This window comes from Ranitomeya variabilis, chromosome 4, assembly GCF_051348905.1.
Source record: "Ranitomeya variabilis isolate aRanVar5 chromosome 4, aRanVar5.hap1, whole genome shotgun sequence".
Classification (NCBI taxonomy): Eukaryota; Metazoa; Chordata; class Amphibia; order Anura; family Dendrobatidae; genus Ranitomeya; species Ranitomeya variabilis.
The window spans coordinates 27,330,831-27,402,919 of record NC_135235.1 but is presented as its reverse complement, the minus strand read 5'-3'; the positions used below and the strand labels follow the sequence as shown (position 1 = coordinate 27,402,919).

At 42.7% G+C, this 72,089-nt stretch overlaps 1 protein-coding gene across 1 annotated transcript; it reads left to right on the top strand.

The window, feature by feature from the left end:
* The first annotated feature begins 19,511 nt into the window (after nt 1–19,511).
* Nucleotides 19,512–69,668, top strand: LOC143769571 (killer cell lectin-like receptor subfamily B member 1). The gene is made up of 8 exons (XM_077258252.1): nt 19,512–20,151; nt 21,329–21,406; nt 33,105–33,182; nt 40,110–40,202; nt 48,652–48,735; nt 67,067–67,215; nt 68,845–68,957; nt 69,089–69,668. The coding sequence occupies exons 1-8, from the start codon at nt 20,073–20,075 to the stop codon at nt 69,207–69,209; spliced, it is 795 nt and encodes a 264-aa protein (XP_077114367.1). The 5' UTR covers nt 19,512–20,072; the 3' UTR covers nt 69,210–69,668.
* Nucleotides 69,669–72,089: the final 2,421 nt, after the last annotated feature.

The following is a 72,089-nucleotide window of genomic DNA, read 5'->3' as shown; positions in this document are numbered from 1 at the left end:
TGATTGTGCTATTGACTTGATTCCAGGGTGTAAGTTCCCTAAGGGCCGACTTTTCAACCTGTCTGTGCCAGAACATACCGCCATGCGGAGCTATGTTAAGGAGTCCTTGGAGAAGGGGCATATTCGGCCATCTTCTTCACCATTGGGAGCAGGTTTTTTTTTGTTGCCAAAAAAGATGGCTCCTTGAGACCCTGTATTGATTATCGCCCCTTGAATAAAATCACGGTCAAATTCCAATACCCTTTGCCTTTGCTTTCTGATCTGTTTGCTAGGATTAAGGGGGCTAGTTGGTTTACTAAGATTGACCTTCGAGGGGCATATAATCTTGTTCGTATTAAGCAGGGTGACGAATGGAAAACTGCGTTTAATACGCCCGAAGGCCATTTTGAATACCTTGTGATGCCATTCGGACTCTCTAATGCTCCATCTGTGTTTCAGTCCTTCATGCATGATATATTTCGGAATTATCTTGATAAATTCATGATTGTATATTTGGATGATATTTTGATTTTTTCGGATGATTGGGAGTCTCATGTGAAACAAGTCAGGATGGTATTTCAGATACTTCGTGATAATGCCTTGTTTGTGAAGGGGTCTAAGTGCCTCTTTGGAGTACAGGAGATTTCTTTTTTGGGCTTCATTTTTTCTCCCTCATCTATAGAAATGGATCCGGTTAAGGTTCAGGCCATTCATGATTGGATCCAGCCCACATCCGTGAAGAGCCTTCAGAAATTTTTGGGCTTTGCTAATTTTTATCGCCGTTTCATTGCCAACTTCTCCAGTGTGGTTAAACCCCTGACCGATTTGACGAAGAAAGGCGCTGATGTGACGAATTGGTCCTCTGTGGCTGTTTCTGCCTTTCAGGAGCTTAAACGCCGATTTACTTCTGCCCCTGTGTTGCGTCAGCCGGATGTTTCTCTTCCTTTTCAGGTTGAGGTTGACGCTTCTGACATGGGGGCAGGGGCCGTTTTGTCTCAGAGGAATTCTGATGGTTCCTTGATGAAACCGTGTGCCTTCTTTTCTCGAATGTTTTCGCCTGCGGAACGCAATTATGATGTCGGCAATCGTGAGTTGTTGGCTATGAAGTGGGCATTTGAGGAGTGGCGACATTGGCTTGAGGGGGCCAAGCACCGTATTGTGGTCTTGACCGATCATAAGAATCTGATTTATCTCGAGTCTGCCAAACAGCTGAATCCTAGACAGGCCCGATGGTCCCTGTTTTTCTCCCGTTTTGATTTTGTGGTCTCGTATCTACCGGGTTCTAAGAATGTTAAGGCTGATGCCCTCTCTAGGAGCTTTTTGCCTGATTCTCCTGGGGTCCGTGAGCCGGTCGGTATTCTGAAGGAAGGGGTGATTTTTTCTGCCATCTCCCCTGATTTACGACGGGTTCTTCAGGAATTTCAGGCTGATAAACCTGACCGCTGTCCAGTGGGGAAATGGTTTGTTCCTGACAGATGGACTAGTAAAGTGATTTCGGAGGTTCATTGTTCTGTGTTAGCTGGTCATCCGGGGATTTTTGGTACCAGAGATTTGGTTGGTAGGTCCTTTTGGTGGCCTTCTTTGTCACGGGATGTGCATTCTTTTGTGCAGTCCTGTGGGACTTGTGCGCGGGCCAAGCCTTGCTGTTCCCGCGCTAGTGGGTTGCTTTTGGCTTTGCAGGTCCCTGAGAGGCCTTGGACGCATATTTCTATGGATTTTATTTCGGATCTTCCGGTTTCCCAGAGGATGTCAGTTATCTGGGTGGTTTGTGACCGGTTTTCTAAGATGGTTCATTTGGTACCTTTGCCTAAGTTGCCTTCCTCTTCTGATTTGGTTCCGTTGTTTTTTCAGCATGTGGTTCGTTTGCATGGCATTCCGGAGAGTATTGTGTCCGATAGAGGTTCCCAGTTTGTTTCTAGGTTTTGGCGGGCCTTTTGTGCTAGGCTGGGCATTGATTTGTCTTTTTCTTCCGCATTTCATCCTCAGACAAATGGCCAAACCGAGCGAACTAATCAGACTTTGGAAACTTATTTGAGATGCTTTGTGTCTGCTGATCAGGATGATTGGGTGGTTTTCTTGCCATTGGCCGAGTTTGCCCTTAATAATCGGGCTAGTTCTGCTACCTTGGTTTCACCCTTCTTTTGTAACTCTGATTTTCATCCTCGTTTTTCTTCGGGGCAGGTTGAGCCTTCTGATTGTCCTGGGGTGGACTCTGTGGTTGACAGGTTGCACAAATTTGGGCTCATGTTGTTGACAATTTGGTGTTGTCTCAGGAGGGGGCTCAGCGTTTTGCTAACCGTCGTCGGTGTGTTGGTTCCCGGCTTCGGGTTGGGGATTTGGTCTGGTTGTCTTCCCGTCATGTCCCTATGAAGGTTTCTTCCCCTAAGTTTAAGCCTCGGTTTTTTGGCCCTTATAGGATTTCTGAGATTATCAATCCAGTGTCTTTTCGTTTGGCCCTTCCAGCCTCTTTTTCCATCCATAATGTTTTTCATAGATCTTTGTTGCGGAAATATGTGGTGCCCGTTGTTCCCTCTGTTGATCCTCCTGCCCCGGTGTTGATTGATGGGGAGTTGGAGTATGTGGTTGAGAAGATTTTGGATTCTCATTTTTCGAGGCGGAAGCTTCAGTATCTTGTCAAATGGAAGGGTTATGGCCAGGAGGATAATTCTTGGGTTGTTGCCTCCGATGTTCATGCTGATGATTTGGTTCGTGCCTTTCATTTGGCTTGTCCGGATCGGCCTGGGGGCTCCGGTGAGGGTTCGGTGACCCCTCCTCAAGGGGGGGGTACTGTTGTGAATTCTGCTCTTGGGCTCCCTCCGGTGGTTGTAAGTGGTAGCGCTGCTGTCTCTGAATCGCAGCATTTATCAGGTGTGTTCACTTTTTGCAAATCTGACTGGGCTATTTAGTCTTGCTTCACCCTTTGGTCAGTGCCAGTTGTCCATTGTTCCTGGAGGATTCACATCTCTGCCTGGTCTCTCCTGCTTTGCAGTTCTTTTCAACAAAGATAAGTTCTGGCCTTGATTTTTTGCTGTCCACATGCTGTGGCCTTATTGTTTAGTTCTTTTCCATGTTTTTGTCTTGTCCAGCTTGGTCTGTATAAGGATTTGTTTAGCCAAGCTGGTATCTCTGGAGATGCAGATATACTCTCCATATCTTTAGTTACCTGTGGAGTTTTTGTATTTTCTGTGGTGGATATTTTCTAGTGTTTTAATACTGACCGCATAGTACTCTGTCCTATCCTTTCTATTTAGCTAGATGTGGCCTCCTTTGCTAAATTCTGATTTCAGTCTGTGTATGTTCACAGTCAATATTTGTGGGGGGCTGCCTATCCTTTGGGAATTTTCTCTGAGGCAAGATAGTTTTCCCTTTTCTATTTCTAGGGGTAATTAGTCCTCCGGCTGTGTCGAGATGTCCACGGAGTGCTAGGTACATTCCACGGCTACTTCTAGTTGCGGTGTTAAGTTCAGGGTCTGCGGTCAGTACAGGTACCACCTTCTCCAGAGTACATCTCATGCTGCTCTTAGGCCACCAGATCATAACACTAACCCTAAACCTAGCCCTTACCCTAATGGGAAAATGGAAATAAATACATTTTTAACATTTTTTAATTTTTCCCTAGCTAAGGGGGTGATGAAGGGGGGTTTGATTTTCTTTTATTGCGGGTTTTTTAGCGGAGTTTTATGATTGGCAGCCGTCACACACTAAAAGACGCTTTTTATGGCAAAAAATATTTTTTGCGTTACCACATTTTGAGAGCTATAATTTTTCCATATTTTGGTCCACAGAGTCATGTGAGGTCTTGTTTTTTGCGGGACGAGTTGTCGTTTTTATTGGTAACATTTTCGGGCACTTGACATTTTTTGATCACTTTTTATTCAGATTTTTGTGAGGCAGAATGACCAAAAAACAGCTATTTATGAATTTCTTTTTTTGGGGGGGGGGCGTTTATACCGTTCCGCGTTTGGTAAAATGGATAAAGCAGTTTTATTCTTCGGGTCAGTACGATTACAGCGATACCTCATTTATATTTTTTTTATGTTTTGGCGCTTTTATACGATAAAAACTTTTTAATAGAAAAAATAATTATTTTTGCATTGCTTTATTCTGAGGACTATAACTTTTTTATTTTTTCACTAATGACGCTGTATGGCAGCTTACTTTTTGCGGGACAAGATCACGTTTTCAGCGGTACCATGGTTATTTATATCCGTCTTTTTGATCGCATGTTATTCCACTTTTTGTTCGGCGGTATGATAAAGCGCTGTTTTTTGCCTTGTTTTTTTTTTTACGGTGTTCACTGAAGGGGTTAACTAGTGGGACAGTTTTATAAGTCGAATCGTTACGGACGAGCGGCGATACTAAATATGTGTACTTTTATTGTTTTGGTTTTTTATTTAGATAAAGGAATGTATTTATTGGAACAATATTTTTTATTATTATTATTTATTTAGGTTTTTTTTTTTACACACATGTAATTTTTTTTTTTTACTTATTTACATTGCCCCAGAGGGGGACATCACAGTAAAGTGACAGATCGCTGATCTGACACTTTACTGTGCACTGTGTCAGATCAGCGATCTGACATGCACAGCAGGGAGGCTTCACGGCACCTGCTCTGAGCAGGCGCTGGTAAGCCACCTCCCTGCAGGACCCGGATGCAGCCCCGTGGCCATTTTGGATCTGAGGCCTGCAGGGAGGAGAAGCTCGGTACAAGGTGAGCACATCGCCTTGTACCGATCGTCTCAGGAAAGCCCGCAGGGAGCCCCCTCCCTGTGCGATGCTTCCCTGTACTGCCGAAACACTGCGATCATGTTTGATTGCAGTGTGCCGGGGGTTAATGTGCCGGGGGTGGTCCGTGACCGCTCCTGGCACATAGTGCCGTATGTCAGCTGCAATAATCAGCTGACACCCAGCTGCGGTCTGCTGCTCTCCCCCCGTGAGCGCAGCCAATCGCTCTGGACGTACTATTCCGTCCTTGGGAAGTGGGACCCACCCCACATGGACGGAATAGTACGTCCAATGGCAGAAAGGGGTTAAAGTGCCGGGAGTGGTGCGTAACCACTCCTGGCTCTTAGTGCTGGGTGTCAGCTGTCAGAATCAACTGACACCCTCGGTGGAGATTGCCCGAGCCCAGCCTCTGTGCGCGAGTGATCACGATGATGTAATAATCCGTTCCTCGTCAAATAAGCCCAGGGCACATGGACGAATTACTACGTCAGATGTCAGAAAGGGGTTAATGTTCTAATATATTTACATTTTTTGATACAGGGATCAACAAGTCTGCATAGCCATAGAATTGAAGGCTATGGACACTTTTGACATGGAAGACAATAACTTTTACATATGTTAGTCGTTACATTTAATTCTGTAAAATATTGCACAAGTTTCAGTCTGCTATCTTCATTCCTTAATTGATTTTCAGACACCTTCATATTCAGTTTTCAGCTTCATCAAAGTTTAAGACCTTTCTTTTTCCTATCTAATGCACAAGATTTGGAGATTTGTATAAATTTACAGTAAGAAATATAATCAGAACAGAATTTTGGACTTGTATGTTCATTCATTCATTGCATTCACGTTAATCTTATTTTTCCTGGGACAAAAAAATGCACTTTAAATAATCCTTCTACTATTATTTTTGACTCTTTGTCTGTTCTTAGAATTCGTGAATGAGGAACAAGACGTCCGACCCCTTTTCTAAATCGTAAAACCACGGAGGAAGTAGTGTTACAAAACAATTTGCGCACATGTATACATTAGCCAGTTTCTTAGCTATTTAGGATCTCCACAATCTTGATCTAGTTGAGCCCATCAATATCATTGTATCTTTAATTAATTTTGAAGGCTCACTTGGGCAGCCAATACAGAAGTTTTCTTGTAATCGGTGGCATGGATACTCTGCCTTAAGAAGAACTTCATCAGCCAAGATCACATGAAGGTAATTTGTGTATTTGTATTTGTTGAGAATTGTACATTTTGGGGGCATAAATATATAGTAAGTGCTGCAGAGAAAATGTTCAATACTCAGAGTGGTGCTGGACATAAATGTTGGTATATTAGTTATTCACCCAATCCTTTTATGAATGTTTCATGATTCTGATTTGATTGGTTGAAACAATTAGAGTGTGTTCACAATTTTTTGGGTTTTCTGAAAAAAAAAAAAGAAAAATCCACAAGAAGATTAAGCACGTTTATTCTTTTTGCAGAATGCAAGTGGAAAAGCCACAGATTACCCTCATTGAATGGGGGCAATGCTTGTGAGGAACAAGCGATACATGGCAGAAATCTAAGGAGAAGATCTCTGCTGTGGATTCTCCGATAAACACATTGGGTTCACCATAAGCAAATCCAACCATCTTGTCTGTTCTGTTTAGCTTACTGTTTATTATCATCACCCACCAAAAATTAATGTAGTATGACATTTCCTTCCATAAGAATAAGATTAAGAAAAAGAGAAAAGCGCTCCAAGTATGTTACCATCAATATAGGACACAGTGAGCAAAGGATTTTATATACTCACCTGCCTGGGATGTGACCTGGCAAAAATCCTTAAGAATGAATGGCTTCTGCTCCGACCACTGACCCACATGCAAGTGGAAAGGAAAAGCTCTTTTTTCTGTTTGACTTGAATAAGAATAAGATAAATGTTTCTTTGTCTTTGCCTGCTTTCTAAGAATCCACAGTTGTTGCTGTATTGTTTTAATCAACGGGAGAAATGTAGTTTTTAATAAACAATTTAAATTTCAGGAAAAGGTCTGCACTCACGTTAGATCACAAAGTCAGCTGAATCAGTGAATTTTGCTGGAACCAGCTTGCCAATTTAATTCGTATGAGAGTGTCCTTATGTCAGGGAAGAGGAGAGCTAAATAACAACCACCGACCCTTTTGTCTGTCAGGACAATAAGACACTTTATTATCTGGTAAAGGTTTAAGGCCCAAATATACGGTGCGGAAAATAATCATTTGATACACTGCCGATTTTGCAATTTTTCCCCACCTACAAAGAATGGAGATGTCTGTAATTTTTATCGTAGGTACACTTCAACTGTTACAGACAAAATTTAAAAGAAAAATGGAAAATCACATCGTATGATTTTTAAATAATTAAATTGCATTTTATTGTATGAAATAAGTTTTTGATCACCGACAATCCAGTAAGAATTCTGGCTCTCACAGACCTGTTAGTTTGTCTTTAAGAAGCCTCCTACTCTGCACTCTTTACCTGTATTAATTGCGTTTGAATTCGTTACCTGTATAAAAGACATCTGTGCACACAAACAATCAATCACACTCCAACCTCTCCACCATGGCCAAAACCAAAGGGCTGTCAACGGACATCAGGGACAAAATTGTAGACCTGCACAAGGCTAGGATGGGCTACAGGACAGGACAATAGATCAGATGAGACCAAAATAGAATGGTTTGATATCAACTCCACTTGCTGTGTTTGGAGGAAGAATTAGGATGCAAACTACTCCAAGAACACAGTCCCAAATGGGAAGCATGGTGGGGGAAGCATCATATTTTGGGGGTGCTTTTCTGCAAAGAGGACAGAACGACTGCATCGTATTGAAGGGAGGATGGGTAGGGTCATGTATCTCTAGATTTTGGCCAACAACCTCCTTTTCTCAGTAAGGGCTTTGTAGATGGGTCATAGCTGGGTCTTCCAGCATGACAATAACACAAAACAGCCAGGGCAACTAAGGAGTGGCTTCGTAAGAAGCATTTCAAGGTCCTGGAGTGTCCTAGCCAGTCTCCAGACCTGAACCCAATAGAAAATCTTTGGAGGGAACTGAAACTCGATGTTGTCCAGTGACAACCCCGAAACCTGAAAGATCTGGACAATATCTGTAGGGAGGAGTGGGCCAAAATCCCTGCTGCAGTGTGTGCAAACTTGGTCAAGAACTAAAGAAAACGATTGACTTCTGTGATTGCAAACAAACGTTTCTGTACCAAATATTAAGTTCTGTTTTTCTATAGTATCAAATACTTATTTCATGTCATAAAATGCAAATTAATTATGTAAAAATCATACAATGCGATTTTCTGGATTTTATTTTACGTTTCTGTCTCTCACAGTTGAAGTGTACCTACGATAAAAATTACAGCCCTCTCCATTCTTTGTAGGTGGGAAAAATCGGCAGGCTATCAAAGGCTAACGCCGACTGAACCCACCAATATTGACGATTTCAGCTGACAGTGTAATGTGTATGGGGTTCCCAACATTCCCTCAAAAGATGTTGTTTGGGGGAAATACAGATCCAGCTTGTCCAGTTTCACACTGCTGATCATTCTGCTACATAGGTTGAAAAAAAAACCTTGGTCCATCAAGTTCAGCCTTTCTCCACCATTGCTCCCTAGTCCTCAGTATGGTCTTGGGAAGGAATAAGTCTTGTTCCGTCCCTTGAACTGACCACACATATATTTATACATGTAAATGAGACCTTTTTTCTAAGCTAAACAAGCCCAACTTTTCCAATCTCTCATCATATGAGAAGCCTTCCATCCCTTGTAATAATCTAGTTGCCCGCCTGTGAAATTACTCTAACTTCTGAATATCCTTTTTAAAATGTGGAGCCCAAAACTGGATCCCATAGTCTAGATGTGACCTTACCAGTAATTTATAAAGGGGTAACAATACATTAGGATCACGTGATTTTATCTCTCTTTTTATACATCCTAAATCTTGTTTGCTTTTGCAAATACCGATTTGTGATATTTCCGGAGGAAGGAGTTTTGTTTTCTTCCGAAACACGTAGAATAAACCACTGTTCAACTATACAACTGGTCTGTTTTTGGATTAGCTGGCATCGAAGATCAAAACCCACAAATCCTCCTATTCAGCGATTTAGCTACGGTCACATGCCGACCGGTGGATCTGCGGCAGCCAGCAATATATGCTTGTGAATATTCTACATCAGGTGAGCAGCTAATTTTACGGGTAAATCATCTATAATTTGTGAGATAAGACACCATCTGCGCTTTTTTCCTATAAGTTATTTTACTAGGTTCTGCATGTGGCATGCACATATACATAAATTTATAACATGCAGACGAACTAAATTCAATTGTAGACATAATAAACTTGAACAAATAATACAATTACAAAATACGCTTTGACCTTCCCTTTCCCCCTTACCTTTCTCACACGCAATGGCTTTATTGATTTGTTCTATTCCGCATTTTTACAATGATGCAATGCTACGTGAGTGGTGAGTAATAAAGTGTTTTGCTGCTGCTGATATGTTACGATTTGCATTTGTGATATTTGAAATGTCATGTAGATGCTCAGATATGCATGTTTTATGCTTCCGTGAGATGCATCCCACATATGCTTTATTAATATTACCACACCTAAAAAATCCTTGCATTCCAACCAGGTTTTTCGGGGTTTTTTTTAAGAAAAACATGCTTGGATATATTTTATTTCCAAGAGTAGCAACTAAATTGCATCCAAACTCTAAGACTGATGCTAGAGTTTGATCCTCATGTACGATAGGCAAAAATTTGTTAATGATGTGTTTAATTTTAAAAAATGTGGACTATATTGAAGACAAACAAAGGGTTTTTGTTTTGTTGGCTTGTGTTTGTATTTGTCTTGTATTTGGGGGAAATGAGATCCTTACGATTTTTGGGTCACAATATATAGTGCTCTGTTCAATGTCCATTTGGGATAATGCCCATCCTATTGTTTTCTTAGAGGACTGACTTAATTCTGCATTCTGATCCTCAATATTACTGCAGTTCCTCTTAATCCTTGTAAATTCCCCAACAAGTATCGACCTAATAGTATGTTTGGTTGGCTACTGGTGGTATGGATTGTCACTAGATGGTTTACAATATGTTTTAGTAGATATTATTTGGTCATGTAAACCGCATAGATCCAAATCCAAGCTGGATATCTGTGTAGAATCAGCTTTGTAAGTGAATCTGATAATATAATTGTTAGAATTCAAAGGCTGCATGAAGTCTGGTATGGAAGATACATCATCACCCCAAATAATGAAGATGTCATCGATGTATCTGCCATACCAGACAATAGAAGATGCAAGGAGTATTGCATTGTCACAAGATGGTTTACAGTATGTTTTAGGAAATATTATTTGGTCTAGTAAACCGCATAGATCCAAATCCAAAATGGATATCTTTGTGGAATCAGGTTTGTAAGTGAATCTGATAATATAATTGTTAGAATTCAAAGACTGCATGAAGTCTGGTATGGCAGATACATCATCACCCCAAATAATGAAGATGTCATCGATGTATCTGCCATACCAGACAATAGAAGATGCAAAGGTGTTGGATGCAGAGAACATGTACTCAAATTCCCAAAAAGCCATGACCAAGTTGGTTAATTAATTAAGTTTATTATGTCTACAATTGATTTTAGTTTGTCTGCGTGTTATGAATTTATTATACCTATAGAGAACTAGAGCGTTACGCCCCGAAATATATTCCAAAATACCACTTTTAGTAAAAAATATAACTTTATTAAACAATACAAAAAGACATATAAAAACTCAGTAATAGTGAGTAATAATTGGTGATGACACAGCAAACGGAGACAGGGGTACCATATAATTATATCTTTGCACCGTGTAGCAAAAAACACTTGCAAACTTGGTCAAGAACTAAAGAAAACGATTGGCTTCTGTGATTGCAAACAAACGTTTCTGTACCAAATATTAAGTTCTGTTTTTCTACAGTATCAAATACTTATTTCATGTAATAAAATGCAAAATAATTATGTAAAAATCATACAATGCGGTTTACTGGATTTTATTTTACGTTTCTGTCTCTCACAGTTGAAGAGTACCTATGATTAAAATTACAGCCCTCTCCATTCTTCGAAGGTGGGAAAAAATCGGCAGGGTATCAGAGGCTAACGCCGAATGAACCTACCAATATTGACGATTTCAGCTGACAGTGTAATGTGTATGGGGTTCCCAACATTCCCTCAAAAGATGTTGTTGGGGGAAATACAGATCCAGCTTGTCCAGTTTCACACTGCTGATCATTCTGTTACATAGGTTGAAAAAAAACCTCGGTCCATCAAGTTCAGCCTTTCTCCACATTTGCTCCCTAGTCCTCAGTATGGTCTTGGGAAGGAATAAGTCTTGTTCCATCCCTTGAACTGACCACACATATATTTATACATATAAATGAGATCTCCTCTGAGACGTCTTTTTTCTAAGCTAAACAAGCCCAACTTTTCCAATCTCTCATTATATGAGAAGCCTCCATCCCTTGCAATAATCTAGTTGCCCGCCTGTGAAATTACTCTAACTTCTGAATATCCTTTTTAAAATGTGGAGCCCAAAACTGGATCCCATATTCTAGATGTGACCTGACCAGTGATTTATAAAGGGGTAACAATACATTAGGATCACGTGATTTTATCTCTCTTTTTATACATCCTAAATCTTGTTTGATTTAGCAAATACCGATTTGTGGTATTTGCTGAGGAAGGAGTTTTGTTTTCTTCCGAAACGCGTAGAATAAGCCACTGTTCAACTATACAACTGGTCTGTTTTTGGATTAGCTGGCAGCGTGGATCATAACCCAAAAATCCTCCTATTCAGTGATTTAGCTACGGTCGTTTGCCGACCGGTGGATCTGCAGCAGCCGGCAATATATGCTTGTGAACATTCTACATCAGGTGAGCAGCTAATTTTACGGGTAAATCATCTATAATTTGTGAGATCAGACACCATCTGCGCTTTTTTCCTTCAAGTTATTTTACTAGGTTCTGCATGTGGCATGCACATATACATAAATTCATAACATGCAGACAAACTAAATTCAATTGTAGACATAATAAACTTAAACAAATAATAAAATTACAAAATACGCTTTGACCTTCCCTTTTCCCCTTACCTTTCTCACACGCAATGGCTTTATTGATTTGTTCTATTCCGCATTTTTGCAATGATGCAATTCTACGTGAGTGGTGAGTAATAAAGTGTTTTGCTGCTGCTGATATGTTACGATTTGCATTTGTGATATTTGAAATGTCATGCAGATGCTCAGATATGCGTGTTTTAAGCTTCCGTGAGATGCATCCCACATATGCTTTATTAATATTACCACACCTAAAAAATCCTTGCATTCCAACCAGGTTTTTCGGGGTTTTTTTTAAGAAAAACATGCTTGGATATATTTTATTTCCAAGAGTAGCAACTAAATTGCATCCAAACTCTAAGACTGATGCTAGAGTTTGATCCTCATGTACTATAGGCAAAAATTTGTTAATGATGTGTTTAATTTTAAAAAATGTTGACTATATTGAAGACAAACAAAGGGTTTTTGTTTTGTTGGCTTCTGTTTGTATTTGTCTTGTATTTGGGGGAAATGAGATCCTTACGATTTTTGGGCCACAATATTTAGTGCTCTGTTCAATGTCCATTTTTGATAATGCCCATCCCATTGTTTTCTTAGAGGACTGACTTAATTCTGCATTCTGATCCTCAATATTACTGCAGTTCCTCTTAATCCTTGTAAATTCCCCAACAAGTATCGACCTAATAGTATGTTTGGGTGGCTTCTGGTGGTATGGATTGTCACTAGATGGTTTACAATATGTTTTAGTAGATATTATTTGGTCATGTAAACCGCATAGATCCAAATCCAAGCTGGATATCTGTGTAGAATCAGCTTTGTAAGTGAATCTGATAATATAATTGTTAGAATTCAAAGGCTGCATGAAGTCTGGTATGGAAGATACATCATCACCCCAAATAATGAAGATGTCATCGATGTATCTGCCATGCCAGACAATAGAAGATGCAAGGAGTATTGCATTGTCACTAGATGGTTTACAGTATGTTTTAGGAAATATTATTTGGTCTAGTAAACCGCATAGATCCAAATCCAAAATGGATATTTGTGTGGAATCAGGTTTGTAAGTGAATCTGATAATATAATTGTTAGAATTCAAAGACTGCATGAAGTCTGGTATGGCAGATACATCATCACCCCAAATAATGAAGATGTCATCGATGTATCTGCCATACCAGACAATAGAAGATGCAAAGGTGTTGGATGCAGAGAACATGTACTCAAATTCCCAAAAAGCCATGACCAAGTTGGTTTGTTAATTAAGTTTATTATGTCTGCAATTGATTTTAGCTTGTCTGCGTGTTATGAATTTGTTATACCTATTGAGAACTGGAGTGTTATGCCCCAAAATATATTCCAAAATACCACTTAGTAAAAAATATAACTTTATTAAACAATACAAAAAGACATATAAAAACTCAGTAATAGTGAGTGATAATTGGTGATGACTGTTATGATGACCTGGTGGTTAGGAGCACTAGAAATGACCTGATGAGCAAACTAGTAATACAGGACAAGCTCTGGGAAGTGGGAGCTCTGCTGACCGCAACCCCTAATCCTATCACAACAACTAGAAATAGCCGTGGAGCGTACCTGACTCTGCCTAGACGCCTCTTCACAGCCTAAGAGCTAACTACCCCTAAAGATAGAAAATAAAGCCTAACTTGCCTCAGAGAAATTCCCCAAAGAAATAAGCAGCCCCCCACAAATATTGACTGTGAGTTAAGATGGAAGTCACAAACACAGGAATGAAATAGGTTTCAGCAAAGGAGGCCAGACTTAACTAAACAGACTAAGGATAGAAAAGGTATCTTTGCGGTCAGCATAAAAAACTACCAAAAAACCACGCAGAGTGTGCAAAAGAGACCCCCGCACCGACTCACGGCGTGGGGGTGCCACTCTGCATCCCAGAGCATCCAGCTAGCAGGGCAAAATCTTAATAGCAAGCTGGACAAGAAAAACAGTGGTAAACAAATAAGCTACCAGGGACTTAGCTTTTGCTGGAGTAGACAGGTCATCTGAAAGATCCAAGAAAGAACTGAACCAGTACTAGAACATTGACAGCTGGCATCAAGTAACGATCTAAGTGGAGTTAAATAGAGCAGCAGCCTAGAAATAAACGAGGTCAGCTGAGGAAGGAACCTCAGAGCCAGCAGCTCCACTCACAGCCACCAGAGGGAGTCCATGGACAAAACTCACCGAAGTACCATTCATAACCACCGGAGGGAGTTCGAGAACAGAATTCACAACAGTACCCCCCTTGAGGAGGGGTCACCGAACCCTCACCAGAGCCCCCAGGCTGATCAGGACGAGCCAAATGAAAGGCACGAACAAGATCGGCAGCATGAACATCAGAGGCAACCACCCAGGAATTATCCTCCTGACCATAACCTTTCCACGTGACTAGGTACTGAAGTTTCCATCTCGAAATACGAGAATCCAAAATCTTCTCCACCACATACTCCAACTCCCCCTCAACCAACACCGGGGCAGGAGGGTCGACGGAGGGAACCATAGGAGACACATATCTCCGCAACAACTACCTATGGAGCACATTATGGATGGCGAAAGAAGCTGGAAGGTCCAAAGAAAATGACACAGGATTAAGAATTTCCAAAATCTTATAAGGACCAATGAAACGAGGCTTAAACTTAGGAGATGAAACCTTCATAGGAACATAACGAGACGATAATCAAACCAAATCCCCAACACGAAGTCGGGGACCAACACAGCGACGGCGGTTAGCGAAACGCTGAGCCTTCTCCTGGGACAATGTCAAATTGTCCACCACATGAGTTCAAATCTGCTGCAACCTGTCCACCACAGAATCCACACCAGGACAGTCCGAAGGCTCAACCTGTCCTGAAGAAAAACGAGGGTGGAAACCAGAATTACAGAAAAAAGGCGAAACCAAAGTGGCCGAGCTGGCCCGATTATTAAGGGCGAACTCAGCCAAAGGCAAGAAGGACACCCAATCATCCTGATCAGAAGACAAAGCATCTCAGATATGTCTCCAAAGTCTGATTGGTTCGTTCGGTTTGGCCATTTGTCTGAGGATGGAAAGCTGAAGAAAAAGACAAATCAATGCCCATCTTAGCACAAAAGGACCGCCAAAACCTCGAAACAAACTGGGAACCTCTGTCCGACACGATGTTCTCCGGAATGCCATGTAAACGAACCACGTGCTGGAATAATAATGGAACCAAATCAGAGGAGGAAGGCAATTTAGGCAAAGGTACCCAATGGACCATCTTAGAGAAGCGATCACAAACCACCCAGATAACCGACATCCTTTGAGAGACAGGGAGATCTGAAATAAAATCCATGGAAATATGCATCCAGGGCCTTTTCGGGACCGGCAAGGGCAAAAGCAACCCACTGGCACGAGAACAGCAGGGCTTAGCCCGAGCACAAGTCCCACAGGACTGCACAAAAGAACGCACATCCCGTGACAAGGAAGGCCACCAAAAGGATCTAGCTACCAAATCCCTTTTACCAAAGATTCCAGGATGACCAGCCAACACCGAACAATGAACCTCAGAGATAACTCTACTAGTCCATCTATCAGGTACAAACAGTTTCTCCACTGGGCAACGGTCAGGTCTATCAGCCTGAAACTCCTGCAGCACCCGCCGCAAATCAGGGGAGATGGCAGACAAAATTACCCCCTCTTTGAGAATACCAGCCGACTCAGGAACTCCCGGAGAATCAGGCACAAAACTCCTTGAAAGGGCATCAGCCTTCACATTCTTAGAGCCCGGAAGGTACGAAACCACAAAATCGAAGCGGGAGAAAAACAGCGACCATCGAACCTGTCTAGGATTCAACCGCTTGGCAGACTCGAGATAAGTCAGATTCTTGTGATCCGTCAAGACCACCACGCGATGCTTGGCTCCTTCAAGCCAATGTCGCCACTCCTCGAACGCCCACTTCATAGCCAACAACTCTCGATTGCCCACATCATAATTGCGCTCAGCAGGCGAAAACTTTCTAGAAAAGAAAGCACATGGTTTCATCACCGAGCCATCAGAACTTCTTTGAGATAGAACAGCCCCTGCTCCAATCTCAGAAGCATCCACCTCGACCTGAAACGGGAGCGAAACATCTGGCTGACACAACACAGGGGCAGAAGAAAAACAACGCTTCAACTCCTGAAAAGCCTCATCGGCCGCAGAGGACCAATTGACCACATCCACACCTTTCTTGGTTAAATCAGTCAATGGTTTAACAACACTAGAAAAATTAGCGATGAAGCGACGGTAAAAATTAGCAAAGCCCAGGAATTTCTGAAGGCTCTTCACAGAAGTAGGCTGAGTCCAATCATAAATGGCCTGAACTTTAACAGGGTCCATCTCGATAGTAGAAGGGGAAAAAATGAAGCCCAAAAATGAAACCTTCTGAACTCCAAAGAGACATTTAGACCCCTTCACAAACAAGGAATTAGCACGAAGGACCTGGAACACCATTCTGACCTGCTTCACATGAGATTCCCAATCGTCCGAAAAAACCAAAATATCATCCAAATATACAATCATGAATCTATCCAGGTACTTTCGGAAGATGTCATGCATAAAGGACTGAAACACAGATGGAGCATTAGAAAGCCTGAATGGCATCACCAGGTACTCAAAATGGCCCTCGGGCGTATTAAATGCTGTTTTCCATTCGTCGCCCTGTTTAATACGCACAAGATTATACGCCCCTCGAAGATCTATCTTGGTGAACCAGCTAGCCCCCTTAATCCGAGCAAACAAATCAGACAGTAACAGCAAGGGGTACTGAAATTTGACGGTGATTTTATTGAGAAGGCGGTAATCTATACAAGGTCTCAGAGAACCATCCTTCTTGGCCACAAAAAAGAACCCTGCTCCCAACGGTGACGACGACGGGCAAATATGCCCTTTCTCCAAGGACTCCTTTACATAACTCTGCATAGCGGCGTGTTCTGGCACAGATAAATTGAACAGTCGGCCCTTCGGAAACTTACTACCAGGAATCAAATTAATAGCACAATCGCAATCCCTATGAGGAGGTAGGGCACTGGATTTGGGCTCATCAAATACATCCCTGTAATCTGACAAGAACTCAGGGACTTCAGAAGGATGGGAAGACGAAATTGACTACAATGGGACATCCCCATGTACCCCTTGACAACCCCAACTGGATACAGACATTGATTTCCAATCCAATACTGGATTATGGACCTGTAGCCATGGCAAACCCAAAACGACCACATCATGCAGATTATGCAACACCAAAAAGCGAATATCCTCCTGATGTGCAGGAGCCATGCACATGGTCAATTGAGTCCAGTACTGAGGCTTATTCTTGGCCAAAGGCGTAGCATCAATTCCTCTCAATGGAATAGGATACTGTAAAGGCTCCAAGAAAAAACCACAGCGCCTGGCAAACTCCAAGTCCATCAAATTCAGAGCAGCGCCTGAATCCACAAATGCCATAACAGAATAGGACGACAAAGAGCAGATCAGAGTAACGGACAAAAGAAATTTTGGCTGTACCGTACCAATGGTGGCAGACCTAGCGAACCGCTTAGTGCGTTTAGGACAATCAGAGATAGCATGAGTGGAGTCACCACAGTAAAAACACAGCCCATTCTGACGTCTGTATTCTTGCCGTTCAGCTCTGGTCAAGGTCCTATCACATTGCATAGGCTCAGGCCTCTGCTCAGAAGATACCGCCAAATGGTGCACAGTTTTGCGCTCACGTAAGCGTCGATCGATCTGAATGGCCAAGGACCTAGACTCATTCAGACCAGCAGGCGTGGGGAATCCCACCATAACGTCCTTAAGGGCTTCAGAAAGACCCTTTCTGAAAATCGCCGCCAGGGCACACTCATTCCACTGAGTAAGCACAGACACTTTCTAAACTTCTGACAATATACCTCCGCTTCATCCTGACCCTGACACAAAGCCAGCAAGATTTTCTCTGCCTGATCCACTGAATCTGGTTCATCATAAAGCAACCCAAGCGCCAGAAAAAATGCATCTACATTACGCAATGCAGGATCTCCTGGCGCAAGGGAAAATGACCAGTCTTGAGGGTCGCCACGTAGCAAAGAAATAATGATTTTTACTTGCTGAATGGGGTCACCAGAGGAGCGGGGTTTCAAAGCAAAAAACAGTCTACAATTATTTTTGAAATTCAGGAACTTAGATCTATCCCCAGAAAACAAATCAGGAATTGGAATTCTGGGTTCTAACATCGGGTTCTGAACTACATAATCTTGAATGCCTTGTACCCTTGCAGTGAGTTGATCCACACAAGAGGACAGACCTTGAATGTCCATCTCTACACCTGTGTCCTGAACCACCCAGAGATTTAGGGGAAAAGAAAAACAAAACACGCTGCAGAGGAAAAAAAAAAATAAAATGGTCTCAGAACTTCTCTTATCCCTCTATTGAGGGCCAGCTGTACTGTTATGATGACCTGGTGGTTAGGAGCACTAGAAATGACCTGATGAGCAAACTAGTAATACAGGACAAGCTCTGGGAAGTGGGAGTTCTGCTGACCGCAACCCCTAATCCTATCACAACAACTAGAAATAGCCGTGGAGCGTACCTGACTCTGCCTAGACGCCTCTTCACAGCCTAAGAGCTAACTACCCCTAAAGATAGAAAATAAAGCCTAACTTGCCTCAGAGAAATTCCCCAAAGAAATAAGCAGCCCCCCACAAATATTGACTGTGAGTTAAGATGGAAGTCACAAACACAGGAATGAAATAGGTTTCAGCAAAGGAGGCCAGACTTAACTAAACAGACTAAGGATAGAAAAGGTATCTTTGCGGTCAGCATAAAAAAACTACCGAAAAACCATGCAGAGTGTGCAAAAGAGACCCCCGCACTGACTCACGGCGTGGGGGTGCCACTCTGCATTCCAGAGCTTCCAGCTAGCAGGGCAAAATCTTAATAGCAAGCTGGACAAGAAAAACAGTGGTAAACAAATAAGCTAGCAGGGACTTAGCTTTTGCTGGAGTAGACAGGTCATCTGAAAGATCCAAGAAAGAACTGAACCAGTACTAGAACATTGACAGCTGGCATCAAGTAACGGTCTAAGTGGAGTTAAATAGAGCAGCAGCCTAGAACTAAACGAGGTCAGCTGAGGAAGGAACCTCAGAGCCAGCAGCTCCACTCACAGCCACCAGAGGGAGTCCATGGACAGAACTCACCGAAGTACCATTCATAACCACCGGAGGGAGTTCGAGAACAGAATTCACAACAGATGACACAACAAACGTAGACAGAGGTACCACGCACGCATAGCAAAAAACACTCAATTCATGGAGTACAGAGAATAAAGTATGTATGCCCGTACAGCATATTTTGCAACCAAACTCACAGTGAGTCTCAACCGTAACGTTTCCCAGTTAGAGACAAAATCTCAATTTAACAAAAAAAAATTGTTAATGCTACGGTAAAGTGCAGAGTGCTTGTGAAAGTGCTACATACAGTGCTTACCCATGTCGATATGGTGCCCGCTGAGTCCGTGGCCCCGACGCATGTTTCGCAGTATTTGCTTCCTTCGGAGGCTTGCATTCTATATTAAATATAGGGGTAATTTACACTACTTTGTATTTTTTCCGCTTTTTTAAAATTTTGCTTTAACATATTTTTAAATCATTTTTAGTGATATACTACAACACGTTTGTACTACATTGTGCTGTCAAACTAATGATTTTTCAAAATTCCTTGTCTGTGGGTCAGAAAGCACAAATAGCAGACATAGGTGCATACAGTAGGCTGCCTATACTAAGTCCATTAGCCGCAGTACTCAGACTGTATGTATTGGTTGTATAACAGAGCCAACATCTGCAGTGTATGGATGAGCTCCGGAACCTGCGCTATATACTGTCTCCCAATATGTGATCTACAGTATACTGTATGCAGGGTTTAATTATGATGATTATTTGTGTAGGAAAAGTGGAAAATGCATTGATATTGAAATGCTGCTCATGTCCTAAAGTATTTCAGCTTATAAAAATATGCAACGAAAATTTCCATTCTCTTTAAGTGAGTGGAAATCTGGAAAACAGTTACAAATGATGGCACATACTGGAGTATATTTCAAAGCAGCATAGACGTCCATCAGAAGATAATATCAGAATAAACAAGTTTATCAGTCCTTTGATATGTCTAGCTTGCTTGTATCAATTCGTTAATGAACAAAATCTTTTTTTTAGAAACCATACTGTCACTTACTGCCCATCTATAAAGTGCATACTAACACTCGGGAAAAATATGGAGCAGGTTACCTATTCCAAACTAAACCTCAAGAAAGGTCACGGACATCCACCCAAGACATGTTCTGCTGAGAAAGGTAAGATGTGGAAATATATAGTGACAGGTGACATAGGAAGTGTCAAAGACGAGGAGTGTCATTAGGCAGGATCCCTGAATTCAGCTTTCCCATTCACGGGCAATTTATTTTCCTTAACTAATCAAGTATAAGTTCTATAAGTTTAATGGAATCTGTTAGCAGGTTTCTGTTATGCAATCCGAGAGAAGCATGATGTAGGGGAAGAGAGCCTGATTCCAGTGATGTGTTACTTACTAGGCTATGTTGTAGCAGGTCAATACAATCAGTGTTTTATCAGCAGGAGATTATCACTGCACGTCTTGTGCCTTCTTGTCCTTCTCCTCTGTTTAACCCTGCCCTTATCACTGTTTTGCTGCTTTCTGTCAATGTACAGTGTACACAGAAGGCTACCAATCAGTGATGTGGGCCCGGTCATACACACACAAGGCTGCCAATCAGTGATATGGCCCGGGTCATACACAAATCAGCATTTCGAGCTTTGCTATATCTGCAACAGAGAACACTCCTGGTGGTCACTAACCTCCAGTGCAAGAACTCTGACAAATTGCTCCTCCTCTCTGTTTCCTGGACCCCTGTGAGTGTTACACTATAATAAACAGTTAGTTATAGATTTTTAATGTCACATTATGATTTTCATTATTTCACACATCTCATGGTTATATCACGATGTGTTATGCCATGATTTTGCCATTGCAAATGCATAAAAAAAAATTCTATTGCATGTTAACATGGTTCAGTATTAGGGCTCATTCAGACATCCTTTTTTGCGTACAAGTTCTATCATGTTTTCCACGGATAAAACTCATACCTTGTATAGTCTATGGGTTGATCACAAGTCTGATTTCAAGTCACAGACACTTGTCCAATATTGACACGTGTTTTGGATCAAAATCGGTAATGCAAGTCTATGGGTGTATGAAAAAATTGCCATCTTAGTGCTGTTCGTTTTTCACGGACTGCTGGATATGAGAAGATAGAAAAACTTCTTTTATTCCACATCTGAGAAAAACTGATGAAACTCGGGTGAAACTCAGCTGACACTCCAATGATGGTAAATGAAGGATAATTTTTACAGTATGGAATAAATCCAGTATAGAACATTCAGGTTTTTCCCTACAGCACCTCAAATTTGCATATGGTAATGTTCTGATAACGATGAACCATTATCTTTACACAGATGTCCCCGGTGTTGTTTATGCTGATATAAGGACAGCTGCATCCCAGAGTCATTTACCAGCTGAGGACCCAGTACCAGGTGAGGTCATCTACGCAGTATTCATTCTGGTGGGGCACCATCCATAGACGGATGGTCTCAGGCATTACTTTAAGTACGGTAAATGATCCTTGAGAGAACAAAAATTATTTTTTCACTACATAGGTTCCATCTTCTCTAAATGTACTGTATATCTGACTAACTTGTTTTAGACTTAACACTTTGCAGCTGCGTAGGATTTTGTAAAGATGTAAATACTTGTGAGATTTTAGGACCAGGCATTAAACACTAGATATCTGTACTATTGATGAAACCACTGGAACATTAGGGATGTAATATTTAAAGAATTAGGAAAAATTGATTTCTTCTTCCAAAATTAGAAAAAGCAATGACCACCAATCAAATTAGCATCAAAAGATCAAAAGCAAGCTGTGATTAATCAAATTTTTTTTATAAAACTTCATTGCAAAAATATTCTAAAAAGCCTAAGTGGCAATAGGACACGAAATCCACATGAAAAAACACACACAGCTGCTATCCAATATAGCAGTTTTTGGGCTCAAAAAGAGGCCATAGCAGCAATATCCACAATGGTTATCAGTTAAGTAGCGTATCACAGTGGTGTTGGTGTCAAGAGAAGGATTCAAAACGTAAAATTAAAGGTGAAATTAAATCCAAATAAACTCCCGCCTTTTCTTCTCTATTAACCTAATGTCAGGTACATATAAGTAGGAAAGACCTCACCTCGCTTTCCTTGACCAAACTCTAGGGAACCATGAAGACAGGGGTGGCGATTATTTTGCATCCATACAGTGCCCCAGGTTAATGCTCCAAAGAGGACCCTCATTACCGTGACCCCAATAAAAATTCTTTCCGACGCGTTTTGTCTCTTATACTCATCAGGGGATAGGAAAATAATAAGCTAGATCTGTTCATATTTAAGATCCATCATGTATATGGGGAAGGACTGGCTTATCGTGCTCCTGAGGATATTCAGATTAAATAGACCGCCGATTAATCCTCATGTGGTGCGTGTACCTATGTCATTTCCGCTGTGTTCCAGCGTGGAACGCACGACTGAACCGCAAGCGTCACTTCCGGTGTGGTTAGTCATGTGACTTTCATCCATTACCGCGCTGCGTCTCAGGTATGAAATAAAAGGTTTCTAAGGGTACCGTCTCACAGTGGCACTTTGGTCGCTATGACGGCACGATCCGTGACGTTCCAGCGATATACTTACGATCTCGCTGTGTCTGACACGCTACTGCGATCAGGGACCCCGCTGAGAATCGTACGTCGTAGCAGATCGTTTGACACTTTCTTTCGTCGTCAGATCACCCGCTGTCATCGCTGGATCATCGTGTGTGACGCCGATCCAGCGATGTGTTCACTTGTAACCAGGGTAAATATCGGGTTACTAAGCACAGGGCCGCACTTAGTAACCCGATATTTACCCTGGTTACCATTGTAAAAGTTAAAAAAAAACACTACATACTCACCTTCTGTCTGTCACGTCCCCCGGCGTCCACAGGGTTACGCGCTGCTGCCGAGAACTTCTTGCACTGACTGTGTCAGCGCCGGCCATAAAGCAGAGCACAGCGGTGACGTCACCGCTGTGCTCTGCTTTATTGCCGGCGCCGATACATTCAGTGCAGGAAGCTCTCGGCAGCAGTGCGTAACCCTGTGGATGCCGGGGGACGTGACAGACATCAGAAGGTGAGTATGTAGTGGTTTTTTTTTTACTTTTACAATGGTAACCAGGGTAAATATCGGGTTACTAAGCACGGCCCTGCGCTTAGTAACCCGATGTTTACCCTGGTTACCCGGGTGCTGCAGGGGGACTTCGGCATCGTTGATGACAGTTTCAACGATGCCGAAGTCGTTCCCCTGATCGTTGGTCGCTGGAGAGAGCTGTCTGTGTGACAGCTCCCCAGCGACCACACAACGACTTACCAACGATCACGGCCAGGTCGTATCGCTGGTCATGATCGTTGGTAAGTCTTTTAGTGTAACGGTACCCTAAAGATCCCTCATGCAGCCTCCATGTTTTTGGAACGCACGACCAGACCACACACATCACGTCTATTGTTATGTCAGGGTGGCCCTTCTTTAACCCTTTTCAGTTCTGTCCAAAGCTGTAAGGGAAATATTTATTTAATTGACGGAGGGGGGATAGTTTAATGGAAATGATCCTAACCTACCTCCAAATGGGAGGGAGGATCCAAAAAAGGTCAGGACAAATGCTAGCTTATGAAAAAAGATAAAACACGATCTAGAGGGTTGGCTCCAAACCGGCTTGTCAGAACCCACTCCAAGAAATGAACCATTAAAAAAGGTGGGAAAGGGAGAATTCTTGATATTTCATACCCCAAAGGATGGACAATTAAGGTGATTGGAGAACTGGTGGGAGGAGGGGTAATTCTTGGTATTATAACTCTCAATAATGAAAAAAGAAAAAGTCGGAAAAAGGAATGTGTCAGATCCCCTGAGTAATTCCCTACACTATTCTTCTATTCTGTCACCTACCTACCAGTAGAGGTTGGCACCCTAAGGATAGATTAACGAGAGATGGCGCCCCCACTCCTCGGCGGCTCGCCCTATTTCATCCCTGGTTGGCCCTAAATGTGAAAAAGTTAGAAAAATAGTAAAGTTATCACCCACTTATGAGGTGATGTTCATCTTCGTTATGCTATAAAAAGCAGCTATAGGTAAGCAACTCATTTAGACCTGTTGGTGCCTGTGTTTTAAGGCGGTGCATCCATCTTGTCTCATATTGCAAAAGGGCCTGATCCCAATTACCCCCCTTTTGGGTTCATCAATCCTGTCAATTCCCATAAACTTCAAATCGCAGCTTTTCCCATCATGTCTCATGTTTACATGTCTGGCTAGGGGGGTGTCTCTTTTTAGGGCAATGTCTCTCAGATGTTCTCCTACTCGTCTTCTAAATGTCATGTCGGACGCTGTTCAGACCAGGTCGTTTGACAGACAGCGGTAATTCCGCTTTTGACCACTATTTGCTCATTGGCTTCGGCTAGGTTTTGTCCAGCTGTTCCAGGGTTAATTTACCTGATCCTCGGATTGGAAGCTGGGCCATGCCCATGGCCTTTAAATAGTTCTCCGGATCATTGGGCGTCGCTGATTATAGCTTCTGTCTTGCGTTATTATCTCGGTCTGGAGTGGAGAGCTGGTTGTTGGAGAATCGTTGCTGGTGGTGTATTTTCCTTTGTCTTATTTACTCCTTCCTATATTTGTGTTTATTTTGCCCTGCACATTTATAGTGTATTCCTGTGTGACTGCGGCGTGGTGTATATTTTCCTTTATCCTTGTCTGTGCTAACTGTGGGTATTGGTGTATTACATTCACTGGATGGAGGGCGGAGGTTTTCGGCTTAGGGTTGTAACAGGAGGCAGGGTGAGGTTCGAGGCCTGGACATGCACACCATCAGTGTAAACTTCAGGTAGAGGGTCAGTCAGCATTTCCCTAGTCTGAGGGAAATTGCAGGGGCCCGGGTTATTAGCTCTCACCCACCTAGTCTCCCCGTGGCATTATAATCGGCCCAACGAAAAAAAAAAAAAGAGGGGTTTCTTTTTTTTTTGTGTGTTTTGTCATGGATCCCATGACTTCCATAACCCGCCAGTTGGAGGCGCTGTCCCTACAGGTCACGGAGTTGAGGGGGGCAGTACAGCAGCAGGGACTAGCAGTATCTAATGTGCAAGCTAGAGCGACAAAGAGTTGGTGAGCCTAAATTTCCTTTGCCTGAAAAATTTGCTGGGGAACGCAGTAAATTTGTTTCTTTTTGTGAAGCTTGCAAACTATATTTCCTTATGCGCCCGATCTCCTCGGGTAATGAGGCTCAGCGTGTGGGCCTGGTGTTGTCATTGCTAAGCGGGAATCCCCAAGCATGGGCATTTTCTTTGCCATCTGATTCTGCTGCATTTGACTCTGTGGAGAGTTTTTTTTCTTCTCTTGGGAAAATCTATGATGAACCTGACAGAATGGCTCTGGCAGAATCTAAGATATGCTCCATTCCCCAGTGGGAGCAAGTAGCAGAGGATTACTGTTCTGAATTCCGCCGCTGGGCGATCAATACCCAATGGAATGATCCAGCATTGCGGAGTCAGTTTATTCATGGGGTTTCTGGAAGGGTTAAAAAAGCCCTTCTGATGTACGAGACTCCAGCTTCTCTAGATTCCGCTATGAGTCTGGTTGTCCGCACTGCTCGCCGTCTGCGTCAGGGGGAGTATGAGACACCGCCTGTGGGTGAAGGTTTAGGTTCACGTGAGGTTGCTGCAGGTGAGCCCACGGAGCCTATGCAAATCGCAGGGGTGTCACATGTAAAGCGTCGAGCCCCAGAGATCAGGAAGCAGGGAGCCTGTTTTTACTGTGGTAAAATTGGTCATTTTATTAACATCTGTCCTCTGCTGTCTAAGAAAAACGGCGGAAAACTTCTAAGCTCAGATGGTGTGGAGGAGACCAATCTGAGCTTATGTATATCCTCCATGGTGGTTTCTCAATGCATGCTCCCTGCTAAGGTTTTTATCGCTGGCAGTGAGCTGCCAATTACTGTTTTTGTGGATAGTGGTTCAGCCACAAATCTCATTGATGAGGAGTTTGCGCACACAGCAGGTTTTAGGATTGAAAAACTGTCTCATTCTATCCGTGTGGTCACCATCAATGCTGCTCCTCTCTCTCAGGGGGAGATTACTGAATTTGTGGCTGAGGTGAAACTCCACATTGGGGTTCTACATTCCGAGCGGGTTACATGTAAGGTGCTCAGGAATCTTCCTGCTCAGGTGGTTTTGGGTTTTCCTTGGTTGTCCATGCACAATCCGGTAATTGACTGGAAAACTCAGGACATAATTCAGTGGAGCGAGTTCTGCCAGGAGAATTGCCTGGCTACATGTGTGGCTGCGGTGACTTCAAGCGTTCCGGAGTCACTTCTGGATTTTGTGGATGTGTTCTCTGAAAAGGGTTGCTCAGAGTTGCCGCCACATCGTCCTTATGACTGTTCTATCAGGTTTAAACCAGGGGCCAAGTTGCCTAAAGCAAGGATGTTTAACATCTCCGGTCCGGAGAGACAAGCGTTAAAAGATTATATTGCTGAAAGCTTGAGCAAAGGGCACATCAGGCCGTCATCCTCGCCGGTGGCAGCAGGGTTCTTCTTCATGAAGAAGAAAGATGGCGGATTACGCCCGTGTTTGGATTTCAGCGAGTTGAACCAGATTACGGTTCGTGATCCATACCCGATGCCACTGATACTAGATTTGTTCAACCAGGTGGCGGGTGCTAAGTGGTTTACCAAGTTTGACCTCAGGGGGGCGTACCACCTCATAAGAATCCGTCAAGGTGATGAGTGGAAGACGGCTTTTAATACCCCTGAGGGTCATTTTGAAAATTTGGTGATGCCTTTTGGGTTGACTAACGCACCTGCAGTGTTCCAACATTTCATCAATAATGTGTTCTCGCATGTTTTGGGGAAATTCGTTATCGTGTACTTAGATGACATCCTCATATATTCTTGCGACCGTGATACTCATTTAGATCATATCAGGCAGGTGTTACAGCTTCTCAGAGAGAATAAGCTGTATGCTAAACTTGAGAAATGTGTATTTTCTGTTCAAGAGTTGCCTTTCTTGGGTTATATTGTGTCTGCTTCTGGTTTTAAAATGGACGCCGCTAAGGTGCAAGCGGTGCTGCATTGGGAACGTCCTGATAACCTGAAAGCACTTCAGCGGTTCCTTGGGTTTTCTAACTACTATAGGAAATTTATCAAGGATTTTTCCATCATTGCTAAACCGCTAACTGACATGACTAAAAAGGGTACCAACTTCTCCGTTTGGCCTGAGGCTGCTGTGCGCGCATTTGAATTTCTTAAGAACGGTTTTGTTTCAGCCCCCATTCTTGTGCAGCCAGATGTATCAAAACCCTTTGTTGTGGAAGTCGATGCGTCTGAGGTAGGTGTGGGGGCAGTACTGTCTCAAGGCTCATCTTTGAGTGGTTTGCGTCCGTGCGCCTATTTCTCCAAGAAACTGTCGTCCGCCGAACGTAACTACGATATCGGCAACAGGGAGTTGTTGGCAATCAAGTTGGCCTTTGAGGAATGGCGACACTTCTTGGAGGGGTTGGTACATCAGGTTACTGTTATTACCGATCATAAGAATCTGCTGTATTTGGAGTCAGCCAAGCATCTGTCCCCCAGGCAGGCTCGCTGGGCATTGTTTTTCACGCGGTTCAATTTTGTTGTTACTTACTGACCGGGGTCTAAAAACACTAAGGCGGATGCTCTGTCCAGGTGTTTTCCGGGGTGTGAACCTCGGGAGGATCCAGTACCCATCCTCCAATAGGGTGTTGTGGTTTCGGCTCTCACTACCGAGGTTGAGGCTGAGATTGCCGAGGCTCAGGAGGAGGTACCATCTGAGCTTCCCATCAACAAATCTTTTGTACCTCTTCATCTCCGCCTAAAGGTTTTGGCGGAGCATCATGATGCTGTCCTGGCTGGCCACCCAGGGGTTAGAGGTACCTTGGAGTTGGTGTCACGTCGGTTTTGGTGGCCCAAGATCCGACAGGACGTGGCCTCATACGTGTCAGCTTGTACCACGTGCGCTAGGACTAAGACGCCCCGCTCCCGTCCTGTTGGCACACTACTTCCTCTTGAAGTACCTGGTAAGCCATGGAAGGAAATCTCCATGGATTTCATCACTGATTTGCCCTCATCAGCTGGGAACACGGTCATCTTGGTGGTTGTTGATCGGTTTTCAAAAATGTCACACTTTGTGCCTTTGCCTTCGTTGCCTAACGCTAAGACTCTGGCTCAGGTATTTGTGCAGGAGGTGGTCAGACTTCATGGGGTTCCGTCTGACATCGTGTCTGATAGGGGGTCTCAGTTTGTGGCCAAATTTTGGAGAGCATTTTGCTCACGGCTGGGGATCAAGTTGTCTCATTCTTCGGCATTCCATCCTCAGTCAAATGGTCAGACTGAGCGTATGAACCAAAATTTGGAACAGTACTTACGCTGCTTTTGTCTCTGATAACCAGGAGGAGTGGTCTACCTTTCTTACTTTGGCTGAGTTTGCCATCAATAATCACCGCCAGGAGTCGTCTGGGGAGTCTCCGTTTTTTTGTGTTTATGGGCTACATCCTCAATTTTGTACCTTGAGTCAGAGGGGCTCTTCCGGCGTTCCGGAGGAGGATCAGTTAGGAGCACAATTATCATCAGTCTGGAGGAGAGTTAAACAGCGCCTGTTGAGTGTGGGTGCTAGGTACATACGTGTGACTGACAGTAGGCGTGTGCCAGGTCCGGACCTGAGTGTGGATGACTGGGTGTGGTTATCCACAAAAAACATAAGACTCAAAATACCATCCCTTAAATTGGGTCCACGGTTTATTGGTCCATTTAGGGTAACCGCCGTCATTAACCCAGTAGCGTACTGATTGGAGCTCCCTACAGTGTATAAGATACACAACGTGTTCCACAGGTCTCTAAAGAAGGTGGTGGGTTCTGTGGACGCGGCGTCTATGCCACCTCCAGTCTTGGTGGATGGTAATTTGGAGTTTGAAGTCTCCAAGGTGGTTGACTCTCGTGTAGTGTGTCGTACTTTACAGTACTTGGTACACTGGCGTGGTTATGGGCCTGAGGAGAGGTCCTGGGTACCAGCCTCGGATATTCATGCGGATCGGCTGGTCAGGTTTTTTCATCATCGCCATCCAGACAAGCCGTGTCCTATAAGCCGTGAGGGCCCTGGGGTCCCTTGTAGAAGGCGGAGTACTGTCATGTCGGATGCTGTTCAGACCAGGTCATTCGACAGACAGCCATAATTCCGCTTTTGACCACTATTTGCTCATTGGCGTCGGCTAGGTTTTGTCCAGCTGTTCCAGGGTTAATTTACCTGATCCTCGGATTGGAATCTGGGCCATGCCCATGGCCTTTAAATAGTTCTCCGGATCATTGGGCGTCGCCGATTATAGCTTCTGTCTTGCGTTGTTATCTCGGTCTGGAGTGGAGAGCTGGTTGTTGGAGAATCGTTGCTGGTGGTGTATTTTCCTTTGTCTTATTTACTCCTTCCTATATTTGTGTTTATTTTGCCCTGCACATTTATAGTGTATTCCTGAGTGACTGCGGCGGGGTGTATATTTTCCTTTATCCTTGTCTGTGCTAACTGTGGGTATTGGTGTATTACATTCACTGGGTGGAGGGCTGAGGTTTTCAGCTTAGGGTTGTAACAGGAGGCAGGGTGAGGTTCGAGGCCTGGACATGCACACCATCAGTGTAAACTTCAGGTAGAGGGTCAGTCAGCATTTCCCTAGTCTGAGGGAAATTGCAGGGGCCCGGGTTATTAGCTCTTACCCACCTAGTCTCCCCGTGACACTAAAGTCCCGTATTGTCTTGCCTATATATTCTAGGCCACATGGACACACCACCCTATATATCACACCTCTTGTTCTACAATTAATGAAGTGGTGTAGTTGATATTTCTTTCCAGTAGTGTTGCTCTCAAAACTTGTTCCTGTTTGTATAACAGGGCACGCTACACAGCCACTTCACTTGTAACACCCCTTAAGGTGATTAGCAACCACGTGTCTTTTTTCTGTGGGGTGTAGTGACTCTGCACAAGTCTGTCTCCTATTGATTTCCCCTTTTGAAACGTGATTCTTGGGTAGGGGCCCACCAGTTCTCCAATGTCCTCATCCATGTGTAAGATGGACCAATGTTTCTCCAATATTTTTCGAATTTGTTGTGCGCCATTATTATATGTAGTAATGAAGGAACATGTGGAATTCTCCTCTTTTTTGGGAGTTGGTATTAGTAGTTTATTTCTACTGGTTTTTTCAACCTCCTTATAGGCTTTTCTTAAAATGCCATCTGAATAACCTGTGTCTGTAAAGCGTGTACGCAAATCAGCTGCTTGAATCTGATAGTCGCTCTCAGAGGAGCAGTTACGGCGTAACCTTAAATATTGTCCTTTAGGAATGCCCTTCTTTAAAGGGATTGGATGGTGGCTATTCCATCGAAGAAGTGGATTAGAAGTCGGCTTCCTATATGTTTTTGTACTTAAATGGCCATCAGGCATTTTGTGAATGAGAAGGTCCAATTCTCGCTCGTGGAACTCAAATGTAAATGAGAGTCCCAAATCATTGTCATTTAATTGTGACACAAGATTTGTTAATTCCGCAGCATTCCCATTCCATATCAGCAGCACGTCCTCAATATATTGAGACCTTAGTATTATCTTAGATTGTTCATCCAAGTATAAGTTTCTGAAGATAATGGTCTCCTCCCACCAGCCCAGGAGCAAATTAGCATAAGTTGGCACACAAGAATTGCCCATTGCTGTGCCCCTGAGTTGGTGGTAGGTCGAGCCATTGAAAAGAAAGTCATTTTTTTGTCAAACAAAAGTCCAACAAATCCAATATAAATTTGTTATATTTAGTGAATTGTTGACCTCTACTCCTAGTAAAGTAATCAACTGCTCCTAGACAGTCTTGATGACAAATAGAGGAATTGAGAGCCTCAACGTCAATACTACACAACAAAGAATTTGGTTCCACAACCAGGTCATCAAGTTTTCTCAAGAGGTCTGTTGAGTCTCGGGTGTATGAGTTTAAAGATATCACATGAGACTTCAATACCTCATCCAGATAAATCCCCAAATGATGGCAAATACTGTTGATCCCTGAGACTATTGGTCTTCCCTTTAGGGGTGTTAAGCCCTTATGTACTTTGGGAAGACAATAGAAGGTCGCTGTATCTGGGTGTTGCGGCAAGAGAAAATCATATTCATTTTTGTCAATCAAGGACTCTTCAGAGCCCTCATCTAAAATTTTCTTAAGTTGTTTAAAAAAAATAGGTGTTGGGTTGGAAGACAATTTTTTATAGGATTTTTGATCATTCAATATAGCCTCACACATGTTTACGTAATTCTTAGGATCCATTATAACAATGTTTCCTCCTTTATCGGAGGGCTTAATTATAATATTAGAATCCTTTTCCAACATCTTCAGTGTCTCCATTTCAGATCTAGAGAGATTGAATTTCCTACTCCCAGTTTTATTCTCAAGTTTTTCAAGGTCCTTAGTTACTAATTCCACAAACACATCAATTGTTGATTGATCCCCTTGTATTAGGGGCATTTTTTTACTTTTTCAGTTTTAATTCTGTAAATGGTCCCAAGCCCATAGATTCTGGAGTGGAGTCCGACAAGCCATAAAGGAATCTGACATCTGCCAGAAGGGAATCTGGAATGTCCGTATCTTGACAAATCCGTTTATCCTCTTTAATAAAGTATTTCCTCCACCTCAATTTCCGCACAAAGAGGTGGAGGTCCTTAATACTATCAAAGAGTTGAAACTCTGAGGCTGGCACAAAATTAAGGCCTTTATTCAGGACCTGCACCTCAGATGCATTTAGGACTCTAGAGGAAATGTTAATCACTTGGGGGGCGCATGGTATAGTTAACTGTTGTTAGAGCCTGGTCTGTTCCTTCGAAAATAATCTAAAAAACGATTGTTTCCCAATCTATCGTTTGAATGTCCCCTCTGGTTGCCTTGTCCTCTTTGTTTCCCCCTAGTGGTCTTAGTACATGTAATCCGTAATTTCCCCTGGGATCAATAAAGTGTATCGTATCGTATCAGTGTCAGATAAATCAATATCTGTTGATGATATATGTTTCCTTATTTCCTGGAAACTGTCTAGTGGTGGAGAGGCGATATGCCTTGTTCTCTTTTAACTCTTGCAGATCTCTCACAAAGCTGCTGTGCTTACGTTCCTTAATATGGAACTGATAACGCTCTATTGAGTTTTGTAATACCTTTCCTTTGATGAGAAATCTGTCTTTGCAGACAATTTCTTTGTCATTTCAATTTGTTCCTTGAGTTGCTCATTCAAGGACACTAGAGTTTTTTTCTCCTCCTCTAAGAGAAGGTTCATAAATCTTAGTGAGCTCAAAGTTGCTTCCTTTTCCCACTGTTCATTTAAAGTGGAGCTCTTATACCGGAAGCCAGGTTGCAAATTAATTTTCAGATGACGAGGGACAATATTTGCTTTAATATAACTTTCTAGGTTTTGTACCTCCCACCAACTACAGATTTCATTTTTATATACCTTGGTCAGTTCTTTAAAGGCATTATTGTACGTCGGTGTATATTTGGGTTGTATGAAGTTTCTGTCTCAAAAAACCTCTTTAGTTTCTGCAACCCAATTATCAGTGTTAATTCCTCTAGTCAGAAAACCAGCCATGCCATAGTTTGATAGATCTCAGAAAAAGCAATGACCACCAATCAAATTAGTATCAGATCAAGGTGTGATTAATCAAAAAATGTTAAAAAACTTTATTGAAAAAATATTCTAAAAAGCCTAACTGGCAATAGGACACGAAATCCACATGAAAAAACATGAAAAGACACACATGAAAAAAACCACACACAGCTGCTATCCAATATAGCAGTTTTGGGATCAAAATCGGTAATGCAAGTTTGTGGGTCTGTGAAAAAATTACCATCTTAGTGCTGTTCGTTTTTCACGGATTGCTGGATATGAGAAGATAGAAAAACTTATTTTCTCCACATCTGAGAAAAACTGATGAAACTCGGGTGAAACTCAGCTGACACTCCAATGATGGTAAATGAAGGATCATTTTTACAGCTGGGAATAAATCCAGTATAGAACACTCAGATTATTCCCTACAGCACCTCAAATTTGCATATGGTAATGTTCTGATAACCATGGACCATTATCTTTACACAGATGTCCCCGGTGTTGTTTATGCTGATATAAGGACAGCTGTATCCCAGAATCATTTACCAGCTGAGGACCCAGTACCAGGTGAGGTCATCTACGCAGTATTCATTCTGGAGGGGCATCATCTATAGACGGATGGTCTCAGGCATTACTTTAAGTAAATGATCCTTTAGAGAACAAAAATATTTTTTCACCAAATAAGTTCCATCTTCTCTATCCTCTGTTGATTTCTGGTTGGAAATGTACTGTATGTCTGACTAACTTGTTTTAGACTTAACACTTTACAGATGCGTAGGATTTGAAAAGATGTAAATACTTGTGAGATTTTAGGACCAGGCATTAAACACTAGATATCTGTACTATTGATGAAACCACTGGAACATTAGGGATGTAATATTTAAAGAATTAGGAAAAATTGATTTCTTCTTCCAAAATTAGAATCCATCGGAACACCCCTAGCCATTCCAGATCCAGCGGATCAGTTTCAGATTTAGGGTGCTGTCCCCAGATCCAGCGGATCAGTTTCAGATTTAGGGAGCTGTCCTGCTGTTGCGGAAGGTCCAGGGTGTCTCCCAACTTCATATTTATCTGTGTCCTCAGGGCTAAGATAAAGTTGAATATAATGATGGAGCAGGAAGCGATCAGATCCTTGCTCCTCTATTCCATGTAGGTAGAGCTTGAAGGACCTCTAAGTCACGTGGCATTTACAGATCATGTCACTGGCGGCAGACCCCTCAGTAACAGAGGAGCAGGACATACAAGTGGGTGAGCATCATTATGATATCCACAAAAGTGGCCCGAATACTGGGTGTGAAGGAATGTATTGTGAATAGTGATGAGCGAATATACTCGTTGCTCGGATTTTCCCGAGCACGCTCAGGTGGTCTCCGAGTATTTGTGACTGCTCGGAGATTTAGTTTTCATCGCGACAGCTGAATGATTTGCAGCTACTAGACAGCTTGATTACATGTGGGGATTCCCTAGCAACCAGGCAACCCCCACATGTACTCAGGCTGGCTAGCAGCTGTAAATCATTCAGCTGCGTCAACAAAAACTAAATCTCCGATCAGTCACAAATTCCCGGAGACCACCCAAGTATGCTCGGGAAAACCTGAGCAACGAGTATATTAGCTCATCACTAATTGTGAACACCTGATACTGAGTGTGGGGGAATGTACTGTAAGGACATCATACTATGTGTGGGGTGAATATACTATGCGGTTATTATTCTGTGTGTGTTGGAATGTACTGTGGGAACATTATACTGTGTGTGAGGAATGTACTGTGTGGCCGTCATACTGTGTGGGGCGATGTACTGTGTAGACATTATACTATATGTGGGGGAATGCACAGTGTAAACATCCTACTCAGGGCCGGTTTTAGGCAAAGTGGGGCCCTAGGCAAAAGTTTAAAATGGGGCCCCAAATGCTAACAAATTGCACCAACAAACAGAAACATTTTGGTTGTAGCTACATGCGCTGATTTCAGACCACTAAACGAGCGTGATCAACAATATTGAAGTCATTTGCCACTTGTTTCCGGCCTCTTTACACTGGCTGAGGAACAATGATGGGGACAGAATGATCACTAGTAAATCAATCTGTCCCCATACAGTATCATCTTAGCAGCATATCTGCAGTTTTAACTGGGCGATGTGCTGATGAGAACAATGATTTTTGTTCCGGCATATACTGTACATACATACACAGTACATACACACAGATACACATACCGTACATACATACACAGACATATACCTTACATGCATACACACATACAGTTATATACACATATAGTATACACATACCGTACATACATATACCATACATACACACAAATACACATACATACACCGTACGTACACACAGATACACATACATATACCGTCATACATACACATACTGTACATACACACATGCGTATACCGTACATTCACACATAGATATACATACATATACCATACATACACACAGATACACATACATACACCATACGTACACACACACAGATACACATACCGTACATACATACATAGACATATACCTTACATGCATACACCCATACAGTTATATACACATATAGTATACACATACCGTACATACATATACCATACATACACACAAATACACATACATACACCGTACGTACACACAGATACACATACATATACCGTCATACATACACATACTGTACATACACACATGCGTATACCGTACATTCACACATAGATATACATACATATACCATACATACACACAGATACACATACATACACCATACGTACACACACACAGATACACATACCGTACATACATACACAGACATATACCTTACATGCATACACCCATACAGTTATATACACATATAGTATACACATACCGTACATACATATACCATACATACACACAAATACACATACATACACCGTACGTACAGATACACATACACAGTATATGCAAACACATACATATACCATACATACACACAGATACACATACATACACCATACGTACACACAGATACACATACCGTACATACATACACAGACATATACCTTACATGCATACACACATACAGTTATATACACATAGTATACACATACCGTACATACATATACCATACATACAAATACACATACATACACCGTACGTACAGATACACATACATATACAGTATATGCAAACACATACATATACCATACATACACACAGATACACATACATATACCATCATACATACACATACCGTACATGCACACATGCATATACCGTACATTCACACAAATGCCGTACACACATATACCGTACATACAGATACACACACATATACCGTACATACACAGATACAGTTATATACATATAGTACACACATATCGTACATGCATACACATATACCGAACATACAGATACACATACACGTACCGTACATACACACATACAGTATATACACATACCGTACACACATATACATACACATATACTGTATGTACATGCACATAAACATACATATATACCATATATCCATACAAATTTATTGCACATACACAGATACACACATACTGTGCATGCATACACACACAGCCATACAAATATACCATACATACACACATATACCGTACATACATACAGATACACACACAGAAACATACACATAGAGACACACAGATGCACACATACATATACAAGCATATACATACATATATACTAATCTTGTATAGGTGGTCAGATGAGCCCTGGATGAGGTCACATAGTTCAGCTGGAGAAGGCTGCAGACCCCACTGTGGGGGATGGGGCATAGAGCAGACAGCACTGATATCAGCCCCCTGGTGCTGTCCCGTGCAGTGAGCCTCCTCCCCCATCTCTTCTCTGTGAGGAGACGCTGCAGCCTGCTCTGAACAGAACAGTGGAGGGAGCAGAAGACCCCCTGTAAGTCCTGCTCTTCCTCCACTGCTGTCCCTATGTGCTGTGCTGCCCTGGGGCCCCTGACTGTAGGCGAGCACTCACCATGCAGCATGACAGACGGCAGCCAGTGAGCGCTCTCCTCAGTCTGGTCACTGTGAGGTAAGGAAAGCGTTCATTGGCCAGTGTCTCTCCCTGCATGACACGCCCCCTTTTTGATCTCCTGCACTTCGCGCCCCGCTCTCTCCCCGGCACTCGGTGTTCCATGATTATAGGAGGGAGTGAGAGGGGCCCGATCCTGCATGATACCGGGCCTGCCTGCAGGGGCCCCCCTCCACTTCTGGGCCCTGGAGCAGTGCCATCAGCAGTATGTCTGCCCCTGGCTGGGGGCCCCTAGGGCAGCGGGGGCCCCAGGCAGCTGCCTAGTCTGCCTGCCCCTAACGCCGGCCCTGATCCTACTATGTGTGGGGGAATGTACTATAGAGACATCATGCTGCGTGTGGGATGATTGTACTGCAAGGGCATTATACAGTGTGTAGGGGAATGTATTATACACATGGTCAAAATTGTTGGTACCCCTCGTTTAATGACAGAAAAAACCATAATGGTCACAGAAATAACTTGAATGACAAAAGTAATAAATAATTATTATTTATTTTTATTATAGCGCCATTTATTCCATGGCGCTTTACATGTGAGGAGGGGTATACATAATAAAAACAAGTACAATAATCTTAAACAATACAAGTCACAACTGGTACAGGAGGAGAGAGGATCCTGCCCGCGAGGGATCACAATCTACAAGGGATGGGTGAGGATACAGTAGGTGAGGATAGAGCTGGTCATGCAGCAAAAATCTATGAAAATGAACAAATGAAAGTCAGACATTGCTTTTCCCCCATGCCGCCACAGAATTTAAAAAAAAATACAACTCATGAAATAGGCCTGGACAGAAATAATGGTACCCTTAACTTAATATTTTGTTGTACAACCTTTTGAGGCAATCATTGCCTTTTCCAGACAGCATGTTTCTCTTTCCAAAGATGCTCAATAGCATTTAGGTCAGGGCTGATAGAAGGCCACTTCAGAATAGTCCAATGTTTTCCTCTTAGCCATTCTTGGGTGTTTTTAGCTGTATGTTTTGGGTCATTATCCTGTTGCAAGACCCATGACCTTCGTCTGAGGCCAAGTTTTCTGACACTGCGCAGCACATTTCCCTCTAGAATCCCTTGATAGTCTTGAGATTTCATTGTACCCTGCACAGATTTTAGACCCCCTGTGCCAGATTCAGCAAAGCAGCCCCAGAACATAACAGAGCCTCCTCCATGTTTCACAGTAGGGACAGTGTTCTTTTCTTGATATGCTTCATTTTTCCGTCTGTGAACATAGAGCTGATGTACCTTGCCAGAAAGTTCCATTTTTGTCTCATCTGTCCATAGGACATTCTCCCAGAAGCTTTGTGGCTTGTCAACATGTAGCTTGGAAAATTCCAGTCTGGCTTTTTTATGATTTTTTTCAACAATTGAGTCCTCCTTGGTAGTCTCCAATGAAGTCCACTTTGGCACATACAACGACGGATGGTGCGATCTGACATTGATGTTCCTTGAGCTTGATGTTCAACGTTAATCTGTTTAGAAATTTTTCTGGGCTCTTTTGTTATCATTCGTATTATCCGTCTCTTTGATTTGTCATCAATGTTCCTCCTGCCACGTCCAGGGAGGTCGGGTCATGGATCTTACATTTCTGAATAATATGTGCAACTGTAGTCACAGGAACGTCAAGCTGCTTGGAGATGGTCTTATAACTTTTACTTTTAACATGTTTGTCTATAATTTTCTTTCTAATCTCCTGAGACAACTCTTCCCTTCGCTTCCTCTGGTCCACGTTGAGTGTGATACACACCATGTCACCACACAGCACAGAGGGTATCTGTAGCCCTATATACCGGCCACTCGCTGATTCCAAGATTGCAGACACCTGTGATGCTAGTAGTGGACACACCGCGATTTAACATGTCCCTTTTGTCACATTATTTTCAAGGGTCCCATCATTTCTGTCCAGGCCTAGTTCATGAGTTTTATTTTATTTTTTTAATTCTGTGGAAGCATGGACAAAAAGCAATGTCTGACTTTCATTTGTTCATTTTATTTATTATTACTTTTGTCAGATTCAAGTTATTTCTGTGACCATTGTTGGTTTTTCTGTCATTAAACGAGAAGTACCAATAATTGTGACCACGTGTGTAGATGACCATCATACTGTATGTGCAGGAGTGCAGTGTGGAAATACCCTACAATGTGTGGGGGATTGTACCTTGGGGACGTTATACTGTGTGTGAATTTACTGTGGGGACATCATATTGAGTGTGGGGGGGGAATGTACTGTGAGGACATCATACTGTGTGTGGGAGAATGTACTGTGTGAGGACAATATACCGTGTGTTGGAGATGGTACTAGGTAGCCATCATACTGTGTATGTGGGAATGCACTATGGAAACAACATACTATGTGTGGGGGAATGAAATATGGAGACATCATACTGTGTGTGGGGGGGGGATTTAATGTTGGGACATCATACTGTGTGTGGGGGGAATGTACTGTGGGGATATCATACTGTGTGTGGAGAAATGTACTCTGGGGACATCATACTGTGTGTGGGGAGGTATGGTATGGACATTTAATTGTGTGTGGGGGAATGTACTGTGGGCACATCATACAGTGTGTAAGGAAATGCACTGTAGGGACATCATACTGTATGGGGGAATGTACTCTGAGGGGCATTATGCTATGTTTGGAGGAAAATACTGTAGGGACATCATACTGTGTGTGAGGAAATGGACTCTGGTGACAACAAACCATGTGTTGGGGGAATGTACTGTGAGGACATAATACTGTGTGGGAGGAATGTAGTATAGGGGGGGGATTGTACTGCGTGTGAGGCTACTATGGACCATACTATGGGGCCATCACACTGTGTTAGCAAGTTTATTATGCTACATGCACACAGAGTTTTTTTGATGGTCAAGTTTTCAAGTGGAGACTGCATTAAGAAACGTTCCTTCATTTGGGAACATCATGTTCTTGTCTGATGTATGTCAGTCATTCAATCCTAAAAACCTTCTGTATATGTAACTCCTTCCTGCACCTAGATATAATAATAATTAAGGGCCTTTGTTTTGTTACGTCAAGGTTAGGACGGCTGTAATACACAGTAACTGTAACTGTCACACATCCCCTTGTGGTACATTACTTTTCACATAAAAAACAAGACCCCATATTGCTGTGTTGATGCTAAAATAAAGTTATTAGTTCTGGTCCTAAAAGGGCTAAATCACCACAAACATTAATCTCCTTCAAATGTGCACACAAAATTACCAATATACAAGAAAATTAGATAGTGACAGAGATATGAATGCACACAAGGTCCCTACAGAAGAATGTCTTTACAGTGTCCCAGTAGTGCAGTCTCGGACCTTGGGCCTGTCATTTAATTTTTTTTTATAGCTTCTCCTTCTTCTATTTAATGTCTTCAAGATCAGCCTGTAGCGTCTTATCACTATTGCTGCTTTTGTATGTGCAGATTTCTAACACCTTCTTCTATATTTATTTACAGAAGTTCAGAAAAAAACCCTGAAGAGATGCGATTACAAAACTCTCATCATAGTTCTCCTCATTGTCCTCCTTTGTTGCGCTGTTGGATTCATTGGTACGTCATGTTATACATAGATCTTGTGCCCTGTAAAATTGATGCATGTGAATACCTCTTCCCTAAGAAATTAGCCACGTGTCAATGTGCACAATGTCAGGGCTTAGTCCAGTGCTAATCAATTTACCGTACTATTGGACACAATGTGCAACATAAATGAATGAAGTAAATAATGGAGACGAGCAAATCACTTCAAGGTGAATGGTATTCATCTCCAAATTTAACAAAAAAATCACCAGAATCCAATTTTTTTTTGGGGGTGATTCGTGCAAGTGCATTTTGCTGGATTCATAAGGAACGGAAAGGGTAGCATAATGTAAAAAATTAAAACTCAAGCCATAACCTTGTTCACATAGCTCCCCACTTTGGTCCTTCTGGTCCAGTCTTCATTCACAGGCTTCTTGTCTTCTCCACGGGTCCCATCAGGATGCCATGACACTACCAGTGGGAGCAGTGGGTTTTCATTGGCTGTAAGCCATAATCATCATCATTGACAGAAAAAAACATGTGAAATAGATCACTGTGTAATGACTCTGTGTAATATATGAGTTTAACTTTTTGTATTGAAGAACTGATGATATTCAAATTTAGTGAGAAGCACTTGTATAAACAACAAAAGTACACATATTTGGTATCGCCGCGTCTGGAACCACCCAACCTATAAAACTGTCCCACTAGTTGACCACTTTAGAGAACACCATAAAAAAAAGAAAAAAAACAAGGCAAAAACAATGCTTCATCATCATACCGCCGAACAAAAAGTGGAATAGAACACAATCAGATAGACAAATATAAACATTGTACTGCTGAAAACGTCGTGTCCCACAATAAACAAGCCATCATACAACTCCATCAGTGGAAAAATAAAAAAGTTATAGTTCTCAGAATAAAGAGATGCAAAAATAATTATTCTTTCTATAAAATAGTTTTTATTGTGTAAAAGTGCAAAAACATAAAAAAAACGATATAAATATGGTATCGCTGTAATCATACTGACCCGAAGAATAAAACTGCCTTATGAATTTTACCACACGCAGAATGACATAAAAAAAATCCTGAATTGCTGGTTTTTGTTCATTCAGTCTTCCAAAAATCGGAATAGAAAGCGATCAAAAAATGTCAGATGTCTGAAAATGGTTCCAACAAAAACGTCAACTTGTCCATAAAAAACAAGCTGTCACATGACTCTGTAGGCTGAAATATGGAAAAATTATAATTCTCAAAAAATATGGTGATGCAATAAAAAGCGTTTTTTATTGTGCGACAGCAGCCAAACATAAAAAAAGATATAAATCTGGTATCACTGTAATTGCACCGACCCAAAGACTAAAGTCACCTTACCACTTTTACCCCAAGACAAACGCCATAAAAAATAAATAAAACCAATTCTTCACCTGCTGTTAATTTGTTCATTCCGTCTGCCAAGGATCGCAGTAAGGCTCAGCACTTACACTGGGATTTCCGTGTAAACCTCTGAAATAAGTGTTTCAGATGGAACCTCTGCTGGAAGATTCCCTATAATGAGGCAGTGGGAGGCACTGTGGATGCCATCTGACCTGTGATCGGGTGGTCTCCGTCTTCTTAGGCGTGCAGAAAAGTGCCGTTGGCCACAGTTTTGGGCACTCCTGAAAAGAAGGACACCGCTCAAGAGAGGCCAGATAGAGTTCAGAGTAACTCTGCTGTCTCATTAGTACGCCTTATCGCTAGCCTGGTACACATGGCCCCCTCATCCCTATCCTGGCAGGAATGATCACCCTCATCCCTAACCTGGTATGCAGGCCCCCATCTTGTCCTAGTATGCATGACCCTATTCCTATCCTGGTAGGCAGGGCCCCATCCTTAGGGTACGTTCACACAGGACTTTTTTGCTGCTTTTTTTTGCTGCTTTTTTTAATGCTAATTTTCAGCTGCTTTTTACAGTACCAGTAAAGCCTATGAGATTTCAGAAATCTCATGCACACACGTTGGTTTTTTGTTTGATCAGTATTTTCTGCTTTGCTGCTTTTTTTGGACATAGGGCATGTCACTTCTTTCAGCGTTTTTGCTGCGTTTTTGCAGCGTTTTTTCACCCATTGACTTGAATGGGTGATGAAAAAAACGCTGCAAAAACGCATGTAGCATTATTTGCTGCGTTTTTTGTGCAGAAAATCATGGCCAGCAGGAAGGGATCTCACAGCCAAGAGCTTAGGGGTGTGGTTAGTGAGGTGTGAAGAGCCATTGTGAGCCATTGTGGGGTGTGAAGAGCCATTGTGAGGTGTCCTGATTGTGATCTATTGTGAGGGAGTTCCTGGTAGTAAGGTGTGAAGAGCCATTGTGAGGTGTGAAGAGCCATTGTGAGGTGTCCTAGCAGCTGAAAATTGGCATTAAAAAAAAACTGCAGCAAAAAACTGCAGCAAAAATCTGCAGCAAAAAAGTCCTGTGTGAACGTACCCAAAAACGCACCAAATACGCACCAAAATAACGCACCTAAATTAGCATAAAAAAAGCAGCAAAAAAGTCCTGTGTGAACGTACCCTTAACCTGGTATGTTTGGCCACCATCCTGGTCCTGCTATTCATGGCCTCATCCTTATCTTGGTATGATTGTGGAGCGCCCCTGGAAGGGCCGTAGGGTACTCGGTACTGGGTTCTGCGGTTCTCAGGGGGATGTCACGGTGGCGACCTGGTCCGTGGCCCTGGAGCGTCCATTTAAAAAGGGGAAAGGTCTTTAAAGGGGAATAAAGTTTATGTTCGTGACGCCACCTGTGGTATACGGGCAGTGGGGACCGACGCTGCTTTGAGGGGTCCACTGGGGTGATGTTATGGCAGCTAGATGGTATACCTTTCCACAGGTGAAGTGTATCCCCAGGGCTCCCGTGGTGTAGATGGAAGATGGTGAGGAGTGCAGTAAAGAACGAGGACACAAGGTTGCAGTCTCTTTACCTTGGTTTACTGAAGACTTCAGCATCCACAGTCCAGGGCACCAGATCACAGGGCAGGCAGGGTCCAGCCGGCATGAAGGCAAGTTAGGAGTCCCCTTATCCAGGTGGAAATCAAAAGCCTTCCTTTAGCGCCGTGGTGGTGTAGTCCCTTAAGGTACCTTCACACGAAACGACGCTGCAGCGATAGCGACAACAATGCCGATCGCTGCAGCGTCGCTGTTTGATCGCTGGAGAGCTGTCACACAGACCGCTCTCCAGCGACCAACGATGCCGAGGTCCCCGGGTAACCAGGGTAAACATCGGGTTGCTAAGCGCAGGGCCGCGCTTAGTAACCCGATGTTTACCCTGGTTACCAGCGTAAAATGTAAAAAAAACAAACAGTACATACTTACATTCGCGTCCCCCGGCATCCGCTTCCTGCACTGACTGACTGACTGAGCGCCGGCAGTAGCAGGGCACAGCGGTGACGTCACCGCTGTGCTGTGCTTTCACTTTCACTTTGCGGCGCTCAGTCAGTGTGGGAAGCAGACGGCGGGGGATGCGAACGTAAGTATGTACTGTTTGTTTTTTTTACATTTTACACTGGTAACCAGGGTAAACGTCGGGTTACTAAGCGCGGCCCTGCGCTTAGTAACCCGATGTTTACCCTGGTTACCAGTGTAAAATATCGCTGGTATCGTTGCTTTTGCTGTCAAACACAACGATACACGGCGATCGGACGACCAAATAAAGTTCTGAACTTTATTCAGCGACCAGCGACATCACAGCAGGATCCTGATCGCTGCTGCCTGTCAAACTAAACGATATCGCTAGCCAGGACGTCACGGATCGCTAGCGATATCGTTACAAAGTCGTTTCGTGTGAAGGTACCTTTACTGCTTAAAGCTACACATAAGGTCCTCACAGATGTTATCTCTCTTTCTGTCCCCCGGGTAGGATAGGACATAACCCGTATGACTGGTGGCTTGAGGCTACTTATAGGGACTCCAGCATGCCCCGGCCTCTAAGGGGTGCCACCGTGCCTCCTGGGTGTTAGGTCGGACAGGTAACGTTAGTGTTCAGCTGTCCTGCCGGTCTCTGATGTAAGTCGTGGAGGGCTTTATGATCCTCGGTGTTCCGGCTACCGGTTTCTGTGTCTCAGAAGGAGGCAGCCTTCCCGGGGTTGGTCTCCCTCTGATATCCTCTCCTGTGCTTTGCTTTCCTGCACGCTCTCTGCATCAATTCGGCTTTCTCAATGTCTCTTTCCAGGAACTGCTGCACTGAGGCTACGCAGCTCCGTAATACCTACTGCTGCCCACACTGATCCAGTCTGTTTCCTGGCAAGACTGTTCTCCCTCTCCCTACAGACTACCAGTTATATATATATATACTAGCTGAAGAGCCTGGCGTTGCCTGGGCATAGTAAATATCTGTGGTTAGTTATAGCACCTCACTTCTCTTATTTTCCCATCACGCCTCTCATTTTCCCCCTCACATCTCTCATTTTCTCCCTCACACCTCTCATTCCCCCCTAACACTTGTCATTTCGACCTCACATCTGTCATTTTCCGATCACTCCACTATTTTCTCTCACTCCTCTCATTTTGCACTCACACCTTTTCATTTTCACCTCACACCTCTCATTTTCACCTCAGTATATACATGTTTGTCATCTCCCTTATATATAGTATACACCTGTATGTCATCGCCTGTATATAGTATATACCTGTATGTCATCTCCCCTGTATATAGTATATACCTGCTGTGTGTCATGTCCCCTGTATATAGTATATACCTGTATGTCATCTCCTATATCTAATATATAAAGCTGAATGTGTGTATGTGTGTGTGTGTGTATGTCCGGGATTGGCATCTGAACCGTCGCAGCTACAGCCACAAAATTTTGCACAGTCACACGTCTGGACCCCGAGAGCGTCATAGGCTATGTTGTGAGGTGAAATTTTAACCCCGCACTTTCCAATTCACCAAACAATTTTGCCCCTATCTACATAATGGGGAAAAAATGAAAGGAAAAGTGTTGGAGGCAAATTAACAGCTGCCAGATGTGAACAAGGGGGACTTAAAGAATGAGAGCGATGGCGCCAAAGAGTATATACTGTACAGTTGCTAAGGTGGGGCCCGGACATGGGATAATCACCACACCACCATGGGGATATGAACACACACACAAAATGCGCCACACACTACCACGTGCTCGAACACATATACCACCCTCAGCGCACATTTCACCACACATACACCAACCTCGCCACATAAAAGTCGAAACACAAAAGTCGCCGCTCAAAACTCGCCACGCGCAAAACTCTCCACATGCAAAACTCGCCACACGTGCAAAACTCGCCTCATGGAAAACTCGCCACACGCAAAACTTGCACACGCGGAAAAAATGCCACATGCACAAAAGTTGCAACACATGCAAAAGTTGCCTTACACAAAACTTGCATATGCTCAAAAGGCACCACACATAAAACTCGCCACGCGCAAAACTCGCCATGCGCAAAACTTGCTGCACACAACTTGCTACACTAACCTGTCACATGCAACTCGACACACAAAAAGTTGCTACACGCATGTCGCCACACAAAACTCATCTCACAAAAGTCGCTACATGCATGTCGCCACACGCAACTCAACACACACAACTTGACACACGAAACTCGCCCTAAAACACACACAAGTCTGGTCTTATCCTTCAAAAATAAAAATCTGATTAATAAGCAGACAAACTACAAGAGCAACAAATGTACCATATAGGAATCCGGCAGCTGTCAGTCACATGACCAGTCTATTATGTGTATGTGTGAGCTAATATATACTGCCAGGGGGTGGGCTTACTGTTGGCTGGGGATCTATCAGGCTGCCAATTTAGCTTACAAATACTGAGGTAAAAATACTGACCAAATAACGTGTGAACGAGGTCTAATACAGGAGGAGATGACATACAGATATATACTATATACAGGAGAAGATGACACACAGGTATATACTATTTACTGGGGAGATGACACACAGGTATATACTATATACAGGAGGAGATGACACACAGATATATACTATATACAGGAGAGATGACACACAGGTATATACTATATAGAGGAGGAGATGACATACAGGTACATACTACATACAGCAGGAGATGACATACAGGTATATACTATATACAGGAGGAGATGACACACAGGTATATACTATATACAGGAGCAGATTACCTACAGGTATATAGTATATACAGGAGGAGATGACATACAGGTATATACTATATACAGGAGGAGATGACACACAGATATATACTATATATAGGTGAGATGACATACAGGTATATACTATATACAGGAGGAGATTACATACAGGTATATACTATATATAGGAGATGACATACAGGTATATACTATATACAGGGGACATGACACACAGCAGGTATATACTATATACAGGGGAGATGACATACAGGTATATACTATATACAGGAGATGACATACAGGTGTATACTATATATAAGGGAGATGACAATTATGTATATACTGAGGTGAAAATGAGAGGTGTGTGGTGAAAATGAAAAGGTGTGAGTGCAAAATGAGAGGAGTGAGGGAAAATAGTGGAGTGATCAGAAAATGACAGATGTGAGGTCGAAATGACAAGTGTTAGGGGGGAATGAGAGGTGTGAGGGAGAAAATGAGAGATGTGAGGGGGAAAATGAAAGATATGATGGGGGAAAATGAGAGGCGTGATGGGAAAATAAGAGAAGTGAGGTGCTATAACTAACCACAGATATTTACTATGCCCAGGCAACACCGGGCTCTTCAGCTAGTATATAATATAATAGTATATTATTATGTTGGAAGCTGCGGGTAGAAGATGGAGCTGTGGGACCAGTGTGGTGTCTGTAAAGTACTATATGAAGACGCTGGAGGGTGAGTATAAGAATGGGGGCACAGGGCTTATATTTAAAGCACCTCTCCAGTACTGAAAAATAACACTGGAGTGCTGCTTTAAGATCCCATGGGAGAACTATAACTCCCAGCATGTCCTGCAGATCCTATGACATGCTGGGAGTTATAGTTCACTACAGGAGTGTCAGAGTGCTTTTTATGTGTTGTAATTACGGTAATAAACTTTTAATTAATTCTTACTTATACAGGCTGTGCAGGTCTTGCAGCCAGCCAGCCACGCTGTGGTGAGGTTGGTAAAGAGGTGCAGCATCCTATGACCGCACAGAACCCTCCCTCTTGTTGCCTTGTTACAGGTCATAAGAGGAAGCTAGCAGATTCCAGTGCCATGTCTGAAGGACCTGTGATGACATCAAGAAGAGGGAGGGCTCTGTGCTGCCATCTGATGCTCCAGCCCACTCTCTTCATGACATCACAAAGGTCCTTATGCCGCAGCACTCAGCATCCAGCACAGCCCAGGGGTATGCAGCCATCTTGTCTCCTCTGGCCCCTGCTGCTGCCGCCTCCTCCAGTTGACACACAATCTCCCCAGCTGCTGCAGGAATCCTGCACTGGGGAAACTATGTGTGTCAGCTGTTTAAGTGAAGGACTATTCATTTGCTGCTCACTGCTGGGCACTGACAGGTGGGCGGGGAAGCAGCTAATGAATATTCACTGCACTTTAATCATGGGGACCACTGGTTTCCCCAGCGCTGTATTCCGTATTCCTGCAGCCAGGCAATGGGGACATTTTTCTGCCTCCTGCGAGTGGGATCCCAGTGTGATCCCACTCGCCTATGCCCCCTCCCCACATGTTACATCCGCACCATAAAACGCACCCACACTTTCCTCCCAACTTTGGAGGGAAAAAAGTGCATCTTATGGTCTGAAAAATATGGTACAAGTCATTGTATAGGAAAAAATGTCTTTCCATTTTTCTTCCAGTAAACTACAATTTCTCATCGATTTTGAATGTTTTATTGTCAGACCTTAAAGCGCAGCAAAAATGTGACACCATTGTTCTCAGGGTTTGATGGAAAAATACTCAGATTTCCCATTGACTCCCATTATACTAGTTAATAGTGATGAGCGAGTATACTCGTTGGTTGGGTTTTCCAGAGCATGCTCGGGTTACCTCTGAGTATTTGTTATTGCTCGGAGATATAGTTTTCATCACCTCAGTTGCATGATTTACGGCTCCCAGATACGCTGAATACATGTGAGTTATGCCGTGTTAGGGAATCCCCACATGTATTCAGCTTATCTGGAAGCCGTAAATCATGCAACTTAGGGGATGAAAACTATATCCGAGCAATAACAAATACTCGGAGGTCACCCGTGCGTGCTCGGAAAAACCCGAGCAATGAGTACACTCACTCATCACTACTCTTTACTCAAAATGAGCACACGAGCTTTAGAAATTGCTCTATTTGAGTAATGAGCATCTGAGCATTTTAGTGCTTTCTCATCTCTATTAATCATTTGAATTGGATTTTGCCGAGATTTCTTCAAAAATCTGCTTTTTGAAAATATATTTGTAAGATGTTAAAGACCCATACCTTTTTTCACTCCTTTTCATTTAGATGATCTGTGTTTCTTTCAGTTTGTGAACACCTTTTATATACATGTACAAAGGATGAAAACAAACTCAAGGAACTCTGTATTAACAACACTAACAGTTCTTCAGGTGAGAAAATAATTTTCTCTGTGATTGCTTTTAAATATTCACAATTAAGTACCCTAGTTGTCCAGCCATTAAAAAAAATCTGGAAAAATACTTTTTAATGTCATAAAATAAAAAAACATTTTATTCATACCATACTGATCCACCACTGCTTTGGCTCCAATGCTTCTTATGTTTCTGCTTCCAACACTATCTTTCTTCCCCTGGCCCCAAGCGTCAAATCGGACGTGACACGCATTTCTAATGTCACTGCTTATCAGTTAAATGGCATGAGCCACTGAGCTAAGTGATTGGCTACAGCGGTGATGTGCGCTGTCAAAGTGACGTCACCACGGCAACTAAAACACAAAGACATGAGCAGCGACGGAGAGACAGCGCTGATTACAGGGAGGATGAATATTTGCTTTGTTTGCTATTTTAGGTGTTTTGGAGTGTTGTGTTTGGGGTCCACTTTCCTGAAAGTACAAAACCTCTTTAACTAATCTTATACTGTAAAAAAATCAGACTTCAAATTTGTTTTTTGGTTTTTTTATTAGATAAAGAGGGTGATTGAAAGTTTTACATGGTTTATTTTTTATTTATTTTAAGTCGTTAACAGCCGCAATTGGAACCTGCTCCAATCACTGTTAGAGGCAGGTGCCAGCTGTGTGATACAGTTTATTCCATGCAGCAGCTTCTGTGGTGTGATGTACATGCACATTTCATGAAAGCTTAAAAGACGTATGCCTTTTTACTGCAAACCTAGTGCTGTTTTTGCAATTAACTGTCTGTCAGAGATGCGTCATCGTAAGGACATATACGAGTGCTGCTCGAAAAAGGTTGTGGCAGAAGAAGAAATAATTCTTCTCTTCAGCCGACTGAGCACCAATGATTTTTTTTTTCCTAGTCTCAATCCTCTGTGCTCTGCGAGCCAAAGAGAAGATTCTTCTAGCATCTCAGTTCTTCTCCTTGGCTCATGGAGGTACTTAAGATACTGCCGCTTTGTCAGTTGAGACACAAGTCTCAGGAGCTGTGTTTCACCAGAATGCAGATCGCCCTGACACATGACTAGGACGGTTTTATGTTTGAATTATTTAACAGAGGTCATTTTATTACATTCTGGTGGGGGGGGGGGGAATCCATTTAAGAAGAAAATTAAAATCTGTTGCAAAAATATTGGTGGAAATTAAACTATTACAATTAGGGTGAAAACTAGTCTCCAAAATACAGAAATCAAAAATCAACACTGGCGCTCACCCACAACAAATACAAAACTCCTTAGCTGCAGGAATCAAACCGGGTAGTGCCCACCCGCATATATACTAAAGCATAAAAATCGGATAGAAACCGCGCTGAAGGAGAGGACGAGAAAAGAACCAGCAACACCGTACCGGTCCACAACTAAATTGCTCAAGGCAGGACAGCACCACTACTCTCCCAGAGAATAACAGCCGTAGTGGTACACCCACTTGCCCATATCAAACCCTACAATAGTGTCACCTAAGAAGACAACTGAAACTGATCAGCTTACCTATGTACATAAAATGTTTGTGGCGTGCTCGTTATAGGCTACAGGTCCTGGGGTTTCCGGTCGTATCCGCAGTGTGCGATGGAGCCCTATATCCTGCTCGTCTGCAGATAAGGGGAATTGTCCATGATTGTGGCACAGGCTGTGCCAGATGGAGGGGCACGCTGCGGGGCCAGGAGCGCTCCGGCCGGTAGCGCTTCCTGGATACCACGAGGAATTGAAAAAAAGAGAAAGAAAGATAGCTGGTAAGCCCCGCCTACCAGTGACGTCACTGACAGTACGGATTGCCGTAGCGCTCCAAAAAAAGGGGAAAGGGAGGTCTAACCAACGCGTTTCGAAGAGGCTAAGCTCTTCTTCATCAGGGTTACCGCAATCCCTCACCCCACTGCATTATATACAGCCATATCTGCGTCCCGCCCATCCTGTTAACCCCAGACTTCCCAACCAGTGTTTTGTATCACCCTTTGATGGCTGATGCTCATCGGGTGTGCATAGGAGCCAAAATAAATCAAAAATAGATAAAAAATAGATAAAAAATACATAAATGCAAATGGAACACAAATGCGCTCGCCGGAAACGAGAGTCCTTAACCAATTATAGTTTATCAAGCCACAAAATTACATCATATTGTATGAATTCTCCAAAATAAATATTAAAGCAAACCTGTTACCAGTTTTGTAACATAGCAGCTAAAATCATCACCTTATTCAGCGTCTGCGCTGCATTCCCTAAATCCTTATATAACCCCCTGACTCCTTCTGTATACCCCTGAAAAAGCTTTTTAATTTCTCCCGCACTGTATGGTAATCTTCTCAGTCTGATCCGATGGGCCTGGCTTTGGGCCTCTCCATCCCTCCCCTCGGCTGCTGCTCGCTGTCTTCAGGAACAAAGGTACAGTATAACATTTTATATATTTAATCCACAAAGGTAGGCTGTGTTGTTAAAAAAATATACAAATATATAAAATGGGAAGAAAATGGTACATACCATCACATGTAATAAAAGGGATAACAAAAGAAAATGACTGGCTTAGAGCTTAGCGGAGGGAAGCACACCTTAGAACAACTCATTAGAGCAACAGACAGAACCACAGAGTGCTGGGTCTTCCAGAACTGACAAATGACAGAAACTCTGGTTTTTATTAGATCACGGTTACAACCTCATACCTCACCTTGGTGACTTCATATGGAAGCTGGTCATGGGGTATGCTTGGTCTTTTGGAAGCTTTTGACATCCCCAACTGTCAGGATATCTTCACCCCTGGATGTCCCAGGTGGGAGATATTGGTGACATGTTTCCTATCACGATTTTACTTTTCTATAGAAATGAAACATGACCTGGATAGCATCATCCATCTGACCAATATTAAGTTTGAGGTGTTCGGCTGGCCTTACAATGATGTGAGTGAACACGTTATGTTTGTCCCTTCGCTACAACACCAAAAATATATCTCCCATAAATATTACATTGAGACAAACCCCAATATTCATTCTGACCACTGGCTCCAGATTGTCCGATAGAAGTTCTTTCAACACAGGAAGCCCTTGCCTCGGAAATGTACGCCTCTGAGTATATGAATCCTAGTCTTGGTGGCTAGTTCTCAGCAGATCTCTCCTGTAATTACATGTTCACATCAGGAGGTCCTACTTCAATTTAGGTTGAAGTGTCAGCTGTTTGTCAGTTCCTCAGTTATAATTATTCCCATATATTCACTGTGATGGTGATATGTCCCCTCTCTGGAAATGACTTCATGGATTTTTACAAATTTTCTCCATGACAATTATATTTGATGGTGGCACAATCATTCTCAACCCAGGACTTGTGGTGTTAGAGGCAGAAGCAATGAATTGTATTGCCACTTTCAGAAAATCCCAGTCTCAGGGCACAGATTATTATAAAAAAATAACAACGCACTTTGCTCACCTGGGTCATCGACGCAGATCCCATTGACGCTGCTCCCAGTTACGCTTCCGTCTATGAGCAGAGCCACTGAGCTCAGTGATTGGCTGCTGTCTTTCAACATAACGTTAGCGCTGAAGCCAATACCAGACCTCGAGAAGCAGAGACTCAGCGGCTGATCTGAGGTAAAACACGGTTTGTTTTTGTATAACAAACTATAACAAACTAGGACTAAGATTTTCTGACAGGACAATCAATTTAAGACATTTTTCACATAAGCATGGACATATTAGCAGGCACATTCGTGTTAACTGAAATGAGGCCCTGTCTCTTCACATACAAATTGAGGCTTAAATTTTAGCTCAAATTTCTAGTGCAATTTAGACTATGCAGTCTAAAAGAGACGATTTGAAACATTTGGCTCGTTTTAGACAAGTATAAGGAGGCGATTTATCAAGATTGGTGCAAAGGAAAAGTGGAATACTTTCCAATATTAACAAATCAGATTACTTGTCTCATCTCTTAAAGTATATATCTAGTTTTTTTGTTTAGGTAACCACGTTTTTTTTACACCAATTTCGATAAATCTGAGCTTCAGTATTTGGAATTGAGAAAGAATATCTAACAGAACTCTAGAACAAATCACAAATTCCTTGGCCCTATTTATTCACAAATTAAAAATTAAATGTACCATATTTTTGGACTATAAAAAGCACCAGACCATAAGACGCACCTATGTTTTAGAGCAGGAAAATAGAAGAAAAAATTTGAAGCACAAAATGTGGTCATGACACACTGTTATGTGGGGTTATCTGCTGATGACACTGGTGTGAGGGTAATGTCCCCCAATTTTGTATCCCCCATCCTGGTACATGTCCCCATCTAGGTATATATGATCCCCATCCTGGAATATATGGCCCCATCCTGTTATACATGGCCTCCGTTCCCATCCAGGTATACATGGCCCCATCCCCATCCTGGAACATTTCACCATCCAGGTATATATATGATCCCCATCCTGGAATATATGGCCCCCCATCCTGGTATATATGGCCCCATCCTGGTACACATGGCCCCCATCCCCATCCTGGTATACATGGTCTTCTTTAATAGCAGGCACACTGATAGCCACAGCAATTGGCTTCCTGCAGTGGCTGAGCGATTACATTTGCCTGGTATTAAAGAAAATTAATATTCACTGCTCTCCACTCCCATGGGCGTGGGGGGCACTGAATATTAATTATCTTTAATAGCGGGCACTGAAACAGGCAGGTAGAGGCAGTGGAGTAACCATAGGGAGAATGTGGGAAACTTTAGCAGAGCACCGGCAATCGTGATTTTCAACATTACAGAGTTAGGTGTTTCCCAGTTTGTGACTTTTTTTTAAAGAGAGTTCTGAGACAAAAATAATGGTCATTTTCAACATGTGCCATTCCTAAACAAATTAGCCTCGGAAATGTACGCCTCTGAGTATATGAATCCTAGTCTTGGTGACTTGTTCTCAGCAGATCACTGTTGTAATTACCTGTTTACGGCAGGAGGTCCTACTTCAATGGAGATTGAAGTGTCGACTCTTTCTCAGTTCCATATTTATAAATATTCCCATATGTTCAATATGAGGGTGATGTGTCCTCTCTCTGGAAATCTCATCATGGATTTTACTATTTTTCTCCATGCCAATTATACATATAATGATGGCACAATCGCTTTAAACCTAGGACTTGTGGTGCTAGTGGTAGAAACAATGACAATTGGATTGCCATTTTCAGAAAATCCCAATGCCAGGGCACAGATTACTATAAAAAACAAACAAAAAAACATGCTTTACTCATTGATGCTGCTCCCATTGACGCTGCTCCTGGTTACGCTTCTGTCAATGGGCAGAGCCACTGAGCTCAGTGATTGGCTTCTTTCTTGTCAACGTGATGTTAGCACTGAAGCTAATACCAGACCCCGAGAAGCACAAATTCAACGGCTGATCTGAGGTAAAACACGGTTTGTTTTTATATAACAAACTAAGACAAGAATGTTCTGACAGGACAACCAATTTAAAGGGAATCTGTCATCACATTTGACCTATCTAAACTATTAATGTGGGCATATAGGCTGTAAACTGCTGAAAGCAGTCCTCCCTATGTGTCTCATATCAGCTGTGTTGTTGCTGAGAAATCACCTTTTATCACTTTATGTAAGTGACCTCTTCCAAGCTGCGGGGCGGATTATGCCTGGAGATAACTCTGCCCCCGAGCATAAAAGGGCCGAAGGCCACACTTTTGTGCATTTCTGAAAAGAAGGACACCGCTGAACAGAGGCCAGATGGAGACCAGAGTAACTCTGTTACCTCATTATAGTGCTTGGATCTCTCAGGGGTTGCATCTGAATCAAGTCACTCAGAGATTTAGATGGAAACCCAGATGTAAGTGCTCAGCGTAGCGCGCCAGATAAATGTGATTCCAAACGTTATGTAAAATGTTCCCAATAAAAGCTTCAACTCAATCCACAAAAAAAAACAAGCCCCACTTAGGTCCATCATCTGTGAACAGAAATATAGGGGGCTTCCTCGTTTACTGGTAGTACAAAGGCACTGGAAAAGCTAAATGGCTCCTCACTTTCCAAAAGAAATTCAGCAAACTCTGCGCTCCCAAATCCAAATGCCCCCTCTCATTTCTGAGCCCCACAGTGTATCTAAACCACATATAGCATGTTTGGCATTTCTAAAGTGATGAGAGACCGCCTAACTTACGGGTGCATGTCTCCAGAAGCACAGGCTGGACATAAAGTACTAGTCATTACAGCTTACTGGTCACTGCAACAGCAGTTTGCAATCTTCACTCGGCAACATTAATTGCTGCTAGTTTTTGGAAAATACCCATGGAGTCAAAATCATCACTACACCTGTCGATAAATTCTAAAAGGGTTATAATTTCCAAAATGAGGTCACTTGAGGGGAGATTCTGATCTTCTAGCAATTAGGGGCTCTGTATATGGAGTCCAAAAATCTGCACTCCAGGAGGCAAATAGCACTCCGTCCCTCCCGAGCCTCTCTGTAAGGCTAAGTAGTACTGTACAGCCACATATGGGGTGTTGCCACATTTAGCAAAAATTGTGGGACAAATTATGGTGCCATTTTTACCCACTTCTTGTGTGAAAATGTAAAATCTGGGGATAAAACTAAATTTTGGTGGTAAAATTGTAGTTATTTTTTCATCACTGCCCAATGGTAAAAAATTCTGTGACACACCAGTGGTGTCAATACGATCACTGCACCCCTAGATGAATTCATTGAGAGGTGTAGTTTGTAAAATGGGTTCACTTATGAGGGGTTCTGCTGTTCTGGCACCTCATGGGCTCTCCCAGTGGGTCATGGCACCTGCAAGCCATAACAGTAAAATCTGTTGCTCTTTGCCTTCTGAGCTTTGCACTGTGCCTGAAAAATATTTACTGATTACATGTAGGGTATTGGCGCACTCAGGAAAAAATGGACCTCAGTTTGTTGTAACAAAAATTCCTTTTAGCCCTTAGAAAAATTAAAAACAACATTTTAGTTATAAAAATGTAATTTATTTCTTCGCCGCTCAATGGTATAAAATTCTGTGAGGCACTTGTGGTGTAAATGTGATCACTGCACCCCTAGATGAACTCATTGGGGAGTGTAGTTTGTAAAATGAGTTCACATATAGGGGTTTTCTGTTGTTCTGGCACCTCAGGGGCTCTGCCAATATTACATGGCACCCTCAAACCGTTCCAGCAAAATCTGAACTCCATATCATACAACAAGGAGAAACAGAGTTCATGTCCAAAATAGTTACATCATATTTTATTAACCCCTTCATGACCTTGGGATTTTTCGTTTTTCCGTTTTCGTTTTTCACTCCCCTCCTTCACAGAGCCATAACTTTTTTATTTTTCCGTCAATTTGGCCATGTGAGGGCTTATTTTTTGCGGGACGAGTTGTACTTTTGAACGACATCATTGGTTTTACCATGTGGTGTACTAGAAAACGGGAAAAAAATTCCAAGTGCAGTGAAATTGCAAAAAAAGTGCAATCCCACACTTGTTTTTTGCTTGCCTATTTTGCTAGGTTCACTAAATGCTAAAACTGACCTGCCATTATGATTCTCCAGGTCAGTACGAGTTCATAGACACCTCACATGTCTAGGTTATGTTTTACCTAAGTGGTGAAAAAAAATTCCAAACTTTGCAAAAAAAAAAAAATTGCGCCATTTTCCGATACTCGTAGCGTCTCCATTTTTCGTTATCTGGGGGTCAGGTGAGGGCTTATTTTTTGCGTGCTGAGCTGGCGTTTTTAATTATAGCATTTTGGTGCAGATACGTTGTTTTGATCGCCCGTTATTGCATTTTAATGCAATGTCGCGGCGACCAAAAAAACGTATTTCTGGCGTTTCGATTTTTTTTCTCATTACGCCATTTAGCGATCAGGTTAATGCTTTTTTTTTATTGATAGATCGGGCGATTCTGAACGCGGCGATACCAAATATGTGTAGGTTTGATTTTTTTTTTTATTGATTTATTTTGATTGGGGCGAAAGGGGGGTGATTTAAACTTTTATGTTTTTTTTATTTTTTTCACATTTTTAAAAACTTTTTTTTTTCACTTTTGCCATGCTTCAATAGCCTCCATGGGAGGCTAGAAGCAGGCACAGCCCGATCGGCTCTGCTACATAACAGCGATCATCAGATCGCTGTTATGTAGGAGAATTGCAGGTGTGCTGTGAGCGCCGACCACAGGGTGGCGCTCACAGCCACCAGCGATCAGTAACCATAGAGGTCTCAAGGACCTCTATGGTTACCATTCAGAAGCATCGCCGACCCCCGATCATGTGACGGGGGTCGGCGATGACGTCATATCCGGCCGCCCGGCCGGATGCGGTAGTTAAATGCCGCTGTCTGCGATTGACAGCGGCATTTAACTAGTTAATAGGCGCGGGCAGATCGCGATTCTGCCCGCGCCTATTGCGGGCACATGTCAGCTGTTCAAAACAGCTGACATGTCCCGGCTTTGATGCGGGCTCACCGCGGAGCCCTGCATCAAAGCAGGGGAGCTGACCTCGGACGGTATAGTACGTCCGAGGTCAGTAAGGGGTTAATTTTACAAAAGATGCCAATAAATTACCAACAACATATAACAATACAATTAAATAAAAATCAGGATAGTCAAAGATGGAAGGTAGCACAGACACAAAACGGTGCAGCACTCAGACTGGTGCAATTTACATAAAAATCACCTGCATAGTGCAGAGTGTAGCAGAGGTATAAATCCGGGGGGCATGAGGAACGGTATAAACCAGTATCATGAGCCCTGTACACTGACTCGTATCTCTATAGTTAAGCCATAAATACCCACCCCGAATCCTTACCCACACGCTGGCACCAGAACCGGACCGCACCGTTGCCCCAACGCGCGTTTGACCGCCCCCTGACGAAGCCGACGCGAAACGTGCGTTGGGGCAACGGTGCGGTCCGGTTCTGGTGCCAGCGTGTGGGTAAGGATTCGGGGTGGGTATTTATGGCTTAACTATAGAGATACGAGTCAGTGTACAGGGCTCATGATACTGGTTTATACCGTTCCTCATGCCCCCCGGATTTATACCTCTGCTACACTCTGCACTATGCAGGTGATTTTTATGTAAATTGCACCAGTCTGAGTGCTGCACCGTTTTGTGTCTGTGCTACCTTCCATCTTTGACTATCCTGATTTTTATTTAATTGTATTGTTATATGTTGTTGGTAATTTATTGGCATCTTTTGTAAAATTAATAAAATATGATGTAACTATTTTGGACATGAACTCCGTTTCTCCTTGTTGTATGATATTGGCTTTGGGAGTGTCCTTATTGTAATTAATATGTCTTCCCGATAGACTCCCCCACTGTGGCTGTGAGCATGTGGAAGAATGTTATTTTGTTTTTTTCTTTTTTGGGTTTGTTCTAAAATCTGAACTCCAATCTGACGCCTCTTCTCTTCTGAGCTTTGCACTGTGCCTCAGAAGTAGTATTCCCCCACATATCGGGTATAGGTGTACTCAGGAGAAATTGCACAACAAAATTGATGGTGCAATTTCTCCTTTTACCCTTATGAAAATGCAAAATTTGGGGCTAAAATAACATTTTTGTGGGGAAAATGTGATTTCATTATTTTCAAGGCTCAACGTTATAAACTTCTGTGATGCACCTGCTCACCACACATGTAAATACATTACTTGAGGGGTCTAGTTTCCAAAATGGGGTCACTTGTGGGGGATTTCCTCTGTTTAGGCACATCAGGGGCGCTCCAAATGGAACATGACGTCCACTATTATTTCCAGGAAATTTTACATTCAAAAAGTCAAATGACGCTCCTTCCCTTCTAAGCTCTGCCGTGCGCCCAAACAGTAGTTTTCTCCCTCATATTGGGTATGGGCGTACTCAGGAGAAATCGCACAACAAATTGTATGGTGCAATTTCTCCCAATACCCTTATGAAAATGCAACATTTGTGGATAAAAATATTTATGGGTAAAATATGATTTATTTTTTTTTTCACGGCTCAACGTTATAAACTTCTGTGAAGCACCTGAAGGTTCAATGTGCTCACCACACATCTAGATCATTTCCCGGGGGTCTAGTTTCCAAAATGGTGTCACTTGTGGGGGATTTTCACTGCTTAGGCACATCAGGGGCTCTCCAAACACGACATAGCCTTTGCCAATTCTCTCTGGATTACATTCATCGGGTATCCCAAGAATTCTTTCTAGTGTAAAAATCACATGGAGCACCCCCAGACGCAGGGCAATGGGGTACTCGGTACCGGGTCCCTCTGTCTCGGTTCTGGGGATGTCACGGTGGCCCGACCCGGTCCTTGGCCCTGCTAAGGGGCGTCCAATTAAAGGTGTAGGTGAAAGTTTGTCAAGTGTTCGTGACGCCACCTGTGGTGTTCGGTCAGGGTGACCAACGCTGCTAGGGGTCCGCTGGGGTGATGGAATGGCAGCTAGATGGTGTAACTTCCCACAGGTGAAGTATGTCCCCAGGGCCTCCTTTAACACGTAGATGGTGATGGTGTAGGTCGCAGTAAATGACGAGAACACAGGGTTGCAGTCTCTTTACCTTTTACTGTAGACTTCAGTATCCACAATCCAGAGCACTGCTAACAGGGCTGGCTGAGACCGGCCGGTCCGAAGGCACATCCTGAGTTCCCTTTGCAGGTGGAAATCAGTAGCATTCCTACTTGCGCCTGGGTGTTGTAGTACCTCCCTGCTGAGCACCACGGGATAGTCCTCACAACTCTTGTATCTGTTCCTGATGTTCTCTCCGTCCCCCAGATGATATGGATAGGACGCACCCTGACAGGGTAGGCCGGGAGTTATTTTATAGGGACCCTAGAGACGCCCCTCTCCCGCAATTGCCTCCGTTGTCTGCATAGGTGTAAAGGGTGGACAGCCGACCTAAAGTTAACTGCCCTGCCGTTATCTGGAGTAATGCGTAGAGCCAGTACTCCCTCGGTGTTCCGGCCACCGGCTACGCGCCTCAGAAGGATGTTGCCATGGCCTTGGGGCACGACTCCTCCCGGTATTATCTCCTAGTGCTGTGATCTCGTTTTCTCACTTCTCCACAATATACTATTCTTGTATTTTCTTAGGATGCCGCTGCAAGGTAGTGCAGGCACGGCTCCGTAACGATCTGTCTCCTGCTAGGCCACTGTCAGGGTCCCACCCCTGACAGGGACCTCCCTGAATCTTCCCAGCAACTCTCTCTAGATGTCGCCTGGGCAAAACCCAGTCAGCTTCTCTCCTAACTTCCTATCCAACCCCCAGTTTTACCCGTGTGTGAGGAGTGGCCTAATAAATAGAACCTTTTGCTCCCCCTGGTGTCCGGAATGTGAAGTGTAGTGTGTGACTGTGATACCTGGTCAGGTGAACTCTTTTAGTACAATCTGACGTACCATCACTCCCCTTAGTGGCAGAGCGACAATACTGCACGACCAAGACTCTGGGGCGCTGCACACATCCTTCCAATATCTTCTTATAGTTCTACAAGCCCAAATGAGATGCCAAAAATCCGCTCCCACCTCCCCGAATCTATGACATTCATCATTTACTCTTCTACCAAATTTATGTAGTCTACTTGGGATTAAATAGGATTGGTGGAATACATATAATTGAATTAATTTAGTATTTGCTGCTGAAGACACCATCGTATGTGCTCCCAGTGCTTCATTCCACTGGTCATCAGTAATAGAGGGGATTAGGTGCCTCCATTTAACCTCCACAGCCAACTGGGTAGAAGCAATCTGGGAATTTAACAAGAAGGTATACAGGGAGGAAATCACACCTGTAGGTCCCTGAGTTGACAATATTCCTATTAGTGGATATCTAGCTATTCGCATTCTAGGAAGTGGGAATTGGTACGTTATAGCATGTCTCAGCTGCATATATCTATAAAAATCCCTATGAGGGATTCCAAATTTTATATGAAACTGTTCTAATGACAACATTTGATTTTCAAAAATCTGATTGAGCGTTGTTATACCATATTGTTTCCAGAAGCTTGGGTCTTGTAAATTTTGGAGATGCGAAAATTCAGGATTATCCCATATCCAAGTCTCCCCGACCTGATCAGAAAATTTCAAAATACGTTTACTTTCCCGCCAGACCTGTATAGCTAAACTACGTGCAAACAGCAAGCCCTGAGGTGGCCTGTATGAGACCTCCAATACTGCCCATGGTGTGTACCCCCCAGAAAATGAATAAGATGAGCCTCTGCGTTATTGAGTTTATCATGGATTAATCAATATTTTAAGTATCGTAGCTGGCCAGCTAGATAATATAGAAAAAGGTCGGGCACCGCATATCCACCCCCTCTTTTGGGCCTTTGCAAGGAACCAATATTTACTTTAGGCCTAGAGGAGCCCCATATAAACGCTGCACTTAAGCTATGCACTTTTTTAAAGAAACTCTTTGGGACTTTAATTGATGTATGTATATATATATGTTCCAACATATATAAACACTTTGGGAGGATTATCATTTTAATTAGTCCAATTCTGCACGCTACAGATAGTGGGAGTCATGACCATATCTCAAACTTTTTTTTCATCATATCCTCAAGGGGGTACATATTGCCTCCAAGATCTTTAATTGGATTTTGGTAAATTACAATGCCCAAATACTTAAATTTTTACTACTTTTAAACCAAACAACACGGGTACTGTTATATTATCCACTATTGACATAACTACTGTTTGTTCCAATTAATTTTAAGACCCAACAACTCTCCAAAGCAATTAATAAGGTCCATCGCTCTAGGGAGGGACTGGTCAATCTTATCCAGGAAGAGTACCAGGTCATCAGCATATAATCCTACCTTATCCACCCTAGAATTTATGTCAGTTCCCTCCACCAAATGATCTTGTCCAATTTTAAGTGCAATTGCTTCAATCGCCAGTGCAAAGAGCCTTGGGGATAGTGGGCAGCCCTGTCTGGTCCCCCTGCTCAGATTGAAATATTCCGATAGTACGCCATTTACCAGTATATTAGCTCTCGGCATGTGATAAAGCAATTCAATCCATTTGCAAAATTTAGCAGAGAAAACAAATTTCAGAATCACCCGTTGTAAGAATTTCCACTCTAATGCTTCAAAGGGCTTTGCAGTATCTAAAGAGGCCATTTCCCAAGGTCTTTTATATTTATGGCCTATCTGCGTCAGCACCTGCACTCTTCTAATATTAGCGGAGGTGGATCTTCCTGGCATAAAACCAGTTTGGTCCTCACGTGTAATGCCCAGTATTACTGCCTTCAGTCTATTAGCAATAAGTTTCGTAAGAATTTTATATTCAGTATTGAGCAAAGATATGGGACGATAAGAACTACATTCCTCAGCAGGCTTGTCAGGCTTTGGAATCACCACAATAGTGGCATCATAAAAGGATTGAAGGCGCGAATGTTCTGCAAGTGCTACAGAAAGGGTCTGCAACAGAACAGGCCCTAATTGGTCTAAATATCTTTTATATAGCTCCGTGGGCATACCGTCAGGTCCGGGGGTTTTTCCATTAGAAAGGGACATGGTTGCTTCCCGGATTTCCTCCAAAGTGATATCCCTATCCAAGAAAGCCTGGTCCTCATCAGAAAGTCTAGGATATTCAATCTGATCTAAATACTCATCAATTTCTTCTACAGTAAGGTTTAATTGAGAATTATACAACTCTCTAAAGCGCTCTTCAAATCTGTTTGCAATTTGGTCAGATTTGAGCAATGGGGTTCCCTCCCTCGTGTTAATAGACAAAATGGATGGGGACATTTGATTTTGCTGGACTATATATGCCAGAAATTTACTTGATTGGTTCCCTAGTTCAAAATAAGTTTGTTTGGTAACGAAGAGCTTCCCATGTGCTTTTTCCAGGAAACACAAGAGATTCCCTCCCTTTCCCGAGCCATTTATGTAAGGCATTTTCAGAGGGGCTGTTAATACAGTACAGACCGAAAGTTTGGACACACCTTCTCATTTAAAGATTTTTCTGTATTTTCATGACTATGAAAATTGTACATTCACACTGAAGGCATCAAAACTATGAATTAACACATGTGGAATTATATACTTAACAAAAAAGTGTGAAACAACTGAAATTATGTCTTATATTCTAGGTTCTTCAAAGTAGCCACCTTTTGATTTGATGACTGCTTTGCACACTCTTGGCATTCTCTTGATGAACTTCAAGAGGTAGTCACCAGAAATGGTCTTCCAACAATCTTGAAGGAGTTCCCAGAGATGCTTAGCACTTGTTGGCCCTTTGGCCTTTACTCTGTGGTCCAGCTCACCCCAAACCATCTCCATTGGGTTCAGGTCTGGAGACTGTGGAGGCCAGGTCATCTGGCGTAGCACCCCATCACTCTCCTTCTTGGTCAAATAGCCCTTACACAGCCTGGAGGTGTGTTTGGGGTCATTATCCTGTTCAAAAATAAATGATGGTCCAACTAAACGTAAACCGGATGGAATAGCATGCAGCTGCAAGATGCTGTGGTAGCCATGCTGGTTCAGTATGCCTTCAATTTTGAATAAATCCCCAACAGTGTCACCAACAAAGCACCCCCACACCATCACACCTCCTCCTCCATGCTTCACGGTGGGAACCAGGCATGTAGAGTCCATCCGTTTACCTTTTCTGCATCGCACAAAGACACGGTGGTTGGAACCAAATATCTCAAATTTGGACTCATCAGACCAAAGCACAGATTTCCACTGGTCTAATGTCCATTCCTTGTGTTCTTTAGCCCAAACAAGTCTCTTCTGCTTGTTGCCTGTCCCTAGCTGTGGTTTCCTAGCAGCTATTTTACCATGAAGGCCTGCTGCACAAAGTCTCCTCTTAAAAGTTGTTGTAGAGATGTGTCTGCTGCTAGAACTCTGTGTGGCATTGACCTGGTCTCTAATCTGAGCTGCTGTTAACCTGCTATTTCTGAGGCTGGTGACTTGGATAAACTTATCCTCAGAAGCAGAGGTGACTCTTGGTCTTCCTTTCCTGGGGCGGTCCTCATGTGAGCCAGTTTCTTTGTAGCGCTTGAGGGTTTTTGCCACTGCACTTGGGGACATTTTCAAAGTTTTACCAATTTTTTCGGACTGACTGACCTTCATTTCTTAAAGTAATGATGGCCACTCATTTTCTTTACTTAGCTGATTTTTTCTTGTCAAAATACAAATTCTAACAGTCTATTCAGTAGGACTATCAGCTGTGTATTCACCAGACTTCTGCACAACACAACATATGGTCCCAACCCCATTTATAAGGCAAGAAATCCCACTTATTAAACCTAACAGGGCACACCTGTGAAGTGAAAACCATTCCCGGTGACTACCTCTTGAAGCTCATCAAGAGAATGCCAAGAGTGTGCAAAGCAGTCATCAAAGCAAAAGGTGGCTACTTTGAAGAACCTAGAATATAAGACATAATTTCAGTTGTTTCACACTTTTTTGTTAAGTATATAATTCCACATGTGTTAATTCATAGTTTTGATGTCTTCAGTGTGAATTTACAATTTTCATTGTCATGAAAATACAGAAAAATCTTTAAATGAGAAGGTGTGTCCAAACTTTTGGTCTGTACTGTATGTGATGCCCGCTATGGTAACAGTCTATGATATATACATTTGTCGGGGTGATCCATTAAAGTGAGACCTTTTATGATTGCCTGCTCCTGACTAAAATATGAGCTGGGTGCATGCATAGAAGAATCAGACATCAGACAAAGAAGTCAGATATATGCTCCTCTCCCAGCAAAGGCTAGCACACAACTGCACTTTATTTTCTGGACAAAAAGAACCATGCTACATACAGGAAATGGGTGTTGCACAACTTCTGAACAGCCAATGTCAGTCTATGATAGGTCCATTACAACTTCACTCCCATATATGGTATTCAGTGTCTTCACTTCTACATTCCAAACATTCTTCCAGGATGCTGCTCCAGGAAATAGATGCCACGTTGCTACTCCATATCTGAACTAGCTTATGTAAGGTTTAATAATTGATTTCATTAGCCATTCTCTCCTTCAAACATTGAGCTGTATTGAAATAGACACCAGTTATAATGTCCATGCAGTAAAATAGTGGGTTAACTGTGCCGGTGGCGTGCCCTGAGAAGAGATCACTGCCGGTTGAACTCAGTGGTAACCGCTTCGCTGGCTGTTCCTAGTCTGTGACGTCACTGTGGTCTAAGTTGAGCCTGTAATCAACCAACACGTTTCAAAAGCTACAGCTTTCTTCCTCGGGGATCCTTCTCAGCGCACGCCACTAGCCAGGGCAGCGCTGCTGAACTCGATCCATCTTTGCACACCGAGCAGCAGGCATATTCATCTAAGCTTTCATCTAAGCCTTCCATTATTTTCTTCTCCCCTGGAGGATTCTATGAGGGCTTCACAGGACCTTCGGCATCACCAGGTTAGAGGTATTCTCATACACCCCCTACATAACTACCAGCTTATGATCTCATTTTTATACACGGTGCCGTTAACCCTCTATGTATGAGTTACATTGTTTCTTTGCATGAATTCTCTTTGCATGTGACTTGTCCTCCATAGGGCTGTATTGAACAGTGGTGGCTGTAAAATGGGGCAACAAATTCACATTTCATTCATTCAATATGCTTTTATTATAAAAAAAAAACAAATGCTAGAATAAAGATAAAGGATTGGCAACTATACTTTGTGCCACTTACTAAAATATAAGTTTTCCAAATTTTCCTCTTCCTTCCTCACAGGCTGCACTGCTCCACTGCTACTGATAGAGGATCATGTGTCAGCCTCCTCCAATAGAAAAACACTGCACATGGGAAAGCTACTTCTCAATTGGAGGAGGTCGATGAATAGATCTGGTCATGTGACTGTTCATCAGTGGATATATCTGGACAGGAGAGCAGTGCAGCCAGTGAGGAAGGAGGAGGAGAACTTGTGATACTTATATATCAGCCAGTGCCACAATATCATGTCCCCAAAACATCTGGTAAAATAAGGATAAAGTAGACCACCCATTAACATTTGTTTTTCCATATACCTCCAGCTTAACCAAAAAAAAAATACAGGTTAACCCCTTTCTCCCCGGGCCATTTTCTGTTTTTTCATTTTTGTTTTTTCCTCCCCTTCTTCCAAGAGCTTTTTTATTTTTCCATCAACATGGCCGTATGATGGCTGTTTTTTTGTGCTTTTGAATGACACTATTCATTTTACTATATTGTGTACTGGGAAATGGGAAAAAAATTTCCAACTGCTGTAAAATTGCAAAAAAAAGTGCAATACTACAATTGTTTTTTATTATTATTATTATTATTATTATTATTATTATTATCTTCCATCATATTCACTATATGGTAAAACTGACTTGGCAATATGATTCCCCAGGTCAGTTCGAGTATGCAGATACCAAACATTTTTTATTTAAGAAGTGAAAAAAAAATCCAAGATTTTTGCCAAAAAAAAAGTTTTTGCTTTGCTATTTTCCGAGACCTGGAGCTGGGTCAGGGCTTATTTTTTGCGCCCTGAGGAAACATTTTTATTGATACTATTTTTTGATCACGTCCTCTTATTGCATTTAATTGCAATGTTGCGGTTGCCAATAAAAACGTAATTTTAGCATCTTGATATTTTTCTCATTGCCCCATTTACCGATCTGATTAATTTACTTTATATTTTGATAAATTGGACATTTTTGAACCCAGTAGTAACATATATGTGTATTTTTTTTTATTGTTTTAGTTTCAATGGAGAAAAAAGGGTTGATTTCAACTTTTGGGTTTTTTTAGGTTTTTTTTTTCTTTATTTAATAGTCCCTGAAGGTGACTTGAAACAGCGAATCTGCTCTCTAGTGCTACATAGCGCAATGTATAGCAGAAATCACAATTTCCTATAAATGCTGACCGTGAGCCGGTGTTCACAGGAGTATCGTAATGACAGGCACGGAGAGTCTTCTGCATCAGCGCCCTACAATCACGTAACTGGCTCGCCGATGGGAACGTGAAATGGTCGCACCCCCAAGAGATTGACAGTGGGAATTAACAGGTTAACAGCTGCCGCAGAGCACCGCTCCACCCATGGCTATTAAAGGCACATGACGGCTGGTTACTTCAGCTATCATGTGCTGAAAAGATGTGGGCTCAGCGTCGGAGACTGCATCAAAGTCAGGGACGTGACATAAGAAGTAACTATGTGTGATATGTCGTGAAGGGGTTAAACAATAAATTATATTGCTAGAATATGCCCTGAATTCTTGATTTTTGAGGTTCGACCTTCAGGACTCTCACAGATTATAAGAGAACCTTGTTGAACATGAAACTGCAATACAGCTCTATTCAAGGTGGGCCATGCTGCAGCTGCACAGCTGGTGAGGAGCAAACAATGAGTTCAAATGAAGAGATGTATTACTAAAACTCTAAAGAAACTTTATTATATTTCAGGTTGTCTTCTGTGTCCTCGTGATTGGCGACTACACGAAGATCTCTGTTATTACTACTCAGATGTAACAGAAAGAACATGGAGCCAGAGCCAGGATGATTGTAAGAAGATGGGAGCCGATCTACTGGTCATAAAGAACAACGAGCAGCAGGTAGGATGTCTGTGTCCATATATAAGGATAATATAGGACTAGATGACCGACCCCATATATAAGGATAATATAGGGCTAGATGACCGGTCCCATATATAAGGATAATATAGGACTAGATGACCGGTCCCATATATAAGGATAATATAGGACTAGATGACCGACCCCATATATAAGGATAATATAGGACTAGATGACCGGCCCCATATATAAGGATAATATAGGACTAGATGACCGGCTCCGTATATAAGGATAATATAGGACTAGATGACCGGCCCCATATATAAGGATAATATAGGACTAGATGACCGGCCCCGTATATAAGGATAATATAGGACTAGATGACCGGCCCCATATATAAGGATAATATAGGACTAGATGACCGGCCCCGTATATAAGGATAATATAGGACTAGATGACCGGCCCCGTATATAAGGATAATATAGGACTAGATGACCGGCCCCATATATAAGGATAATATAGGACTAGATGACCGGCCCCATATATAAGGATAATATAGGACTAGATGACCGACCCCATATATAAGGATAATATAGGACTAGATGACCCCCCATATATAAGGATAATATAGGACTAGATGACCAGCCCCATATATAAGGATAATATAGGACTAGATGACCGGACCCATATATAAGGATAATATAGGACTAGATGACCGGCCCCATATATATGGATAATATAGGACTAGATGACCGGCCCCATATATAAGGATAATATAGGACTAGATGACCCCCCATATATAAGGATAATATAGGACTAGATGACCGGCCCCATATATAAGGATAATATAGGACTAGATGACCAGCCCCATATATAAAGATAATATAGAACTAGATGATCGTCCCCATATATAAGGATAATATAGGACTAGATGACCGGCCCCATATATAAGGATAATATAGGACTAGATGACCGGCCCCATATATAAAGATAATATAGAACTAGATGATCGTCCCCATATATAAGGATAACATAGGACTAGATGACCGGCCCCATATATAAAGATAATATAGGACTAGATGACTGGCCCTATTTATAAGGATAATATAGGACTAGATGACCGGCCTCATATATAAGGATAATATAGGACTAGATGACCGGCCTCATATATAAGGATAATATTGGACTAGCTGACTGGCCCCATATATAAGGATAATATAGGACTAGATGACCGGCCCCATATATAAGGATAATATAGGACTAGATGACTGGCCCTATTTATAAGGATAATATAGGACTAGATGACCGGCCTCATATATAAGGATAGTATAGGACTAGATGACCGGCCCCATATATAAGGATAATATAGGACTAGATGACCGGCCCCATATATAAGGATAATATAGGACTTGATGACGGGCCCCATATATAAGGATAATATAGGACTAGATGACCGGCCCCATATATAAGGATAATATAGGGCTAGATGACCGGCCCCATATATAAGGATAATATAGGACTAGATGACGGGCCCCATATATAAGGATAATATAGGACTAGATGACCGACCCCATATATAAGGATAATATAGGGCTAGATGATGGCCCTTTTCTGCTGTATCCTCATACGTATTATATATCTGATATGATGGACGTTCTTCATTTGATACAGGAGATTATACAGAGATCTATCATACAGTGGGGAGAGAACACATATTGGATAGGACTTCACTATGATGGAGACGTCTGGAGATGGGTGGATGGAGAACATTATTCCGGCAGCTTGTAAGTGACTCCTGACACCAGCACACACCGGTCATTACTGTGACTGTGATACATCCGATCACCGGGGTCTGGACTCCTTATAATTACTGATTTCTCATCATTTCCTCTTGTTTTATCTTCTTGCTACTCAGGATCCAGATAAAGATAAGGACATCAGGACGCTGCGTATCAATGACCAGATCTGGTTATTATCAGGATAACTGTAATGCTGGTAGAAGATGGATATGTGTGAAGAAAGCTGTGAGGATCTAATATAATGTACATTAAACTGAATAAGAATATAAATATTTGTTATTAGGTTACTGGTTGTATAGAATGAGAAATCAAAATCATTATATAAGAATAATATTTATTGTATGGGTCATGTTTGTGTGAGAATACTTTAATGAAAAGACAACCAATATTCCAAGTCCAAAATGTGGACTTTAAAATGTTTCCATAGTTTGTAATTATGGACGGCTTTTTAGATATGTGCAACCTGTGAGGTCACAGAGGGTGCCATCTGTCAGTCTCCAGTAGGGGGCTGGAATGGGAGACTGAGTCAGTTTCAGACATTAGGAGAACCTGTTGGCACGATTTTATAATGTAAAGTACAGACATGACTGTAATGGCGCTGTAACACAGATTAAATTGAAAGAAAGAAATCCTCTTTGAGATTCATCTTTAGCCCCTTAGTAACCAGTCCATTTTTTTTTTAAATCTGACATATGTCATTTTATGTCTCATTAAGTATTTCAAGAGTGTTTCAACTTACCCAAGTGATTTTGAGAGAGTTTTTTTTCATGATACTACTAAATAATAAGTCAAATCAAATTATTAATTTCTAATCTTAACTCTGTACTTCACCATAATGGAAAATCTTGCTAACATTACATTTGTTATTTCTGTACACTTAGTTCAGGGTGGATAGTAAAGATGAACAAACATGCTCAGTGATACTCAGATATCCCTCGAGTATCTGGGTCCTGGGATATGCTTGACACTCAGGGAGCATTAACCGATGCTCAGATTTGAAGCTTGAATCCCCGCCCTGCATGATTGGTGTCTGCTACTGTCACATCTCTGTTGTCGTGTGTCCCAGGACCAGGGGCTCCTTCCCTGTCCCTAACGCTAGGGGCGCCCTAGCTCGCTCTGTTCCCTGAATTACTTCTGATGGTGAAGAAGCCGGGGCCATGTACCTTGCTTTAGCTCCCGAATCTGCCCTCAGTCTGTTCACTTCCCCCACCCAGGGAAGAGGGGAGTAGTAGTGTAACGTAATACACTAACCAGACTGACACATTAATACGAGTAAGGATAATGAAAAATATCAAACATACAAATATACTCACTCAGGCAACAGAGGAATGCACTGGGGAGTGGAGGATGCAGTTAAACCAAAGTAGGAGAAGAAAGGGAATTATCATATAGTCAAAACCTAGCAACAGCCAAAGATAAATCCACCAAACGCCTTCTGACAATGAGTGCTAGTCAGGGCCTGGATTATATAGGAGAGGGGAGGGGCTAACAGTGACCAGCTGAGAGCCTTAAGGCAAGAAAGCTTCCAGAAGCTCTAAACTGGACCAATTATCCCCTGCACTGTTAAAAGAAATTTATGACGCACCCCCAGGGCAGTGGTGTACTCGGTACCGGGTCCGGTCGCAAAATGGGGAATGTCACGGTGGCTGCGACCCGGTCCGTGGCCCTGGGCATCAACGTTAAAGGGGTTAAATGTTCAAAGTTTGTCATGACGCCACCTGTGGGGTTCGATCAGTTTTGGGACCCACGTTGCATTAGAGGGGTCCCCTGGGGGATGTTGCGGCAGCCCAGATGTTACACTTCCCACAGGTGAAGCGGGGTCCCCAGGGGTCCTATGTTGTGGCGTAGATGGTGTTGCCGGTGAATAAATGGAAGAGACAAGTGATAAGTCTTTACCTGGTTTACTTGTGGGTGACAGGCCACAGTCCAGGGTACCAGGCATGGATGATGGTGGTCCAGCCGACTCAGAGGCAAATTAGAGTTCTCTTTTCCTAGTAGAGGTCCATGAGCCTTTCCTACTTGCACCTTTCTAAGTGAGGTCCCTGCTGCGTTAAGCTTCCTACAAGGTCCGACGGGCAGCTTGAGCCTTTTTACAGGGACTCTCAGATGCCCCGGGTTCCTCCAGTGCTCCTGCATCTCAGGTGTGATGCGGGCAGGTGACGTGTACTGTTATGCCCTCCGGTTCGGCTGCGCGTCGTAGAGTCCACAAAAGCCTTGGGCTCCCGGTACCCGGTTTCTGCACTTCAGCTCCGAGGGTGCCCTGCCACAGTTCCCCTCTGAGCTCTGCCTCTCTCCTATGCTCCTTCCCTTCCGGCTGCTCCACATGTAACCCAACAGGTTACTCCTTCCCAGAGGCTGCAGCTCCCTCGTGGCTGCCAGGCCTCTCACGTCTGCTCCTGATGTCCTTCTCCTTCTCTGTTTCCCTCCAACTGATCTAACTCCTCCTCCAGGTCAGGAAACATAAAGCCTAGGGAAGCTCCCCTGAATCCGGGTCTTGTGCTCCCCCTCCTGGCCTGGATTTAGAATGTGTTGCATGTGTGTGCCTTACCTGGTGAAGAGAACTCCTTTGCCTCTGAGCATGACATCACCTTCCCGGATAGAAAAGCAACATCACTGCATTAATATGAAGGTGAAATCAGATGCTGCAGTCTTCTGGCTCCTCTTTGTCGCTGTAAACCCGTGACAGTTGCACAGCCAATAGTATTTATTATGCTTTGCTTATACAGCACTATCATATTCCGCAGCACTTTGCATACATTATCATCTCTGTCCCCAATGGGTCTCAATCGAAATTGTCTATGAATATGTTTTTGGAATGTGGGAGGAAACCGGAGTACCCGGAGGAAACCCTTGCAAACACGGGGAGAACATACAAACTTCATGCAGTCTGTTGCAAAATGTATATCTGCTGCAACTGAACACATTCTTTTTTGGGGGCGTGAAAAAATGACTCTATTGTTTTTCATTGATTGTTTTTCATTGAGTATTACGTGCTTTCTGTTGAATTTTGGTGTCATATAACACTTCAAAAAAGCGTTTAAAATTTTTATGGATTCAGTTACTCTCTACCATTAAAATTACAGTGGTTTGGCCTGGTACAGTTCACAAAATATTTTT

Excerpts from the sequence above, each read along its gene's own strand:
- LOC143769571 (XM_077258252.1), top strand. The coding sequence starts at position 20,073 with ATGGAGCAGGTTACCTATTCCAAACTAAACCTCAAGAAAGGTCACGGA. Across the intron at positions 20,152-21,328 it reads GACATGTTCTGCTGAGAAAG|ATGTCCCCGGTGTTGTTTAT; the intron begins GTAAGATGTGGA and ends ATCTTTACACAG. Across the intron at positions 48,736-67,066 it reads CAACACTAACAGTTCTTCAG|GTTGTCTTCTGTGTCCTCGT; the intron begins GTGAGAAAATAA and ends ATTATATTTCAG.